Source organism: Lipophrys pholis (assembly GCF_963383615.2).
Source record: "Lipophrys pholis genome assembly, chromosome: 9".
NCBI classification, from domain to species: Eukaryota; Metazoa; Chordata; class Actinopteri; order Blenniiformes; family Blenniidae; genus Lipophrys; species Lipophrys pholis.
The window spans coordinates 14,265,779-14,326,726 of NC_137639.1; the positions used below are offsets into that span (position 1 = coordinate 14,265,779).

At 40.0% G+C, this 60,948-nt stretch overlaps 3 protein-coding genes across 4 annotated transcripts; 1 reads left to right on the forward strand and 2 right to left on the reverse strand.

The window, feature by feature from the left end:
- Positions 1-30,304: 30,304 nt before the first annotated feature.
- Positions 30,305-37,838, reverse strand: paqr7b (progestin and adipoQ receptor family member VII, b). Its single transcript, XM_080470678.1, has 2 exons — positions 37,708-37,838; positions 30,305-33,871 (listed from the first exon to the last, which is right to left on the reverse strand). The coding sequence occupies exon 2, from the start codon at positions 33,856-33,858 to the stop codon at positions 32,800-32,802; it is 1,059 nt and encodes a 352-aa protein (XP_080326804.1). The 5' UTR covers positions 33,859-33,871; positions 37,708-37,838; the 3' UTR covers positions 30,305-32,799.
- A 5,145-nt stretch (positions 37,839-42,983) lies between these two features.
- Positions 42,984-45,507, reverse strand: stmn1b (stathmin 1b). Of its 2 annotated transcripts, none has more exons than XM_080472316.1 (5): positions 45,393-45,507; positions 44,570-44,613; positions 43,663-43,835; positions 43,365-43,556; positions 42,984-43,279 (listed from the first exon to the last, which is right to left on the reverse strand). In XM_080472316.1, exons 2-5 carry the CDS (start codon positions 44,583-44,585, stop codon positions 43,220-43,222), a joined length of 441 nt encoding a protein of 146 aa, XP_080328442.1. In that variant the 5' UTR covers positions 44,586-44,613; positions 45,393-45,507; the 3' UTR covers positions 42,984-43,219. The 2 variants fall into 2 exon arrangements, with proteins under 2 accessions (XP_080328442.1, XP_080328443.1); XM_080472317.1 differs by having other exon boundaries at positions 45,265-45,468.
- Positions 45,508-50,315: 4,808 nt separating this feature from the next.
- Positions 50,316-57,868, forward strand: serinc2l (serine incorporator 2, like). The gene is made up of 10 exons (XM_080471648.1): positions 50,316-50,434; positions 51,145-51,306; positions 52,139-52,326; positions 52,411-52,490; positions 52,818-52,955; positions 53,751-53,920; positions 54,135-54,225; positions 55,268-55,418; positions 55,512-55,721; positions 56,284-57,868. Exons 1-10 carry the CDS (start codon positions 50,396-50,398, stop codon positions 56,420-56,422), a joined length of 1,368 nt encoding a protein of 455 aa, XP_080327774.1. The 5' UTR covers positions 50,316-50,395; the 3' UTR covers positions 56,423-57,868.
- The last annotated feature ends 3,080 nt before the right edge of the window (positions 57,869-60,948 follow it).

Consider the following 60,948-nt stretch of genomic DNA (forward strand, 5'->3'; position numbering starts at 1 on the left):
GAATTTAAATCGCAGTAAATTTTCTATGACCGTGCCGGTGAGTACAGTATAGAAATGCTTTGTTTTCCACCATTCGTGAACTTGAGGTACACATTAATGCAGCTGATGAGGCTGAAAATGTCAGAGGGACATCTGAAGGGTGACCCTGCAGTTAACGTTTTACTGGACAAAACTGTAAGAACTCCTACACAGAGAGACTCTCCCAACACGATGGATGACCTGTGATGACCTTGAAGAAAGAAGTAAATACCGGTTCAGCCAGCATGTCCAATAATGAGAAAACACTTTCACAATTACTCCACGGCTCTTGGTTTGCATTTTCCGTTTCCCCGGGACATATAGCTGAGCTGATGAAAGCATCAATATCAAGTAACACCTCCACAGAATGGCAGGGAGAAGATTGAACGAACATTAGTTCGGTTTTTGTCTGTCTTGCTCGTGGGGTTACTACATGGCAGTGACACAGCTCAGACACAGATTTGTGGTTATGCAAGCTTTCCTCACACTTCCACTTTAGTCACGCTGTCTTGGCAGCGAGCCCAGAAACGACAGTACATCTCCGTGTGGCTGACGGGAAGGTAACCATCACAAATACAGGCATTTTGTATGATGAACCGGACCATGCGATTTTGCAAAGCACAACGCACATGGAAGCTAAAGAACGGGATGTGAGCTGTGTGTATGAGATGCGAAAACACAAACAGACGTGCGTTTTAATAAATGTGGATGCGGGGAAAACAAGCAAATCCTCAGAGGTTTGACCTTTAATTTGTCCTGTTTGTCTGTGATCACAACAGGTTCACAAGTAGCTGTTAAAAACTGTAACTGCAGGAAGATACTAATTGCCCAACAGTGCCGATCCGCTGTGCAACGTTAATTCTGTCCTCCAATCCCTTGCCTCCCATACTTCCCGCCGCATGCTTCGTCGTATCCACCTGAGCCTCATTCATGAAAGGAAATCAAGTGTCATCATCCGCATCTCTGTTCCTCCGGGTTTTCCTCCGGCTGTCTGCGTCTTGTAGAGAAACGGCACAGATCAAATGCGCGCTACCTGTTTGGCTGGTGTTCTATTAGTCCATAGAGGACGAGATATCAGGATTGAGCCACATTTGCATTTTAATTTTATATTCCACACCAGAGCGTCCACATTTTTTAACTACTTTGTGCATGCTTAATGGCCCTTGGTGAAATGAATGTGCGAGTTTATAATAAACAAAGGATTTCATTATGCAAATACGGGCCCGAGTCAGACCCCGGACTTGTAAAAATATGTGAATAGATGTTTTCTGATATGTAGTCTGTCGAGTGGGTTTTCCACGTGAAACATGATTCCCTTTGAAAAAAATTTTTTAGAATATGTGGGGAAAGTATTATTGGATGGCAGAAACTCCACAGCTGGATGGGATAGAGCCGCTGTGTCACATGCAATTCCTTGAAATTGACATTTAGCTTTTAGGACATGCAAACTTCCAAGATTATGCAGCAGTTACATCTCCTGGTGTTATACACACTTTATCCTTTCAAGTAAAAAAAAATAAAAATAAAAAATAAATAAAAAAACTCAGCAATATGTTTAACCTAACACTTAAATTTGGTGCATGCAACTTGAAAGCTTATTGCTTGTTTATTTGTTGAGGAATCATTACCTTTCAAGTGAGAACGCGATAAGGCCGAAAGCAAGTCGAATTAGGAAACTGCTATTTGGTTGAAACCACATAAATTTGGAACCTGGATGGATCAAATGAGGACAGGGCAAACTGAAACCGATTTTTTTAAAAAGTGTATAATGAAAGATTTGTCTGATCACCAACCATCTGGAAGGTAAAATGATCCCTGTAATACCCGACATCTGTTGTCTGGTAAGAAATAACAATATAAACTGTGTTTTGCTTGGCATCGACTTCAATGAGATTCTATTGAAGTATGTGTCCTCAACAAAATCCTCACACAAAAACAATGCTCATTATACTTGGACCAATACATCAGCTTTATAACATTTTGTGATGTATCGCCTATTCCGAGCACACAATTCATTTTTAAAACGCCAAACAAAACATGCAATGGAGGATATCTTATTTTCTGTGGATTGCAGTGCACAGCCACTCTTTATTCCCAGCGCCCTGTGGAATGGGCGGCTATCTATCTGCAGGCAAACTTTTGAAGAGGAATGGGATCGCCAGCCTTTCATTTTGTATTTCTCGCCACTGTATCGCCTTCAAAGCGCCACCACGTCGAAGCTAAAGCTAACAAGATAAACATTTTACAAAGGCCTTAAGCTTTTAGCGGGTGACTGATGCAAGGAACTGCGCTGTGTGTTAATTTCAACTTGCTTTAGTGCAGTAAATTAGATTTTATTTTTTTTTTAAAACACACATAACATGCGCCTCTGCATTGCAGCCCAATCTGTTTGTCATAATGAGAGTCTTCTGAAGGGAACATGACTGAGAGCAGGGCTGGTTTCCTCTCTGGCTGAGCACAGGGAAAACAGTGGGATGCTTCTCTCCTTCAAACTCTCCTCTCTGCTTCAGCTGTCCAGTGTGTAGGGTTCAGATCCATGTCTGTGATCATCTGCATCAGATTGTCATTTTCATATCATAATAATAAAAGGGCTTTCATTTATAAAGTGTAATTTCACTGCATGGAGACTAAAAGAGTTGGTCGGTTGTCAATGGCGATGAAGTTGCCATGCAAAGTGCTTGTAAGTCTTCGGGGACCACTGAGGGGCTCAGCGTGATGCCAAAATCACTTCAGCACACGGAACAAGCAGTGATGGGTTTGGACCAGCCAACTTTTGGAGTGACCACCTGAGCCACAGCTGGCAGTCCTATATTTTCTATAGACAGAGGAAAGGGTCTCATGTTAGTTTTTCTATAATCAACCCAGACAAACTAAATGCAGAATCTGAAGAGGGGCTTCTGGTTTCATGGCCACTGTGGGATCTCTTACATGCTTAAGGAAGGAAGCCACTAAATGCTACACACTTACACATTATACACCTGAATAAACCACCGTAGAATTGATGTGACAGAGTTATTCGTACAAGCATTTTGGAGATGATCCTCATTGATTCAAGTGTTGCTCGCTCCAAACATAAATAAATAAGGATCTGCAGTAAACTGCTATAGTAATTTGGAATAAATCATCATTTGACCAGGCCCCCCCCCCAAAAAAAAGCCACACTGACACGCTGGTTACTGACACGTTCAGCGGTTATAATGACATGACACGCCATCACAGTTCTTGTGCTGGCTGAGCTGAAGCTCATTGAAGTTGATGTATTATTCATTTTTCATGGTTATTGGCCAGAAGGTGAAGTATCTCACACATTGACACTGTTGAACAGAGTGATCTGGCGAACTGGCAAAACTCACTGAAAAAAATGAAAATGCCAACCAAGTCGGGGCACTGTGAGAGACTGTAAGCATTTTGGTAAGTTCATGGCAACCAGACAAACATGGTGGACTGAACAAATGGCAGATAAGAGAAAGAGCTGTGAAAAAAGGAGACATGAGAGTGAGTGGGCAAACAACTGAGACTATTAAGCAAAGGAAATATTGTCCCATAGGAACCTAATAACCTAGCCTAGTGTGTTATCACATCCGGAAAAGACAATGACATAAAAACAATGACACAAGAAGGTTTTGTAAAGATCAACAAACAAACAGAGTCAACAGTGACAATATTACAACAACAAAAAAAACGTGAAGAAAGGTCTTAATGTATCTTCAACAATTTGCTGCTGAACTTAACAATATGCCCAAAGGTCATCTTTTATTTTTATTTTTTTTTTAATCTGTTAAATGTCACATACAAAGACATTTTAGCATTCATCCAACAGATGCGCAGCCATTACAGCTCAAAGAAAACTTAACTACCGGGGAGGGAAAGTCACACAATCTTATAAAAGTAAACAGTTGCTAATGAAAGACTATTTTTGCTCGATTGTGCTTTTATTGAGCCGCTACAGAGTGAGTTACTGCTGCTAGTTTGGCACAGATGTGAGGCACAGTACACTGTGCAAAGTCTTTTTGTAGCCTCTTTGATTCCTTTACCTTGAATATGGTCTCTGCACATTTATTGTAGTATCTGCCAGCTGGCTATACATCTGTGCGCTTCTTCCCAGGCAGGAAACTTTTAAAACATTGTGCGTACCTCAATTATTTTAAGTAAACATCCTGCCCCGTGGAATATCACTGAAAATTGGGAAAATAAGTTGTCACTTTGCGTGCGAGACTCTGGTGATCACTTGAAAAGAGAAAATCTTTATAGCTCTTTTCCTCCTTCGACAAAGACATCAGTAGAAAGAGAGAGAGGGAAAAAAAGGCAGCATCCCCGGAGCTGTGAGAGGTTTAGTGTTTCGGTCAGTGATGCTTCAGATAGATGGATACTTGCTGTCATCAACAGTTTGTGTCAAGCCCTCAGTCTCAAATTCACACTCCTCCAGTTAACAGATGAAGTCCCGCACCACTACAGCACTCCGCTTCCTTCTCTCGGGTTTCTGTCAGTGGAGCATATCAAACCATCTCTCAACGTTTCTTTTGAGTCTATCTCGCTGCTAACACCCCTTCATTTTCTTCCCAATTTTCTCAGCACATGACCTTCCTCCACTATCCCTCATCTCTTTTTAAGTCCCTCAATCCTCCTGTCCTCACCACCCAAGCTCAAATTGCTTTCCGCACTGCATGTAGTAATAAGTAGTGCTCCAATGATTTGTGTCTGACCCGCCACCTGACTCCACTCCTGGTTGATATTAAAATGAAACAAAACCTTTGCTGCTTGTATTTTCAAGCATTTGTCAACATTTAATAGCATTTTGAACTGACCCCGGCTGCCTTTTCAAGAATGAAGTCTGCAACTTGACTATACGTGATGAAGTTACAAAGAATTTGAAGAGATGTCAGTGCTTGTGAAATAGTCACATCAGTTCAAGGAATTGACATTCAAATTGAGCCATAAAAACGTTGAGAAATGACAGACAGAAAGTGGAGCAGCCTTGAGACTGGCCGTGTGGACAGAAGCAGCTTGATTCTCACAGCTCCTGCCAATCACATAGATGCTTTTATTACTTAGTTTGTTTGGGCTTCTTTCTCTCTCTCTCTCTCTCTTTCTCCCTTTTTTTTTTTTTTTTTTCTTTTTTCCTTTTGGCTAAAGACAGACTCTCTAAGTCGGTCACCATGTGTCCCATGTGCTTCTAAGCCAGTGAGTTTCCACTCTCCTCTCTCCACAAGTCATGAGGAGAGATTTACATATAATAGGCCACCCAATTCAAACCAGAACCGGATCATACTTTTTAAATATAATAACTGCATTAGTGGCTGCAAATCAGTGACAACATACAAGTGAAGTATACATACAGTATCTTTAAAGAGCCATGTTTAGCTCAGTGATAAATTATGGCAGCAACTATTGAATTTAAAAGACTAAGCCGTTTTTAGATATATAGATATATATATAGAGAGAGAGACCTGATCCCAGTGAACTTGCCAAAGGCATGGTATCTCTCTCACACACACACACACACACACACACACACACACACACACACACACACACACACACACACACACACACACACACACACACACACACACACACACACACACACACACACACACACACACACACACACACACACACACACACACACACACACACACACACACACACACACACACACACACACACACACACACACACACACACACACACACACACACACACACACACACACACACACACACACACACACACACACACACACACACACACACACACACACAAGGGAACTTGAGGCTTCAAACTCCACACACTACACCACCTTGCAGCCTTACATCTAAATATTGAAGGAATGGGTTCCAAAGAATTACTGTCACTTTCTTGAGTTATTCTATTGTGTGTGTGATACATTCTCTCGCTATGTGCCAGCTGGGTGGCCTTGGGCGCCGGGGAGAATGGGACGCATGTCTTGTTATGTAGTGAAAAGAGCACACTCCCCTTCTAAGAAGCGTGCGGCGTGTGTGTGACTGGACACGGCGTGCCCCGATGGTGGCCGAAGACCTGAGGACTGAGGAATCAGTGCCGATGGTGTGAGCATTCCCACACTGCACCCAGAGAGCCGATTGCTGAACTCTGTGCCACGAGACGGGTGGAGTCAACAAGGTGCAGAGTGGATAATAACTACTCCTATATAAATCGTCTTGAGTTACTTCCTGGGGTCAATCAGTTTCCCCAAGAGTAAAAAGGCTGTATTAAGCAGGCTGTACTTCTATACGATAATTAATAATTGATGGGTCTTTTCTTCATTGAATTCTTGACTAATATTTTGATCCTGCAGAGCCTTCCTTGCAAAAGCTAACAATACTTTGATCGCTATATTCCATTTGAACAGAAACAACATGGTGGCACAGCTGGTTGCTGCAGCCCCTGCAAGCCTGCCTGTATAAATTTACATTTGAGTCTACTGTGGAATCAGCCACATCCGTTTATTACCCTTGTTTGTTCCCCCTTATGTGGACAAACTGAGCTCTAATGTAAAGCAACATGACAAACAAATGACTCTGATAAAGTCAATGGTTGGAGTTAAATATGGTTAATTGAGTCCAGTGAACTCAACATGAGCTAATTTACATATTCTACATATATTTAGGAAAAAACTGACATATTTTATCGACATAAAGCCATTGTGGGGATGCAGCACAAGGAACATTGAAAGTGAAACAGAGGGACACAGATGTAAATTGAGGCATATTTTTCACTGAATCCTCAAAATATGCCACCAAATGCGGAGGTATGTCTTTTTAGCATTTTTGAATAAAACAATGAGACAGTTGTATTCAGGTTGGATATGATTATTCTTGATTCAGTATAATTGGGGGCTCTCTGCAGCCACTCGTGAGGAAACAATGACCTCAGCACTGTCATGACAGTGCAGCTAACACGAGGCATGAATGCTTAGCAAAGAAATACTATGCTAGCATATAAATGTAGGTTTATATCACCTTTACAAAAGAACAAAATAGGGCTTTTAAATTGTGAAGTATAAAAATCCAAGGCGATCAAAGTGAGTTTCAATGTAACATCGGGGGTAAATCTCCAGAGAAGAGAACCGAACCCCATGCTGCTGTGAGCAGACCAATCATACATGACTGGACTATAGATCACCACAGGGCAAATATCTGGGCAAAAAAATAAATAAAAAAATCAAGAGGCATATTTTGAGCTCTATGCAACACTTATTTCCAGTTACACAGTGTTTGTTGAAGAAAGTATGAACGTTTTTGACCCAAAAAATGTGAAATTTACGTTTAGAAGCTGATTATTAGCTTGTTGTGAAATACAACTGAGAGTAGTTTAATGAAAAAGGAATAGGAAAAGGGCAGCACAAAAACTTCCAGTTTAGCTTCATTTATTCAGAAAAATGTGCTTATTTAAGTTTATGTTATGAAGATCCTTTCTGATAAAAAAAAATATCAAAGTGTCATTAGTTCAATAAGCCAGGTCATATCTTTGGTATCAAGAGAAAATAAACATTAATTCACATTCTCATGCTGAAGTAGTACTGTCTTACTTACTTGATTGTACCAGATCGTGTCAGTTCAGTGGAAACTAACGAAGTCAAGCGGGAGATTAAAACTAAATCTCTGCCTACTATTTAAAAAAAATACGTTTGTGAAAGTTTTTTTCACTAATTCATCTCTAAATTTAATGTGTCAGACCCATTCACCCTATTTGATAGATAAATCTTTATTGTCGTTGTACAATCAAATGTCTGTCTGATAGCACAACAATATTCGCCTCTCATCCACAACGGGGCCGAAAATAAGGACATGCAATGATCAACATACCCAGTGTACCCAAAAGTAAACATTTGTACAATCATGAATATCATTTATAAGGAATAAGAACAAAGATTACATGCATCACATATAAATCTCGTATTTGCCCTTTTAGTTCATTAAGATAGTTGGATAACAATTGTGAATTCGCCCATAGTGCAGCGTCTGTAGATTTACATTGTTGGTGTGGCTAAAAGCCAAAACAAGTAGCACAGATTTGTTTTATGACAGCAAGATGAGAGGAAAATATCTCCTTTCACAACATTCTACAAAAAAAAAAATTAAAGAAGTACATCTGCCAAACCAAACAATTTGAAAGCATCTAAAGCCCAGTGTTGGTGAGGCTGCTTTGGCAACTGTTGTTTTGATCGTGAGGCAAAAATCCCAGTCGATCCCCATAAGCAGACCTGGACATCTTTCTGTCTGGATAACTGCTGAGAAAAAGTCCTCATACCAACAAGGAAGCGTTTGGTACGACTGATCTCTCTACAGACAGACGGGTCCATCTGTCAGGTCGCGTGATATAATTGCCATTGTTGAAAGAAACAATAACATATGCCCCCAAAGTTCCCTCCCATAGAAATGCAGAACAGTAACACAGTTCCATTCGAATCCACTCTGGCCTTGTTACTGAATTTCTCTCCAGCATTAATAATAGATTCAACTGTTCACTGTTGCTGTCTCGTCCCAGTACTCCAGGATATTGGTACTGCAACATGTTTACTTTTTGCTTTGAAACGATCCAGAAGTGACTGTAAAGTCTGAGCTTCTGCACTTTGTCTCATAATTTCATTTGGCCTCTGGTGATCGGATAACATATTCTTCCATTTTCCACATTACAAGCCTTTCTACACTAATGGCTTGCAGGAATTCCTGCCATTATTTTGCATGAAATAAGAATCTTATGTGACATCGTTAAGACCCTAATAATGGTGAACAATATTTATGGGAAGCCTCTTTTTCCTTATCTTTTAAAACCCTAAAAGTTGGTCTCCCCATCCATCAATCAGCTGCTGTACAGCTCACACCCTCCAGATCGCTCAGCATTCAGAGAAATTCCATATACTGTAGTTGATCAGAGAGGAGGACCATGCAGCGGAGCGAATGCTGTCACGCTGTATAACACATCGCCACGCATCACAACTAATCCACATACTCAGTTGCAAACCTCACGAATCCAGATGATTCTTGATATTCTTGGAGGATTTATTGGCAGCCAAAGGATGTTCCACGAATATCAGGAATGTCACGCCCATTTAAAAACTATATTCAGATGCATTACGTCACACAAAGAATGTCAGGAATGTGGCAGGAATGACGGGAAAATGATATTGGTAACTCATTGTGGTGATGTGTAAACCCACCTTAAAGTAAGTGCTCCTGTCGGATCATGCTAAGACAAGAAGAGTGGAGGTTTTAGCGGAGGAGTGTTCTTCTACTCTGATCACTGACTTAAAAAAAGCAGAATTCAGAAACAGACTTTCTCAGGCACGTCTTGGCCTCAGGATTGAGACGACAGGACACATCAGAGGAATCTCCTCATCCCATCGCTGTCACTTTTCTCACTGATTGGTTACTGAATTCATTCATATTTGTTGATTTGGCAATCTAACTGATGTATAACAAAAATGACAACAAAAGTACTAATAAGTTCATTTATATGGCAGTTTTTATACTTCAAATGCAACAGACCACAATTAAAAACAATAAATGGATGAAATGAGAAAACAGAAACAAATGCGGCACTGAAACAATTATGGAATTTAAAAAGTAACAAACCGTAAATTTCTCCCTGTATTTCTGTCTCTGACTCTTTCAGTATGGGTGGAATTAATTAGATAGCTGGCTTTACACTTACTTTTTTTCAAGAGCACTTTTTTGTGACCCTCAACACAAGCTTTGAAAATCCCAGGCTTAAATTATTACTACTACCACCTTGACTACTATTACTCATAATAATAATGATGAGAGCAACAATAAAAACAGTAATAATAGTAACATCAGCTAAAATATCTGTAATTAAAACAGCTTTTAATGACATAGTGCAAAAAGCCTGCGGCTGTTCCGGCCCTTGGTTTGGCATGCTGGTCATATTGTGGCCCTCGAGGGAAACTAATTGAGGACCCCTGTTATATACCCCCTCGTCCAGCTTTGGGTTTTGGGGAACTGAAACTGATCACAGCTGGATATGACAGTTGGCCAAAGGCGGGTACAGGTAGGACCTGTCACCAGTCCTTTTAAAGTACAAACGTAGAGTAAAAACTTCCCAAATTCAGACTTATGAACAATTTCTAATCAATAAAAATCTAACGGGCTTGAGCTGCATGTTGTCTGGAGTACTCTGAGAAAACACACACACACAGTGGAGACATGCACACTCTTCATGGATAGTCCCCAAACCAGGAATCAAACTGGGGATTTTCTCACTGTGAGGCAAGAGCGTTCAACCACTAGTAAGTAAGTCATGCTGCATTGGGGTGAAAATAAGCATCACTAAACCCAAACTAACATATTTGGACATACGAACTATTTCAAAATTTGGTATTTTGTGTCTGCTCTGTTAAACAGTCATAAAATCATAGCATTCTACTCATCTTTGACACAATAACCTTTTTTTTTTCTCTCAAACTGGGCCTGTACACCAAAGACTTAAAGTTACTCTACCAGAAAAAATCTTTAAAATATATTTCACATAAACTGTATCACTTCTGCACAGAGAATATGTAAAACGTACATCGATCCAATTTTCCTTTTACACAAACGCGCCATTCGAGTCATCAATGGAAGTGGATACAGGGCCCTTACAAATCCAATTTTTATACAACTGGAAACATTAAAATGTAATGAACTGGTAGAATATAACCTCCTCAAAACTATGTACAAAGCTCACCAAAAAAAATATATATATTACCAGACAACTTGCAAAATAGATTCAAAAGGAGAGAAAGTAGATATGAATTATGAGGAATTGAAATGTTTTCAAAATCAAAGTTTAGAACTAAAACAAAGGAAAGATACATCTCAATCCAAGGAGTCAGTCTATGGAACGATCTTGATTATCAAATTAAAACTACTAATTCGATTTATATTTTTAAGAAAAGTCTAAAAGCGTTATTGCTGGAAAGATACGACAATGCAGTTTACTGTGGAAATTTGTTTTAAATGTCTGTTAAACAGCTGGGTTTAACTTTACTACTTGACTACAACTGTCAATGATTTTGTGTTGACATTATAAGTTTTTACTTCTTTCTGCCACCCTTTCATTCAAATTATTTGTTTGAAATGTATATATTTTGCTTTTTTTTTTTTTTTAATGAATGAAATAAACAATAAAATGAAAAAATGAAAATGAGAATAAACCAATAGTCATCACACTGTGTTTTGGCTTTGCTAACCAACGTCATCTTTGGAAACCTGCCACATTTTCTGGGTTTCTGGGATATCAAAGATTTGTCACGGCAGATGAGGCGAAAATATCAGCATTTGAACAATTCAGTCCAGGACAAAGCCAGACTTTCTCAAAGAAAGACAATTCTAGCCACGAGAATAGTCTTAAATGTTGTGAAACTGATCATTAAGAGTTTTTCGGGATCTTCTTTTAGGAATCTTCGGGAGTTTTCGCGTTGCTATGATGTCATCGTCGGGTATCTTTCCAGAAATATAAATGCTGGAAATACGTGTTTGAGTGAGTAATGACGAATTTCCTTCAGAAAGGTATTGACAATGTATTAGAGATGTAGATTAACAACTGGCTCCTACATTTTTTATTTTTCCCGTGTGGATTCTGGTAGAGTAACTTTATAGACTCTGCTGGACTACTTGAATTTCATTTCAAACTGTAGTCTTGGACCTGGTGTGGACTCTGTATGCAGCTCTGCCTGGCTGAGAGGTCGCAGCAAACTCTTTTCTAGGCTATGAAACGCCTCCATGCAGGCACCTTAATTTTTTCAATTTACTTTCATTAAGTCATCTTAGGTAATTGCTGGGAAACAGTTAGCATATCCTATAAATTGCTCAGTGGTGTACAAGCTATTTGTGATGGTTTGATTCGTCGAGCTTAGCACCCTATCTTATAGCCCACTTTCACACTTGTATTGCCAAGTCTATACTGACACGTAAAGACACTGGCTTGCTTATACTGAAAATGTACTTTTAAACTTAGCACAGCACCACAACGATAGTCTTACTTAATGTACACATTTTAAACATGCCTGCCTGTCTTGAAACAAGAATAGCAGTTTATATTTCAGCAAGGAGAAGACGCATTTATTTTGCTGCCCCACCCTCCTCTCCTTGTTAGTTTCTCCTTTGATTCACTTCAGAGATACTAAAAATCAGGGAAGCATCACTCACTAAATCATACTGATGGCTTACAACAAGTCAGCAGAGGTGTGGAAAAAACAATTTACAGAGGGAGGAAGATGATGCAGATAGTTGCTCCTCTCTCAAAGATAAAGCTTGGGGAGGCAGCCGAGATCATCAGCAGGAGAGAGTGAAGACAAGATTGAATACCCGGCACACCAGAAAGATTGGACACTTTCTTTCCACCGACCTAAAGTCTGGAAACACAGACTCCCTTGGGAGGAGCGAGAGGACGATAAGGGGACGGCGGATCAGAGAAACCCGGGGATGAGACATGGTGTTGTACTAAAGCAGAATAGCTGCTGTTAAGTGGTGAATGTTGAAAAACAGATGAACCGGTAAACTCATTAAGCCTGGCTCCTGGGTCAAGAGCGGCGTGCCAAGAAAAGGAGCGAACGATGCCCTAGACCGAGTCATCTCTGGTGGGGGAGGTGGTTTTAAACCAGTGTGTGGTGCTGTTACACTGGTACGACATGTTTGTAACTTAGCAATCAACAAAGTTTCCCAACAACATTCAGTCATTGAAAAATTTTCACCATCATCCAATCAGTCTGAGCATCATTATTCTCACCTCCATTCACTCTATTTATATTTCCACTCAGACCTGAATATTCAGTATTTAATGCAAGCCACGACTTGCAAGAGGCTCTCAGCAGCTCCTTTGTTCTTCCAGTTTTCCCTTTGCAATGCCATTTACAAACCAGAAAGCAATGCAAGCATGATCAGGGTTAATTAAGGCAGCAATCTGCATCACATCGCCACATCTCTGCATGACATTTGCAACCTGCAACAGCCTGTAAGCCTGATCAGCTCTGTTCCGAGCACAACAAATTTTTAATTGCATGCAAATAAGATTGACCCGGGTTCAAGATGAGAATCAACAGATTCCTCTCCTCGCGAGGCTGAAACTGAAGCACAACAATGCAGTTCACTGGGAAGCTCTTAATGACAGGCCTCATGTCTGTGGGAAACCCACCGAAGCCATGAGACAGACTCCTTATATGTCAGGTCACTCCGCATTGTCATTAAAGGTATGTGATTCATTCCTGGAGTCAATCCTGCTATCCCTCGTTTTGTCACTCATTTTTCATCCAAAGTTCCAAAAACTCTCTTCCACCAATCCTTCAATCCTGAGTCAGGTCTGATCAGCTGCTCCCGTCTATTCCCTTACCTCCCTCAGCCATCTGTCACAGTGGGGTCCTCACTGCCAAGCGTCTCCTTTGAAAGCATTATGAAGCTCACACTGTCTCACACTCAACATTTTCCTGCTTAAACCAACTATTTTTCAGTCGGTTCCAACACATTTGTGGATTCCCGACAATAAAGCAGCCACACTCGTTTTCAGTCTTACTAACATGGAGTGAAATTGACAGTTTTTATTACAGTTTTATCAAAAGATACTTTCATTGCGTGCGCAGTACTTTATGAATCCGTTTTTGTTCATGTAGAAAATACAAAAAAGAGAAAGACAAACCACCGGCTGAGAGTGTCCCAGGTTACAAAATGATGTGCTCTTGTGATTACGTGAAAATCATCTTAGTGACAGTAACGCAACACATTCTATTTGAGAAATCAATGTCAAACGCGGGCCGTGTTGAGTTATGTTGTTACATAAATGGATGGCTAAACCTTCACGTAAGCTGGTACAACAACTGACCTTCACCTTTTATCACAAAACTCTGGCCAGAGTTCATGGAGAGGACAGAAAGGACATGTACAAGCAGGCTGCAGCAGTGGAGGGTCGATATATGGACAATTTGATGAGCAAGAAACTGCAGGGAGGCTGTGCTGTGTTGTTACCAAGAGTTCTGTGTGGTGGTCTTTGTACTGACTTCCAGCAGCTTTATCGGCCTACACTTTTATAAGAAAGCATAAAAGAAACGGGTCCAAAGGGTATAGATCACCAGTGTGACTTTAGCTGCAGTTTCAATCTAATTCAGTTCCTTTCATATCAATACAAATACTGTAAACTGAATGAAGATATAGAGTCTGACTAATCGCTCTAGTCACACTGATGATTCTTTGATTTGACTGAGTACTTCTTTAAAATGTATTTAAATAATTTGCATGCATTCATATCTGCCCTGCCAGCAGTTGGCAGTGTGAGATCTAGTACGCTGCCTGACTGTGGACTCCTACTTTCGACTCTGCAGGACAATATTGTTTCTCCTACGGCAGTCTCCCATCAAGTATTCTGTATATTTATGATCGAGAGTGTATTGGTGATCGTTTCCCATTATAAAGTCATGTCATACATTTAAAGCCTCAATCAGAGGCAGTTTGATGTTTCTATTTGAGCTTCTCAATAACAAATAAGTGCTCAGAAGGACAAGCGTTCCTTTTTGTTTTTGTGTTATTCATTAGCAGTCTACATACGGATGCCAGTTGCAGTAACTTTATGTGCAACGTGAGGTATCATGTCATCATTGTGCGACGCTAAAAATGCCAGTGTGGCTCTGTGAATGTACATGAATGTTTCCTTGGACATAGAGAAAGAGTTTATTGTCTGAAGGAAAAAGTGATGCCACCCACTGTGCACAATTTATAACGTGAGTAACGATAAGGAAGTAAAAAGAAAGGGAAGATGTAAACATTTAAAGAAAAAGGTTTGCCAAGAAGCCAACGTGTTAAGATTGGAACAGATTTGTTTACTGTGTGAAATGTGAAAATCGTTTCTTGCTTGGAGAAGAAAATGATGAGCAGAGTGGTTGATGTTGAGTTGTGGATAAAGTTCCATTGAAGAGGAGCTGAACTGCCTTTGATCGGGTGTCTATCAGGAGTTCTCCATGCTGATGCTGTTACAAGTAGAAGAATGGAAGCGGTTTCACTACTGGGCTGAATTCAATTTTTCATTATTTTTAATTGGGTCTTTGTTGGAACTTCTGAGTACTAATAAAATGCTGCCCGATAAATCAACATTGCGATGTGTACACGAACAATAGCTACATCATAAAAAAGCAAGCGAGGCAACTCGAGTCCAACATAATGAAATACTCTTTTTTTTTTTTTTTTTTTTTTTGTTCCTTGATTCAAAAGAAACCATTTTCTGTGTGCAAGTCAAAATGAATGTCTGCCCAACAGAATTTACTTTGATTTAACAGTTCATAAATACACAGTTTGCTGCTGTTATTTAACATGAATTCTCTATCTATTGAAGAATGTCATCTTTACGTAATTAGAGCAATTAAGTCATCGGTTTTGTTTGCTTTTTCAATAAACCTCGAGATAACTAATCTGGCAGGGATTTTTAGAAAAATCAATCCAAGCAAGTACTAAAAGTCTCTCGGTTACACATTCTGCCAAAAAGTGTTTTAAATAAAAGGTTCCTGCATTTTCATGGAGCACAATACAGTCCACTTTTGTTTCTTCAAAATGCATTCCACTGCATCCAAACACTTTATGCAAACAAATAAACATGTTTTTTTTTTTAGGTTATTTACAAAAGTCAACACCACAATTCAAGCTTTGGAAACCATGTCATTTTACATGCTGAGACAATAATTTGTGACCGGCTGAAGTGCACTTCACATTCACACACACCAGGATTCCAATTTAGCTCTCAGCCATTATGCTCAAAGTGAAACTATTAACTGAGGCCCTGTTCAGCTGTGAATAGGAGCGCCTGGGGGTTTGTTATCTGAATTATGTATTGATTCTTGTTGCACCCTCACACCTCGGCTCTGAACTTACATTGTAAAGGCTCCAAAGTGATTATTGCATGTGAAATGGAAACGGTACTGACGTGGCAGTGACCGGCGGTCTTTACGTTAAGCACTGGATGGAAGATGGGAGTCATAATGTAATTTCTTTTTTTCTAATTACCAGTTTTCACCATGATGGTTTGTAATCACTGTCTTGCACACAGCGGCTGAGGGTTGGAACTAAACATGGGGAAATAGTTGTTTCGGGGTAGTGGAGAAGCAGAGCAAGACATAATACAGCCATGACTGTGATACGTTCTATCAGAATAAAGCAGCTGCAAGTTCAGTGTTGGTTTTGCATGTCGTGTGCATTCAGAAAGCTTTTCATGTTCAGCTGGCAGCCCACAGTGCTCTGTATTCTGGGACACATACACCATGTTTTTGTCTGAGATTATTACAACCCTGTGCAAAGAGCCACTGAGCAGACCTCTGCTCCGGGCTGAATGAAAAGTTTGTCGAAATCCTCCTTGACCTTTGCCAAATCCTTTAAGGTAGGCCTTTAAATGCTTGGAAATGGTATTGTCCCAGACATACAAACCGGTGCTTGATTAAATATTCAGTCTGAATCCCCCTGTGTTATCATGAATGAGCCCCCTTCTCCTTATCACCTCATGCCAGTCCCCTCCATAAATATTTACCCCAGAAAGTTGCACCTTCGGAGGAATACCAATGCCTATGTCAGCAGACCTTCACGCTGAGGGGAAAGTGTGGCATGCCGCTGAGTATTGGATTAACAGCAAGTAAATTAATACAGCATCTGTTCTTCCTCTCATTCGCTTGTTTTAATATGTTTATATTCACTCTGTCTGTGTGTTCCAACTGCATTACCATCTGTGCTCACATATACTGTCTTTTCAGCTCTTGGGAAGTGGCCATCGGTGTGATGGACACAGTCTGAACGGCAACACAATCACGATCATTTTACAGCATCCACATTTAGGTGGTAAAGATATTATGGACGGAGTCTGTTGTTTTAACAGTTGTAGGCTCATGAGATTTTTTCTTCTTTTTTTTTTTTTTTAAATAAAAGAAAGAGCCAAAACGCCAGACTGTGAGACACTGACTCTGATTATGTCTGAATCTGCGACTTTATTTCCTTTTAGCTGGATGTCAAAACATTAAAGACATATTCCAGCAAATTGCTTTTCAATAAGGTTGTGAGCATTGCATACAAAGTGCTGATATTTAAAGTCAAAACAGCAGATGCCGAGAAAGGCGCAGGTTTAGTTAGCAGTCAAAGCATGGCTCAGCTCATACCGAATGGCTGATAATGCCAAGCTATAGTTATTTTCAGCTCAGGAAATAGTTATTGGAATATTGAAGAATGTGATTGGACTTTACAAAACAATTACTTTTCCTCCAGTTTTTGTTTTTTTTCCCATGTCATGACTGTGCAGGTGCTTTGGTTGTAAGCCAGTGTTGTGCATCCTTTTGTATTAAAATATGGTGAACTTTTATTCCATCCAATCTTTCACCCTGCACTCATATTTGACTCTTCTGTAAAACACCTGCCTGCTTCTATAGTTCTTCATATTCCTGCAAAATCCGATGGTTGCGATAGACAGCAAAGTAAAAATTTATTCTAAGTTTCAAAAAGTGGTGATTGAAAGAAATACAATATTTCCACGAACTATTAAGGTAGCATTGAATGATCCTGCAGTGTGAAGTTACATCTCTGTGCAGAGACGTTATCAATATGATATGGTCTATCATTTGCTGATTCTCAGCCGTTATCCAGTCATGTTGGAAACTGCTCAAAGGGGCTTCGTCACATAGTGGTGCAGGGACACAATGAATATAAGCACAGTACTTCAGATTTCAGTACAGTTCTTACAGCACAGCAGCTTTAAAATGAAATATCTTGTTTTGGTGGAGGGGAAGACTCAGTTTATTTTACAGTAAATGCAAGCAATCTGAATATAATTTCACTGAAGACATCAGTCGCACCATCTATCTATTCACAAGGCTGCACAGAGCTGGGGCCTATTCCACTATAAAGAGTTTATCCCAGAAGCAGCACAAAGACAAACGCACAGCCCCCCTCCTCTACACAATCTACATGCCTCCCCTCAGTGAAATCCCCACCACTCATTTATAAAAAACTAGAATGCATCCAGAACTCTGCTGCCTGCCTCCTCACTCACACTCGGTACAAAGAACACATCACCCCCATCCTCCAACAGCTCCACTGGCTCCCTGTGCAATATCGCATCCAATAGAAGCGCCTCCTCGTCACCTACAAGCCCCTCCCTACCTCACCGACCTCCTGCAACAACACCGTCCCGCCTGCCATCTCCGCTCTGCCTCACACCCATCGCCCGCACCGAGCACCGGACCTTGGGGGACCGAGCCTTCGCTGTCGCCGCCCCCACCCTCTGGAACTCACACCCACAACCCATCAGGGACACGGACTTATTGCTGAACTTTCAATTACTCCTAAAAACTCACCAGCTCAAACTTGCCTTTCCCTGAACTCTTGTTTTATTTTCATTGCCATTTTTAATTTTCGCTATGTAAGCCGTCTTTGACTGCATAAAAAAAGTGTAAAAGTTTGATGTGTTATTACTATTAATCATTATTATTATTATTATTTTGGTCAGTAGGATTATGGGGAAAAAATGCAAACATCATATAGAAAGGTCCTCTGTCCTATAAATGAATCAGATGCAATGGACCATAAACACATCATTTAGCAACATCAGGTTTATTGTGCATCTGTAAAGCTTTTAATATTTATTTATAATGAGAGAGCTGAACATGTGATGATGGATGGATGGATGGATGGATGGATGGATGGATGGATGGATGACCCATATACAGTAACTCACCATGCCAGCCGTCAACAGAAGCAAAGGCAAGTGATTCACAGGTGTATGTGGGTGTGCGTCTCATTACACCACAAAGAGCTCCTACGTGCCTCCAAATATATTGTGGCCTCATTGAAAAGCATATTCCTGTGAAAGACTTGAGGTTTTTTTTTGCAAATTGCAACCACAGCTATCTTCAAAGCTCCGATGAATTACAAGTGAACCATCCACCTTTCACAATTTACAGCTGACTGACTGACTTTTAAGTGCTCATAAATTGAACACAGCAGCATCACTACTCTTAAAACGACTGCAAATCCATTTATTATGTACATGATTCAGCAATTTCATGCCATTTAGAGTTTTTTTCCTGTCCTGGAAGATATACACATATATTCTGGTATATGTTGCTCGTCATTTAATATTTGAGACATTATGTACCCAAGGCTTTAAAAGAAAATTGGAAAAATGAGAATAAAGTTTTGTTTTGGTTTTATTTAATAAAGAGGGCAAAACAGAAATAAAATCAAAGTTTTCACAGAATATTTGTTGCCAGCTGTGCTGTGGGTGACTGGAATGAGAAAGAGGAGCGCTCCCGCTTCTCCACATCTCTCTGAGGCTCTCTTAAAGCAAGTGTAAGACCACTGCTCTCCGAAAATGGAAAGCTTGAAAAGAACCTTAATCAGAAACTGTGTGACAGCCCCCGAGTTTTTATCAGCCCTGTCCCTTCTCTCTGTGATTTAGTTACTGTGCCAGGGCTGTCAGGCTGAGCGCCATCTATCAGTCCATGTCGATTCACAGAGCTTGGAGCGCCAAACCACAGCGATTGCTTCTGACCGTCCCTTGTTTTCCCTCAGACACTTCTATTTAGATTTTGTCAAGATACACTCATCACACCATAAGTATTGTTTTCAGACTGGACTGATGTCTGTTATGATTTCTCTCACACACTCACACCAGCGTCGATACCACTTACAACATATCAGTCAAACAATGGTATGTCACTGAGTAATAGGCAGAATGTGATCAAATCATTTTTGGAAAGGTATCCAGAAATTTATCGGAACTAAGCAGCTAGCCACAGCATTATCACACTTGTAATTCCACATCATGCCACAACATGAGTGAGACACGCTACTTCTTTTTCTGCATAGTTCAAGAAGCATCATATTGTGACACAAGAACAGTAAATTAAACAAACACTGAACCTTTTGGCAACAAGTCACATCAAACTGCTGAAACTGGCTCACTACTGCCGCCTAGTGAATGAAATTGGAATAGTGGGTCTATAAGCGACAGGTACACACTGTGGTTTCCAAGATATGGTTTAAAACAACAACAATAACAACAGAACTATAGAAAGAAGAGGACCTCTTTGACAATGGTTAAAAAAAAATGGCTGTGCATTACTGGTTGAGAGCTTTTGCAATGCAGCTGGTTTAGTGGAGTGTTTCTGGCCTGCAGTGCTCAACTCCTACAAAGAACGTCCCAATAAGAAAAAATGGATCAACCAGTGGTATTGTCGTGAGTGGCTATGACTCATTGATCTCTGAGGTGAAAAGGTTTGATGGTGATAGATAGAAAAATGTCAGAACACAGGATCATACTCATGAGATCACAGTGCACCATGTATCTAGAAAACCATCCGAGGACTCAAGCTGACCTCGGATGTGAGCAATGAAAGCGGCTTCGGCTCACAATTAAGCAGAATGGCAGGACGTCCATCACTCACCTGAAGAATAGACCGCAGCAGGAGGCACGATGGGCCAGGACACTCTGCCAGGAAACCTCGGGTCAGGTCATTCACGTGGATCCTACTTTGAAACGTTTTCTGTGCTTCAACTGTTTAACAGAAACAAGAAAGCCTTGACGTAAGATCCAAACTGCCCTGACTGGGCATTGACAGGATATTTTATACAATAATCCATACAAGTTTGATATAGAAACTTAAGCGACCTAAAGAATCACCTTTAAATATCTTTATGATGCACAGAATGCAATTTACTGGTCTGTACCAACCTCAGCCCAATAATTTCTATGAGACAGCAACATCTTCCCTTCCCTCTTACGATGCTGAATGGCAATTCACACTGCAGATTTTTTGTTGAAACAATGAAAATACAAAATGGATATAGATTCTTTATGATGGAGGTCATGTACCTACAGAGATGAGGTCTTGACGACGTGGTGTAGTCACAAATACTCTATTTCAGCGTATATTGTAGTATATATAGCACAGTAATGCAACCAGATCAGATATAACCACAATAAATGGCAGCAGTTTATCGTCTTATAATATAATGTAATTTGAGCCATTTTACATTCAGATGTTTTCCTTGAAGACTTGAAAGGTGCTCTGTAGTGAGTACTAACTCACAGACTGAGGTAAGGTAATTAACAAAGTGACCTACAACCAAAGCTGGCATGCTTTTGGAGACTGCACTGAGCTTAAGACAAATTCAAATTAAAAAAGGAGGATGGGTGAGTGGGTGTTTTTTTTTTGTCATCACAGACGACTAAATGTATCATACTCAAGTAACTGATCCTATTTTCAATGATAAAATGGGATATTAAGAATTATAATTAAAAAGTACAAAGTACAAAAAGGTTTCATTACATATGTTCCTAATCATTATAAACTTTGGTGAAAGCAGAAAAAAAAGCTGGTCTTGTTGACGAAAAAATTATTTCTATAGCGTACATATTGACATATTGACTTCCTCGTTGGTTTCTTTATTTTCACAAAAAAATTTAATTTCATAGATTATGTCCGTGAAGCCAAAGATAACTTGTTAAGGCTTTCTGCATCAGTCCTGAACAACCACAAGGACACTATCTAGGCACCTGACAATGCAGCACGATAACAGTTTACTCGCTGGAAAATTTTTGTAAACCCACATAACATCCTTAAAAATATGATCACCATGCTCAGAAAAAAAACATAACAGCTACTCGATTATCCAGAGCACTGGAAATAGAATTGTTATTCTCATTGAATACTGATGGAGAAGAGTTTATTTTGTAGTGATAAAGTTTTTTAAAACACATCACAGTTTTCACTTGAGTATGTGTTTGTTTTGAAAATGGAACTTGAATTAAATGGGATAAGAGGTTCGCCTGAGACCAGCTGGGACCCTTTAATGGCAGAGGAGGAGGAAAACCACATCCAAAAACACAAACATTTCATTCTCTAAAAAGGACTTTTGACCATTTTATTTCATCTCTGCCGCTCTGAATAACATGGGGGAGTCTGAGTGTTGATGTCGGATGTCTTTCATCAGGAAGAAAAGAAACTGTTCAATATTTGCCGTCATCATAACTGTAACAGGGCCTGATGAGGCATTAATAATTTCTCTCTCCTGTCCACTCAGGTCTCGAAGCAGAAGCAGTTGGACATCAACTTAGAGTTCAGGTTTTTCTCATATTAGTTTGATTATCACTGGACAAATTAGCAAAACATCAAAGAAGACTTGTCTCATACCTTCATTCTCCTCAACCATTCTTAGAATAACAATGCCATTTTTGTCACACAATTTTATCATTTCTATATTTCACCCCCTGGAACAAGGTTGAGCAACTTTAACAAAGTGAAATGGAGTTTTAGAAAATAAAATTCAATGTTATTTGCAAAAGCTTTTAAGAAAAGTCTATGGATTTATTCGGTTATTGTTGGATAATTGCATTACAGGAATTCACCATACGGAATAGTGGATATTTTGATGAAACGGCATGAAAACCTAAACAAGCAGAAGCTTGGGCAACATTATTAAAACATGTTTAAAAGTGATGATGTTTATGGACATTGCGTCAAAATAGTTCATTAAATATTTTAAAACCGTACGTGTCTTATTGACTGTAGATTTTCTATAAACCCTTGTAATTCTTACTTTGCAGCTCTTCAGAACCATGACAGGCCTTCTGACTTCAGCCATCCATCCAGTGTTCGTACTGCTTCCTCCACTTAGCGTCACTCGCTGCTGGAGCTGATCCCAGCTTCCTGGGCGAGGCAGGTTATTACAGCAGGGGTCTCCCACCCTGGTCCGACAGGCCGTGTGTCCTGCATCCGTCAGGTCGGTTCCTGCTGCAACACACCTGGTTTTTAATGAGTGGAGCCACTTATTGAGCTTTGGATCTTGATGACACAGTCATTAGATTCAGGTGTGCTGAGGAAGGGAGACGTCTCAAACATGCAGGGCCTTCACAACCTGGGTGAGGATAGCATCCATCCATCCACCCAACAAAATCCATATACGTAGGTGATTCTGCTGTGTTGAGAGGTTATGTTAGGTTGGGGCTGTGAGTAATGACGATTTGAACTGTGATAAATTGTAGATGAACTTTGGCATTTTCCCAAAAATAGAGACTCACAGTGCACACATCACCTTGTGATGGACATTGATTTTTGGCCTCCAGAAGTTTGAATGGTAAATCTGCGGTTATTGTAATACTGTGTTTGTCAGCATGGGTATACACCGGCTTAATCAGTAACTTAATACTCTAGCATTGAGTGAGAAACTAAAATATGTCTTTAAAAAAGTCAGTTTAAAAGTTGTGGGCAGTAAAACATTCAGATATACATATATATTAAAACAATGTTTTGATCTATTCAAACATCTAATATTCATGCTTTTGTTTTTTGATGAGATGATGCTGTGTATTTTAGTTTCCTGCTTTTTTTTCTCTGATATCGACTCTTTTTGCTGTGAGAGCTGTTTTTGTCCAATATCATTCTGAAGAGATTTGCTTTTGCGTGGAACATATCAGGTTTCACTAACTGGTGGCTGTACAGAATGAAGTTTGTAAAAAAGTGCATTTCAGCATTTACATGCATTTTCATGTCATCTCTTTTCTGGTCTGTCCCACCACAGATCAAACTTCAGATTTAAAATGACTTTGACCAACTGGCTTCAAGCATTTTCATAGTTTTGCGGTTATGTGACTTATTGTCATCTCACTTTACTGCTGCAAACCTATCATTACTCTTTAATCATTGTGCTGTGGTAGACTCTGTCCTACAGCTTTGGCCAGAAATGTACCTTCCCTGGTGAAGCTTAATTGCTGCTGAATAAGTCAGTTTAGACTGCAAAAAGGTCAGGCGCAAAGGGCTGCCCGATTCAAGCATCTCTTTGTTTAGACTAAATTTATTTAGCAGCACTGAAGTAGCACACCATATATCGTCATTTCTCTTAATCATGTGTGAACTCTAAAATTCAGTTTAACAACATCTGGGCTCATCCTCGGAGACTGAGCACATCCACTTGCATAATCCCAGAATTACATTCGATTATGAGTGAAAACATCTTGTGTGTGTGAGCATTGTTGTGCCTTGCTGAAGCCTGCCATCATTCACTGAGAGGAAGAAAAGGGAATTCACTTTAACAAGATCACTTCTTTCCAACAAAGAATAAATATAAAGATTTTACACACTGCTGAACATCTGTTTTCTTTTCTTTTTTAAAAGAAGGTGTTTTTGCTTTCTATAGGCACAGACATGACAAGCTTGTTCAAGTGCTTCCGTTTGAAAATTGAAACCAGTCCTGCAGGTGCAGTGGTAATTGAATAGTGTGTATCAAGGCACAGAGATCAACGGAGGAGGCATTCAGGCAGACCTCAGTAAAAGGATCTGGAGCCATCTGGAGTCTTTTGAGAAACTCCTACTGCGGCAGAGGAGGAGGTGGAGTAGGAGGGATCATTTCACCAGGTGAAGGATTTTCAGAGCGGGAACATATAGACTCTGTAGTGACAAGACGGAAAAAGACAAGCCGTGCCAAGCTTGACATTTGGTTAAGCACACCACCAACAATGCCATATTTTCTCCAACATTTAAATAAGCTACAGAGATTATGTAAACCCTGTGTCTGTGTCCCATTTCCATATGAATAAACAGCCCGTTCGCCGAGCACAAACACTATAAATAGCCTAGCAAATTAAGTGACTGTTAGTTGAGGAATAAGATGCTGACACAGAAAGGTTTGGGGTTGAAAGAAAACGCACTGGCTGTCGTGGCACAACTGAACTCTGAGCAAAGGGTTATTCAAACAATAACACCCACAAAACAAGTCGATAACCCCCTAAGATGCTGTGGTACGAGACCAGTGTGAGGAAAACAGTGTCTGGGCTTCTTAAAGTTTCCCACTTTATGGTTATCTGGGTAAATTGTACAGAGAGTCTCTAACCCTGCTGTATACAGGGAGGTTAAGGGGCAGTTGGAGGGGAATTCATTATCCTTGAGCAACTGTGGGCTTCAGAGAGAGAGAGAGAGAGAGAGAGAGAGAGAGAGAGAGAGAGAGAGAGAGAGAGAGAGAGAGAGAGAGAGAGAGAGAGAGAGAGAGAGAGAGAGAGAGAGAGAGAGAGAGAGAGAAGCTCTCTCTTCACGATGCCAGCCTCCACTATCTCCTCAACCAGCTCATGATGAATAGTCCCGATCAGTGGGCGAGCTGATTGGTGAGGCAAATAACATCAAAGCAACTCCAGAGATAGAGAGGAGGTAAGAAGTGTCTCTTCCAGAACAGACTAAATGTATTAACTCAGTATATATTCTGACATTGTTGTAGAACAAGTGCCACAGTATGCACACTATATCCGTGCAAGGACAATTCAGTTTTAGAGATTACAAAAACAGAGGCTTTTTATGCACAACGCCACATTATCAGCCAGTGCCTGGCTTATAAGCTTTGCTCGTTATGATAATGCTTCTTTACCCATATTTACAAGCAGGCCTGACAATGGTATTAATCTCAGCTCAAGCTCAGAAAGAGGAAAAGAAGACACACAAATCCTGCAACCTATTAATTTACACCCATCGGCCATTACATAAGGACCACTCACCCCAGCTTCACTGTTGCTGCCATAACAGTGCAGGCAAATCAGGGAATAGACTTCTGAACATGAGCTGTGGTATCTGATGTATGAACATGTAAGCGACAGACCCTCTACGTCCTGGGATGTAGAAGGTGGGTCCGCCAATGTGAGTCTTGACCACCAATGACCGGGTCACATGTTCAACACTTTAATTTCCTCATGCTTGTTCAATTCTTGGGAAAACTGAACAAAATCCACTAACAGGTATCACAAAAAGGAGATACACGAAGTTACTCAGTTTACCTTTCAGTGGTCATAATGTTATGGCTGGTCTGTGTCGAGCCTTCAAAGACCTCTTCATGTTTCCGTGTGATTTTTGGGTGGATTTAATTGTTTTGATTGATCAACATTAAATGTTATCTGGTTTTGACATTATTGACACTTTAGAGCTCATGAATACCTTTTTCATTATTGTTCTTAAACGAGTCAGACAATTATTGAAGCTGTCATGACAACTGACTTATAAATAAGGTTTTAGTGGAGCTCTATGTGACAGTCCAGATCGCCATGAGTACATTAGAGAGACTGAAGAACAGGTGTCATATTCTACATTTTGGCTCTTTTCCAATTCACAGTCTAAAACTATATTGTTCTTTTCTTCATATGATTACATCCTTCATAAAAGTAATTTTCCAAAAGGGTTTTCACTGTGCAATCACAAAAGCAGGTGGGGAAAAAAAAGCATATGAAAATGCCACAATAACAAAGGATATGGGAACAAAATACCTGGCAGCACAGAAGAGGTTCATCAAAAAAGAGAGAGAGAGAGAGAGAGATGCAAAAAGAAGTTGGCTGTCTGTCACCTGGCAAAAAGGGAAGGCGATTTAATAACTCTGAACAAAGCCGGTCCCTCTAGCAAGTCAAACCTTTAATTACAAAACACGATACGAGACCAAGGCCACCCAATATTACCTTGGTAACCTTGATACAAATCATACAAAGCAAATGAAGCGTTTATAAAGGAACGGAGAGGAGCAATAGCTTTGCAGCGCATCTCACAGACAGTGGAAGAAGGAGAGGAGGAGGAGGAGGAGGAGGAGGAAGAGGAGGAGGAGAGGGATGGTGAGCTGCTCCAGAGGCAGGCGTATGAAAATTGATGGAGTCTGGGGAAGCAATTGATAGTTAGAGGACAGGAAGCAGGCTGTAAGGCAATTATCACTATCTCTTCCATTTGATTTAGGACCGTATGAGTGCGTAATACTGTGGATTAATCACATTCAAGGTAGACGTATCAAGGGTCCATTTCTGCCTTTAAATTTCAATGATTCCTTTCCATCAGAAGAAAATGTGCTTTAAAAATGTTCCAATTAACAGTGAATATCATTTTCTACTTACTATAAATGTTAAGTGTGTCCATGTAGGCAAGAGACAGGAAGCTTGAAGAAAAATACACCTCGTTTAGATACACAGTAAAAAGAAATAAAGAATAAAAATAGAGCTTAATCAACATAAGAAAAAGCTTCTGACAAATATCAACAAAGGGTACAAAGCTAAACCCACACATACAATGTCTACAATGAAGGAACAACATAAAATACAGGCATATGCAGAAAAAATTTACCCCAGAGCCACCCAATCCATGCATACAGAACACGCATGCATATGCATATATATGAAACCATATGTGCTACCCACAGAACAGCAGTGTGAGCAAGAAGCCGGTCCAGGTATTGTTCCCAGATGAGTATTCACGTTGGATAAATTACATTTGATCGTGTGTTATCTTTGAGGCTATTAAGAAAATGTTTGCAGCTATCATTAAGTGTTGTTCATTTTCGCTCCAGGTTTAATTTAACTACAGAAAAATAAACATATATCTTATGATTTAGGGATTCAGGCTGCAGATGGTGAGAAATGAAAATTGTGATTTTATTACCACAGCAGGGTGGTGTTTTCGATAAAGGGAAATAAAAGCTACTTTTGATTGACCTGCAAGTTTACTTTGAAATGCTGTTTTATGGTGTTATTTGTGATGTTAGACATATCATTTGTGGGCCTAATAGAAAGATGATTTCTTGTAAACGTCCATTTTCAGAGAGAGTAAATCTTTTAGGGCTTATTGAATTATTCTCAGAGGTATTGCAGGTAATGGCATTCTTCTTTACCTTGTTACCATTTACCCCTCAAGGGAAATAAATATACTCCTCATATCTACTCATGTATGCATCCTTCACGTCTGGTAAACAGTGTTTGATGTTTTAGTTATTTGTAACTAAGCTGGATCAGCAATGCTATTCAACAAATGATATAGAATAATCTCTGAATAATCCATGATTGAACTGATTTTTATTTTTTAATATCAGTATCAGCAGCCTTTAAACACTGGTACTTTTCTTTTCCACCGTTAATGTTTCTGTGATAAACCTTGTTCCTGTGGTAACAAAGCCACTCAGAGAATACATCTACAACTTCTGCTTTCTCAGAATATATCCTTTTACCTCACAATACCCCAGAGAGACACTTTTACCTCCCATGACAATCCTCTGAGTTGCTGGAATTTACCTCTGCTGTCATTCTCTTACCAAACACCAAGGCTGCCCTCTGGTGGTCGTATACCCACAGTTATTTATATAACAGACAAACGACAACAATTCAGAGCTCAGGTTTCTCCACTGCCCATTATTTACATTTGCCACCTCATAAACTGCACTGCGGGTCCATTACTTTATCAGTACTGGGCTCTGATAATAAAGTTCAATGACCGTTTAACATCACTGGGAGCTAATGGTTTAAGAAACAACAGCGAGTCAGAGTGTAGCGTCCAGTTCAACAGAAACCTGCCGACTACTTCTGTGTGTCAGGAAATAAAAGAAAGGCTTCATAAGTGAGAGAAAATCACATTTTTTATTTAATTGAGTAAATCAGAATAACATGAAAATGCGGTTTGTGATCCAGTACAAGATAGACAAACACTCATATTGTGACGTGTGGAACTTCAGAGAAACCTTGATAGTTCCAGTGTTCCTCTGAACTGCAAAACTAATGTTGAATCTTACCTGTCAAATTACATGTTTAACTAAATCCAGACAACTCCTGAATGACTGAGCATGAAATGTTTCGCTTTCACACCTGTTCATCGGAAATCATTTGGTTTAAATTTCTGTTTCTGAAGTTAAGTTAACATTTTTATAGTCATAGAATGTGTGTTATAATTCATCCATATGAAGCCACAGTCATTCCTGAGATTATATTCCTTTTATCATATAAAAATTTGATTAGATGGGTGTGGGAGGAGGGGGGGGGGGGCAGCAGACTGGGTGATTATTTCAGCAGTTCGAGCCCATGTTTGTGCACTTGGATTCATCTTGCTGTGCAGACGTCCATCTTCTTTATTGAGTCTGGATCCGATTCCAGCTGATTACGAGCAAAAGCCTGTTGCACCCTGGGAGAGATCATCACTTCATCACAGAGACCAACTCATTCACACCTACAGCAGCTTGGAGATTTCCACTGCACGCTTTTGGAAGAAATTCACATAATCATGGAGAACATGCAAACTCCTCAAAGACTCGGCTTGGCCTGATGTCATGACCCCAAGACCTTTATTTCTTTCTCATGTCTTGTGATATAAATCATATTTCAAATGGTGTAAGAATATTTGTAAATAATTTAATAGTAGAGCTTCCTGTGTATAAATCGTTGCTCTGTAAGAAACTTGCAGTGGACTTGAGGCCTGTCCTGCACGCAGTCACCTTTTGCCCATTTGAAGTATATCCCAGCGTGTCGGCGAAAGACAATGGCAGTACAGGGAGGAAATGCAGGAACAGGAAGGACAGAGTGGATTTGTCTATAGTTAGCTAAACACAGTCTGTGGTCAGAGGCTCATAATTAAATCATCTGCAGGGAAATGTGATGCACAATTCAGTTGAAGCAGTACTGCAGCATTCATTTTAAAGTGTCTGAGAGTTCTTTTGCAATATTTTCTGTGGTCCAACTAATCAATAATCAAAATAAAAAGAATTGTTCATCGTTGCCACTCAAGTAATTTTGTGAAAGCTGCAGAGCCATGTGAAATAAACCGACAGCTCCTCCAAAGGAACAACACTTAAGTATGCTCATATATGGATGGCTTATCTATTATTTACAAACAAAATCAGTTCACTTAGCCAAAGTAATAATATTAAGAGAAATATTATTGTGCTTTGTATGATGACGCTTTTGACCTTGATATTTCTAAGATGGCTCGTAATCTAGAAATCGTATAAAAACTTAAATGGCAAACTGGTGCGGTCCTACCAGATTAATTACACAGTGAAGAATTCGGTGAGGTATTCATTTGATAATCATTACAATAATATTAATTAATTTAATTGTAGTAGCTTGTCCACATGTTCATTTGAAAGAGTGAATACTAAAGTCCCCTTTCGCCAAATTTAGTTCAAACAATGCAAATATTTTAGATTTATCACACAAAAGCAAAGGTATTTCAAGCTTTTTCATTTTATTCTGTGTAGTTCCACTTAAATGAATCAAAAACAAATTACTTAAAATATTAAATTACTCAAAATATAAAATTACATAAGATCAGATGTTTTCATTTTTTTTTTAAATCAAGAGGCCAAAATCATCATGATCAAAAGGATTAAAATGCTTGGAACCTTTTAGTTTACATGTTGAGTGTACAGTAGAAATCACTGCCAAAACAATCATTTTTCAATGACATTTTAGTATGTTCGGATGTACCGTACCTGTATATCCTCAAACAAACACACAAAGAAAATGGAGAACTTCAGAATTTACTGTAACAGTTTATTTTCTTAAATACCACAGAATATTAGTACAGTCAGTTACACATATTTTTAGAGGCAGAGGATGTTCTGGTCCCTCTCACCCTGCTTCAAAGAGATAAAAGGAAACCTTGGGTGGTGTCAGAGGCTACGGTTACACACACACACACACACACACACACACACACACACACACACACACACACACACACACACACACACACACACACACACACACACACACACACACACACACTCACATGAAGTGCTGGCCATATTCCAGTTGCAATCTTAAAACACATTTAAATTGGCATGCAACTTAGATAATCTGTGACAGACGATCCATTTTGCCGAAAACAAAATGATGATAAATAAAATCTACTCAGCCAGAAATACTTTGAAACTTTCTCGCTGCCAACTTTCATCCCAACATTGTTCGTTGTTTAACACAGCGTCTGGGGTGATTTGGTCCCTTGGATGGTCCGGACCGTGAGCTTATGTTGCAGGTGGGGCTGGTGAGAGGTTTGCAGACATCATTTACCAATTGGAAATCAGTAGCCTGTTAAAAAGGATACAAGTGCAAATTTTGTCTTATGCATGAGAGCGTCAGTCTCCTCACCCAGAAATCCATACCCGCACAATATGAGAGGTTTATTCCAGAGGTTTCTCCAAATTGGAGTGTTGTTGTTTTTTGTTTTTTTTCCTTCTCTTTTTACCCAGGTTATTCCGATTTATCACATTTCGAAGGAATAACACGAAACCAGAACAATCACATTACAGCCTCCATGCATGTAAACATAGCCAGTGTGGTCAGCTACAGTATATACAGTGTTGATCCAGGCAGTGCATGATGAGACCAGGTCAGAAATGCCGGAGTCAACAGTCAGTAAGGTTCATATTTCTGGGGGATAAATCTCAGTAGTAACATGTTTGCAGTCAGGCCACGACAAAAAATGTAAATGAACTAGTCCCGACATTCTGCCTCTAAATTCTTCCTTCAGTAGTACCATCACTGATGCAACAACAGATTCATTGGCACATGAGACACCATCGTGAGCAGAGAGTTATTAATGTGGATCATTCTCAGTGAAGATTATCAAAAAAAATTTTAAAAAAAGTAAGCAACATTTACAGTTAAATCAAGTCTGTGATCGGTTTATAGGAAAAGCCTTCAAAGAAAAACAAAACAAAAGGATCTCTTTAAAGAAACAATACAGCAGTTTGAAATGATGGACTCATACCCATTAATAGTCTGCCTGGGAAGAAGACACTGATAAAACACGGTGAGAGGATGCAGCAACACAGGAATGTGCTGTATTCTGCCAGAGAACAAAAAAATCTGCATTCGCTTCTGAACGCCGTATATGTGACAAGAAAATTGGATACAAACAACTTTCTAGAGAAATACAGCTTATTTACAGGGTAAGAAACGAGTGCAAGGCGAAGCTCTCCAAGACATTCACACACTTAATATCCATAGTATATACCAAAAGACATGCGTAGAGGCACATACATATTCATCATACAAAAACAAAACGTACTAAAAGCAGAAAACCAGTTTGACGAGGCGTCTGCGACTCCAATCTGATCAACCAACAACGAAAACAATGAACACGAAGCATTGACATCATGGGATATGAAAAGGCAAAAGCTGAAGTTCCAGCCCTTTGAATTAAAAAAGATTAACATTGTCGCAAACAACAAAGAGACATCACTAATCTTCCATCCATCTCTTAAACCAATACAGAGTGCCAGCCTCGTTTCAAACTGAATGTTTTCCCTTCCTTTCATAAAGGAGATAAAATATTTGGTTTTCAAATTGGGCTCTCATATTTCCTTGAGTGTTTTCAAATATTACTGCGACACCGTGTTAAGTGTCATGAGGATTTTCGAAAAAAAATAAATAAATCTCCTCTTTGATTTCTGAAAGTCAGGGTCGAAATTTTAAAGGAAAAGGAAAGTCAGAGAGGTTAATTAAAGAAACACCGATTCAAAACCGAACAATTATCATCAAACCCCAAAAAGCAAACAGCCTCCTCGGACTGCAAGTTTAAAAAATAAACGGTTTGATTTAAAAATGCTACAATTTGATTAAGAGAGTAACGATACTGCTGATACCATAGCTTGAGGAACGCGGCCTCTCGACTTATCTGCACACCTGAATAAGAGCCCGTTAAAGATTCCCGGAGACCCTCAGACCATAAAAACCAGAGGAGCAAAGATGCAAGGACTAGTTCCAGTGTTTGAGTACTTGCCTTCATCTCTACAAACAAATATGAGATTCCCTTTTTGTCAGCGTAAATCACAAAAAAAAAAAAAAACAAACACCCTCAGTCACGTTTTTTTAGTTCACTGTAGTTTGGCAGATCACATCAAGAAGAAAGAATCATAAGTCACTGTCACAAACTCATAACTTTCATTGACGACAAACAGTTGAATTATCTTAAAATGGTAACTACTCTCAAATAAATGACCTTTTTGTTTTTGCCCGAATATATCTTGATTCTTATTCCTCTTTCTCGTGGAGGGAGGCGCGTACGCGCTGGCGCACGTAGAAAGCAGTGAGCGCGCTGCAGCAGGCGGTGAAGATGAAGAGTGCAACGGCGTCGTGTGCCAGATCCCCGTGGAGGCGCTCGTAGAAGGGACGGCGCTCCATGAAGTCTGTTCGCAGCGCTTCGATCTGCATGAGGGTGCACACCACCACAAACACGTGGAAGATCTGGTGGCCCTGCCCGATGAAGTCACACTTCCCGGGGAACCAGCTCTCCGGGTGGGGGCAGCAGAAGAAGTAGGCGCTGATTAGGAAAAAGAGCACGTGGTAGAAATGGTACGAAACGATTGGGTCGGAGCAGCCCTCCTGGTAGCAGCTGTAAATGCGATGGACCACGGGGCTTATGTCTAGACAGTAAGCCAAGGCCGAGGGCACCACCTGGAAAAGCTTGAGCACGACCTTGGGCAGCTCCGGACTGGCGTATTTGCCGTAGCAGCACCCGAAGCAAGTGAGCCAGGCCAAGAACGCGGCGGCGGGTAAGAAAAACCCTTGCACTTTAGTGTGCAGCTCTTTCTCTATGGCGTAGTAGTAATGCGCCAGGGCACTCCCGTACTGGTAGACCGCCACCCCGACGTAATCGAGGAAGTAGAAGCTGTAGTAGGAGAGCTCCGACTTGGCGGAGAGGAGATGGGCGAGGGCGCTGAAGGAGAGGTAGGTGAAAGCTGCCAGGAGCACGATGAAGAGCGGCTGAGCGTGCGGGTCTCGCAAGAAGTCCACCGTCTCCGAGATCTCCTGCCACTTCACCAGGATGATGAGCGCGGCCAGCAGGTGGGTCCACACGTTGAGGGTCTCGTTGTGCCTTTGGAAGAGGGTGAGGAAGTAGTAGCGCCAGCTTTGGTCCACCTGTCTGTAGCCGGTGTGGATGTGGCGCTCGCGGAACACCCAGGGAACGTCGGACAGCTTCACAGTGCACGGCAGCGTCGGGAAGGCCGACTCCAGCAGCTGAGGGATCTGTCGCAGCTGCTGCGCATTGATAAACAGGCGGCCGATCTGCTCCATCACCACCGTTGCCATGGCAAACCGGAGACTACAGAGGAGGATGGAGATGGAGAAAATGACCAAACAGTCGATTAGTCAATACCTCGCCTGGCTCGGAGCCACATTTGTGTCAGCATGCATGTATGACAGCCTTTATGGACTGCACAGTTAGTGGTTCTATTGCAGCGCAAAGAAAAGACTTTCCAGGTCAACAATGGGGAAAATAAATATTCTCCGGTTACAGGATTATGAATTGATTTTTTTTTTTTTGTATGGTTTGTTGAGAGAAATGAGTGAATACAGTGTCGCTTTGGGAAGTGAGAACGTGACAACCATCATTATTTCCGCATCTTACAAAATAAAATACGGTCTAAAGATTGACTGATCGTAAAAGATTTTTTGTTATAACACAAACATCACCTTAAAATACAAACAAGTCACTGACTGGATGATTGATGACTTGCCTCTATGAGGTTTATTTTGTTTGATCGCAGCTGTTTATTGTGGCTGGGACTCAAGTTGAGGAGAGTGCGGTTAACGGCCACCGAGAAAATAAAATATTAACCCACAGACCGGCGCCATAAAAGAGACACTCGCACTGAACTGCGAGAGGGAAACCTCTCTATATAAATTCATACGCTCGATTTAAGTTTCATTATCGCAAAAATATAGACGAGATTATCTTTTACCGTTTCCATCTGAGGCCAGTTTTAGAAAGTCAAGTTTTTTTTTGCCTTTTTTTAAACGTAATTATATGCTGTGTTGAAATTGATGCTTCGACTGGAGCTGTAATTCTGCCTCTTTGCTGCCGCAGCTGTTATTTATCCTGGAAATGTGCTGACCGTAAGTGACGGTTAAATGCAGGTGACCGTTTTATTTATTACTCTAGTAGCAGTGTTAAATCAGTGTCAGAGCTCCATCGGTGACGGCTTTAATATAGTCATCACACAGACACTTAACTCCTCAACAACAAACTGAGTTTTAAGCCCCGTGATCAGAGGACGTCCTGTGAACTTTTCCATATTTGACTGTCAACTTTAAAACGGTCAGGGACACACGTCGGTAAATGCTCTATGTAACAGGCTGTAAAAGTAGTGAGAGATTCAGATGCTGGTTTGGCTGTCCATCTGAAACGTGTGTCTGTGCTCGGACTTTTTAGTTTCTCTACAATAATTATCATCTGGAAGATAGTTACTGAACAGAGAATGACGCGACAATGAAGGCCTGAGCTTAAGCTGTATTCATTGTGATAGAGGGAGGCCTTCTCGGTAGTAGTAACTTCCTCCTTCTGATAACTGTATCAGAAGAAGGAAGTTACTTCCTGTATGTGTCCATGAAGACTCTAATTTATCGACATGACGGTATCTTCAATTGTCTTAAGCGGCAGCTGGGCGGGCTTGAGGTTTTAAAAAGCTCTCACCTTTCACCCAAAAGACTCAGAGCTGAGAGATGAAATGACTTCAAAACCTCAAGCGAGCACTGTTGCCTTCTAAGATCTCTCACGTTCCTTGCTCGTCCAGACATTTGCACAGAATTCTAATGTCTTTCGTGTCTGAACCGATGACACACAAACATGATTTTATAATGTTTTTAATAACAAAGACTCGCCAGTTCACAAAAGGTGAAGCTGGAAAAATAAGAAAGAAATAGGTGGTGAACCTATCCAGCAACAACTGACAATACCAAAGATGTTTCAGGACCTCCAATGACAAAGATGAGGGCTTCACTTATGTTTCAGGCATAAATTAAGTTTTGACCTTATTAAAATGCTAAGAAATACACAATACTCCATTAAACAAGTTAAATTAGACCTGTGTAGGTTTGTGGAGCGACAAACTAATGGTGGTTAAAACACCACAAATTCAGTCTGTCGTTGAAAACATTTTGAGAAAATGGCACATCTATAAAATAAATAGTCAAACTCTTAAAGAATTGAAACTGCGGCATTTCGTGGGCTGGTTCACTGCTGGGTGCTGAATTGTAAACCAAGTCATTTTAGTTGCAACCGAATTTTGTTTTGGAGCAGCGATCTCACTTCAATCAACAAACAGAGAAGTTGTGAAGTTATTTGTTTTGTTCATAATAGTTTGTACGTATTGAAATCTGAGAAGTATCACCTGAAAGATCTGACTTAAACTAACAGTCTTGATAACGTCTGTCCACCAGGATGTTATTGCTGTCTTTAACCATTAGTGGAAAAGAAGTTGTCTCTGATGTAATTACGACCCTGTCGCAAATGAAAATGTGATTTTAATTTCTGATAAGATCTAGAAGACATGTTGAGGATCACATTGGAGGCAAATGGGTGAGAGACTTAAAACAAGCTGCTCCTGGTAGATCTCCAGAAAGGAGCTTAAAGTTACAGCATGCGAGGCTGAAGTCATTCATTTTTGTGGGTTTGGTGGTAAGTCACTGAATTTTCCTTCAATCTGACTCTCAGAGGTTTGGCACCTTGCTGTTATTTGTTGAACGTTTCGACCATCTCCATGACATTTGGTAAAAAAAGGGGGGGTATTGCTGGAAAAATGAAATTGGGGTTTAGCTTGTTTGCCTTCTAACTTCAGTGGATCTCTGTGCACAGTTGATCACAGCGATCTTCAGAAACAACATTGACACAGTTGTACCATCACAACTATAGCATACGTTACCGATATGGAGCTTTTTGAAATAGATCAAAAGTCTTTTGTTTCTTTCCTTTGTGTCCGGCACAATCAAACATATTCCGTCATTCAGTTCAGAATGATTTTGCATAAAGATAAAATCAATAACAGACAGTCTATTGTAATTTCTCTATTACACCATGTTTGTTCAAGGAGGGACAGGAAGGAGCCAAAAGGTTAATCCTATCACACAACATTTACATTTCACTGGAAAGAAAAGGTCAGAAATAGGTGAGTTTAACTTCACAAGGTATCACTATACAGTTCCTTTGGTAAATAATATTCTAACGCCTGATAAAACTCTAAGGAAGATATTTGCATATTTACCTGCAGGGTAACATGGTGATCAGTTTGCTTTAAATTGTTTTAGAATGTATTAAAACAAATGCAAACCATTCTTTTAAAAAAAGATGAATCGGTTTCTGTGCGTGGGGACACTAACATCTCCATATGATCAAATAAAATAGAAGCCATGCAGCCCACCATGCTGATGTGGCCTGGGCAGGATGAACGCCCTCTGCATGGGAAGCTGCATGTTCACATCATATTCTGAGACCAGATCTGTTCGCGGCAGGTCTTTTCTGGTAACTTCGCTTCGTTGGACGTGTTTTTCTGTCATTTTGGCCGAGGTGTGAAGACGACACGGCCGAGGCTGCAGCCCGGGAGAGGGGCAGGTTGTGTGGGATGAACACGGGCCGGGGATCAGGAGGAAAGGCGTGGAGTGATGAATGGGAGATTACGTAACATAACCCCATCCGCCGTCCACACCCTCGGCTTTCAACAGGGGTTGCAATCCGTTAAAATATTAATGGGGGAGAAAAAAATTCTCGACGATAAGCCGAGAAGCCTGCGTGTGAATTATGGATCTTTAACTACGGGCCTATAACGGGCCTGTTGCAGCGAATTCCCACGAGCGGCTCTGCACCTGATCGGCGTGTCCGTGTGAATTTGACGTCCAGTGACCAACCTAGATTTGCATTCAGCCTTTCACCGAGCTGCAGACGGCTCCGATCGTCCGTGACCGTCACATCCCTCGGCTGTGTGCCGTTCGTGATGAACATTGTGAAGAAATGCCGCTACACGACGATAAGAATGACTCGGTTACGCGCTCAGGGCGCATCTCACGGTATGCCGCTTCAAACGTGCTCGTGACAAAATGCCACATACAAAAAAATTAAATAAAAAAAAAATGATGCAGAAAATGAATCAAGAAAAAGAAACATACGTGTCGACGATTAGAATCAATCCAGAGTCTTGAGTGTGGCGGGAGATGGATGGATTTGCGCCGCGCAGAGCGTGGAGAACATTGTTTGAAGAGGTGGGAGAGGATGACTGAGTCGCGAGCAGCGCCTGGCGGCTCTCACGGCGCAACCGCCGGTAGCGAGCGGAGCGGTGTGACGGGCGGGGGTCTCGACCAATCAGAGAGCACGCCGCTACCGCTTCCGTGGTCGCGTGCACTGGTTTAACCAATAAGAGCTGCCAACTGGGCCAGTCGACCCGCCCACATTCACCAAGCTTAATTCTTCCAGTTTTATGAGCTCGGTCCACCGTCGTTGACCTCATATTTACCGAAACTAAACTGTTTCTTATGTCTTCCTTGAGTAAACACCAGCTTCAACCGTCGATATCCCAATAATCCTCAATAAATCCCTCATTCTGGTTCATTCCTTGAGTCAGCTCCACGATGTAGAGATTGGCTTTTAATTAATAAATGGTATACACATTTTTTTAATCTCTAAATTCTTAGTATGAGTAATTTTATGACACGTTTCGCTTTACAACTCAATTATTTCATGTTATAACTTTTTTTTGAATAAGTTTGACTGGTACTTTCAAGTTTTTACTCCAGTGTTATTTGACTTGAAGACCTGCATTTTGAACTCACTCTGAATTGCCTGACTTCCAAATCCTTCATTCAAGTAAAACATTTTAGTGATAATTCTCACGTCATGTATTACTGGTTAGGTAGCCTTTTTATATTTATCATCCTGTCACTTTGGCTGTGCACACATGTCAGTGTCACATCTTTAACCATGAAGGATTTAGTTTCTCCTGAATATTGGGAATCAAACACGTCTTCACCATGTGGAAAGTTAATTGGACAATGAACTCACCATTTGGAATTTCAGACTGTACTCAGCACTGTGATCAAGCAAGACTATGGAGTGTGACATCTGCATTGTTAACATGAACAATATTCCTATATGACTGTTTTGGCCTACGTTCCATTTTATAGCGATAATTCCAATGGAAATTCTTATCAGAACAGGCCCTTTTCCAGCACAGTTAGTGTGGCCACATCGGTTTTGTGGCCTGCGTCTCTTCCCAGTCTAGCGTTCAGTTACAATAATCTCTTTGTTTGTCTCAGTGTTTCTGAGAGATCTGCATTGTTTCTCGATTCACACCAGCCCTCTCAATGTATGTCCCTCACAGTGATGAATTCAGGGCATGCCTACGACAACAATGGATATGTGTTTGTCTTCTGGATGTTTATCCACTCCGGAGAGATTTGTGACTTAACCTGAACAATGTCAGATTTGGGGAAAGTGAGCTGAAAATTCAGGCGGCATTAATCTCTGATAGCAGAAAAAGAGTTTGTTTCAAAACTCTGAACGATGGTGGGAAAATATCCTTCAAGTTGAACCATGTACCTTTTGTGCCTCTTGTGAGGTCAGACAGCCAAGGACCACGGTGGGCACAATGTGTTCATGTGTTGGCTTTTCTTCTGTGCACATGACAAAGAGGTATTGTGCAGCAGTATTATGCATGTGTGTGTGTGTTTAGCAGTACTGACTCCCAGTTTGGAACACACACGATTCTAGTGTAAGCATACACCCATCTTCTACACTGTACACAGGAACATGCAGTCTCCACAAAGAAAAAATACCCAAGCCTCAAAAGGCCTGAAAAAGTTGAAAACAGCCTAAACAGGTGTGAAATGTATAGCCACACGTATGTTTATGTCGCATGAATCTGTTTCAGATCACATTTCTCAGGAAGAGTACGATTTCTACCGTCGTTTGTTGGATTTTAAGATTGTATCTGTGTGGATTATTTATGTAGAACGAGGAAAAAGGTCAAACTGTGAATGAGACATGTGGTGTTATATGTTGGTTTGTGAGTTTTAAGTAGCCTATTTTAGATCTGTGCAGTATGAAACTGTTATTATCTAAAGTGAGTGTGCAGTAAAATGTGGTCTACTCTTCCAACACAAAAAGAGACAATGTCTCTTTGCACCTAATTGACAGCAGAAGTAAAAACTGCAACCTACAATTCATGAAGTGTAGTAAACGATACCATAATAAACCAAAAAGGAAAACTCTGAAAGGTGAAGAAGAGATCTGTTCACCCGTGACTGAAAGAAAAAGAAAATCATCAAACTGATCACAACTTTTCTCTCATCTCAATCTAAATAAATTCCACTGAGCACATTTCCAGTTTGTATCCTGGGATCCAGACTGACCAAGCTTGTGCGAGGTGCCAGCAGGTGTAAACAAACAAATAAATGCTGACATGAAATCCCACTACTTACCCAAAACAAATGATCGGGTAGTATGCAGGTACCTCCTCATGTCTGTCTGACTCCGCTCATCAGTGACAATGAGCTGTATTCTTTCAAACTACACCGGACAGAATTACATCAGCTATAAACACCAAAATCCTTTGTTTAATTTTGTTATTTGTCACATTCAAAAGGTTTGTTGGTTATGTCTCCTGAATCGTATGTCCAAAATTAAACAGCTGAACTTTTGAAAGAAAAGTAACACAGGCATTATTTATTCATTATGATATGTTCATGTTGGCTGGAGTAGATCTGATGTAATCCAAACAAAGAAAGCATATCCTCTAATGATAACATCTACTGGTGTTTGAATCCTGGTTGCAGCAAGAAGGACATAAAAATGAACAAGGTCTCTGGTACAAGTTGCAATGGCTTGCATTGGTGACCCTGTAAATGACGGTTTGACAAAGACAAGGAGGCTGCATGTTTCATTCAAAACTTGTACGTGCAAAAGAAATCTTCAACAAGTGTGAGTGATCAGTGTTAATTAGTGTGAATAAATGTAAGGGGTTGTGTCCGCCAGCCTTTAACTTCAATCATCAGGTGAACATTAGGGATCTGAATGAATGTCTACAGTCTTTCTTAGAGACAAGGCCATGTTTTTAACCGTAGCTTCAAAACTCACCTCTTCAGTCTAGATTTCATGTTGGGTATCGTAACCAATAACATTACCATTATGAATTAACGCACATCGGCCTCAGCCCATTTTAATCCCAATTTTAATGCTTTTAGTCAAACAAATGCACTCTCTCACTGATGTATATAAAACACACACGCGGATGAGCAGTTTTTGATCACCTCTTCACTTAAAAACATGTGTTGAACTGTGTGAGGAACTCAGACTATCCAGAAAAGAGCCCCTGCATGTATAGAAAGAACATCCAGACTCAGCAGACAAACCCTCATGCTCATGTTCTTGCTATGGAAAGTGCAAACAAATACGTGTGCATGTATTATAGACACATTATTACTGTTTTTGATTTAGCTTTATAATAGTCATACTAGTTTACCATTTTATTTGGTTTGTTATTCAACAACTTACAGTGTGCATTGGGTTTTACAATTTATTCTATTGGTGTGTGTGTGTGTGTGTGTGTGTGTGTGTGTGTGTGTGTGTGTGTGTGTGTGTGTGTGTGTGTGTGTGTGTGTGTGTGTGTGTGTAACAAAATACTAACACAGAATTCTGAACAAATTTAACGCCCAATAAAAACAAATAATCGATTTTTCAACTATCATTTATCGGTACCGTAACTTGAGCAGGTTTTTTCAGGGTTTCCCACAGGAGTTGAATTTCAACATTTCCAAACATCATATTACACACCTTTACACTCTTAAAAATGATTTGGTAACGAGTTCATTGGCAGATGTTCATGTTTCCCTTACTACAATGTGAAGTTGAATCTTAAAGACGTGAAGGCGTAATACAGACACAATATAGGTAAACAAAGAATAATTATTGTTAGTGGAATGGTCCTAGAGTCAAGACAAGGTATTTAAGGTCAATTCAAGCACAATTCATCTAAAACTCAGCAGTGAGGCTGCAGTTATGTGAAAAGTGAGATCATACTTCTTATTCAAATCTTTCCTTGGCCATTAAGTTGAACTGTTACTAAACAATAACTTGTTGAAATTCTAATTGTTGTAGGACCAGTTGAGAGTTACTGAGTGAAAACTGTCTCTATCAGTGAAATCTAAGCAAAAGTGTGCAAGTCACACAAAGAATGCACAAGAATCCAGACATTATTGCAGGTAATATACACGCACGCCTCACCTTAAAACTCAAGCTCCAGTCTTCAACAAAAAGACAACAGCGTAGCAACTCAAACTGAAAGATTTCTGCAGGATGACGAGTCAACTGCGTGATGAAGAAGACACTGCGCAGGTTGGACGAGGATGAAGTTTCTTTGGAGGATGGTCATGAATCTGAGCCAACTTCAACACATTCGACAAGGACTCACAAACCCAGATGTGTCCTTACATATGATGAACTGGCAAAACCCTAATGCCGCATTATTTCAGGAAACAGAGATTTTGAAAAAAAGTTGTAGTTCAAATTTCCACAACACTACAGTCAAATTGAGAAGTCACATTTGTAGTTCACTTTGAGAAATCATTTGTTGAGACAAAAGAGAAACTCTCCATAAGATCAGCAAGTCTATTTGCAGAGGTAACTGTGTTATAGTGTAACTGAGTGGCACCGAAAGCTGCTGTAAGTAGAAGGACCATATGATAAAGCCTGTGTAATATCAAATGTACATTAAGTAGGTTGGAATGGTAGACGATGCCAAACGTGACTTCATGGACTTTGAAGGCCTCCCAATGTTCCAGTAGATTAAAACAATATAAACAGAGAGGAAAAAGAAACAGTGATTCATCAGTGTTGAGGACCTGTAACTGTTCAAACAGGGGTCGTCTACAGAGGTTGGAAATGTTTTGTTCACGTTAACTCAGGTCAACACTTGTACGCCTGGTCAACATCCTGAATTAATACATAATTTGATTAAATCATTCCCTATTGATTCATATTCATGTAATTCTATTTGTTAGAAACAGAAGTTGCTGTAGTTCTTTCGCTTGAAGAGGAACTCAGGGAAAAACTGATGTTGAAAAAACCCAAAATATGCACTTGTATTGAATTTGGGATGTTTTTTTTTTTTATTAATAGTTGATAAAGAGTGCACCAAACAGAAATGCCAGACTAAATCTAACAACCTTTTAACAGTGTAATATGAACTATATGGAATTATATTTGTGTCAATCCTGAGCGAGCAGTTCTCTTGTGGTGTTCTCGTGTCGACAGGTTTTTAATCGAAGCAAAACCTGCAGGACAGCTGAGATCTGCCAGAGTAAATACACAAAACCAAATGAAAAACACTGATACTGTGCATGGATGTCAGGGTTTTAAAACTGACCGTGGCATGGCTCACTGCCTAAATCCATGGTGTATGTAGATAGGTTTCTTTTTTTTTTTTTGAAGAATAGAATAGATTTTTGTTTGGGGAGATTAAGCTTTTCTTTGCATAACTTCCCCCCCACTGTGCTCAAAATTGTACAGTGCGGTCAGGATTGTGGCACAAATACGATTCCATGGAACTAACAATACAAACGAACGGTTATAAAAATAATATAGCTTATCTTTGGAAATGTAAAGATTGTTTACAACAGCAAGAACCAATTAAACGCCCTGTTCTGTCATCGAGTCCCTGTTCTTCTTCACTTCTTCAAGCTTCTTGTCCTGTGAATGTTTCAGAAAAGAAGAATTAGAACACCGCTTACATTGTTTTCTAAATTCAATATTAAACTTGACATTAGAGTTTCACCTTCTCCTTGAACTTTTCAGAGAGCGCCGCCATCCGGGCACTGCGGTTCTCCTTGTTGGCCTCCATCTTCTGAGCGAGTTTCTCTTGAGTCAACTTGCTGAAGTTGTTGTTTTCCTCCACGGCCTTCTGGATAACTTCCTTCTTGTACTCTCGTTTCTCAGCCAGTTGCTTCAGGAATTCGGACTGCTGGCTCTGACAGAGACAAATTGAACTTTAGCTTCAAGTTTACAGAAGACACTGAATCAATATAGGATTGTTTGCGCACATCCCTCAGCATCGCGTCGCTTTGTCTACATACCTTGCGCCGCTCTTCTGCAGCTTCTAGTTTACATTTGATCTCGTCCAGCGACATTTCCTTCTTCCTGATTGGGGAGAATGGATGCTCTACCTTAGCATCTGGTGTTGGAGGGCTTAGGATCACCTCAAACGCTTGACCTGATGCTCGCTTATTCAGCACCTTCACTTCCATATCTGCAAAAGATAATATCAGTTAATGGTAATTCACATGTTTGCAACTTGTGGTAAACCCCTGGAGCTTTATTTTTAATTTAATTAACCCGTAGGAAAGGTTCTTAATCGGTGCAATGTGATCTGGGTGACAGTGCTCAGACTGTCACCCCCGCAACCCGGAAACGGATAAGCGGGAGAAAATGGATGGATGGATGGATGTGTTAGATCATAATTCAATATGTTTTCATTGCCACAATGCTGGTTTAGCCGTACGTTAATATCGAGAAAAACTACAGACCAAGAAGTGTTGAAACAGCTAAACCATTATAAACTGTACAAAGATACCAGTGGTTTTTATATTAAAGTTATTACATTTTAAAATTTGACATAAAATGTAACTTCAGTATTCATCCATTTTCTATAACGCTTAATCCTGTGGGGGGGGGGGGGGGGGTCAAGCTAGAGCCAATCCTAGCTGAATATATATTACTTTACTGCTTCCAGTACGATTCATTGTCTACCGGGGATAAAGAAGGTTAAGCCTGCCAGCGTTTCAGGGGTCACTGCCTTGTCAAAAAGGTCAGATGAGAACAATAATCAGTGCTGAGTGAAGAACCAGAAAACAAGATGTGGCAAAGACATAATTAGCTTACGTGCAACCGTTGATCCATCAACTTTACTGGACGAAATGATATCAAACTCTGGCTTAATGACACATTTGGGTCTGGTTTCAGAGATGTAAAAGCTACACCTACCCATCAGATTGTCCATATCAGCAGAGATCTTGCTTTGGATGTGACTGCGAGGACAAAAGGGGAAAAGAAAATCAATATTGAAATATTCTTGTTTTATTTTTACACACTTTTGAGCACGTTTTAGAAACAACTGCTGCCATGCTTTCCCCAGATCTTTCAATAAAAACAACAATGTTTTCTAACAAACTCCTCATGTTGATTACTTGAAGGCTTGGTCACACATGTAGATGCAATGCTTGTTTAAATCAGAAATACCCCGTGGCCCTGTGCAGTGACAGTTGAAGTTATATAATCTGGTAAACTAGTCAGACGTGCTGCTGACACCTGGAAACTGCACATTTCTGCTCCACACGGCCATGCAGGAGGATGGGGGAGGGGAACAATAAAAACTCACAAACACCAAACTGAGGTACAAAACTTATTATACATAGAAGCAATCAAATCCTACACAGGTTCAAGAAGAAGGAAAAAACAAGGAGCTGACAAAATAACCGAAGTTAGTTAGTTAAACCTAATAAATAGCATGGATTTATTTATCTAATTAAAAATAATAAAATATTATTTGACAGATGCTGAAAGAAAAGCATATTAGCAGAAGTTTGGAAACTATTTTCATAACTTTTGAGTTCATTTTCATGCACAGAAACGTGTTTGTTGAACCGCAGCCACGACAATGAACTCCATTAATTACTGACTGGAAGTGACTCCGGAGATGGAGGAGTCCACTCGAGAAGCGGCCCCGGCCGCCTTGAACCCACTCAGAAGGCCGTCTGCAAGCTCTGAAAGCCGGGTTTGAACATGAGCATGAGGCCTTTGTTCTCACCGTCAAGTGCTTCAGCTCGGGGTGCGCACCACAGGTCGGCCACCTTCTTCTTCCTCTCCTCCGTTCTCTAACCGCCAACAGCATCTGCACCTCGCGCAAAAAGCCTCCAAACCCCGCGCGTCACGGAAGAGCGGCACCCCGATTGGTCCAACCCCACCAATCGGAGCCGCGGAAACACTGAGCGCGCGCCAGGAAGACAAGGCCAGGCATGTGGGCATATACAGTGTGTTGTGAATACAGTCAGTGCTTTGCAATACCAAGGAGTAATGGTGTGGAACATTAAACAGAGAGTAGCACTGAAAAGAAAGTAGCATTGACGATTGGATGTTGAATACACTGAATAGAGCTATGCAGTTTACAGACTGGAGCTTGTTTTTGAGATCTGTAAGACTCAATACTGTAATACTGAATAGCAGCACTGAGAGATGAATGTGAACTAATGCAAAATGGCCATGTTTTGACAGCTTAGTGCAGTCCATTATTGCCTGTTATTTGAGGGGTTTGTTTTGCACTTTTTTCAGATTAATGTTTACAAATTTGCAACATACTGCTTATTACAGTTCTTCTGTGGTATTTCTCTTGCAGTTTACCTGAACAAACTTTACATGCAGTTTTTTTAGCACTATACTTGCAAATGAATGTTGGAGTTATGTGCTTTTGCCAAAAAATTAAGATGTAAATGAAAAAAAATCTATTTTCAATGAAGCTTTATTTGATGAAATACCTTTATTTTGTTATGTCACGTCTCCTTAGTCAGAGCCACTGAAGTTTGACTGATATCATCTGTAGTAATTAATAATAAAATAAAATGTATTTGAAAATTTATAAAAATGGAATTGTCTGTTTTTGCAAATGAACTATTCATATATAAACTACTGCATTTTTGATGGCCTAAATGTGCGCAAACCTTTGTGAAACTGTGCAACTCCATCAGAAATGGTGAACCATTTTAAATATTATGGTCATTGCGCAAGTGGCAAAATGGCTCCATAGCCCCTGCTATATTGTCTTCACATTCCTAACATTTGCTACACACAACAAAGCAAGTGGTCATGCTCGAGCTTACAGTGCCCTGGGAGGAGAGGATCGAAAAGGCGCATGAGAGAAAAGTACTAAGTACACCAAGCTGGTGGAGGAGTGCCGCAGGCGGGGGTGGCGTGCCATGTATTTGCCGATCAAAGGGGTAAGTTCTAGAGGCCTGAAATCTGGCTTTACTGATGAAAAAGTATCAAAATCTAACTATAATCTAAGTACGTGGCCAGGGCACTCAATGTCTGATGGTTTACCATGTAACAGGAGGTGATGTATAACTCTGCTCTACATGCTGAGATCTGCCTGGTACGAAGAAGTTCAAGGAATTATATTCTGGCATACCATGGCCCCACACTTTGTGATATCATCCTGGAGAATGGTGGCGATAAGAAGCACGTCAGGACATACAGAAATGTCTCAGAATACCAGAAGATTTAATCTGGACAATGATGAACCATCCGAGGTAGAGGTGATTCAGTCAGACATATTACAAAAGAATGGGGAAATTCCTCTTTAAAACATTCCCCAATTTACACAATTCAACTTTTAAAACACTCCACTTTTTAAACTTTTTTTTAAAACTTCTGTAAGTTTCTTCATATCTTTTAAACTTTTTAAAATACTTTTTAAAATAATAAGTTATTTTTAACATTGAAGTGAATGGGAAGACGCTTCAACTTCCCTTTAAACTCTTTCAACTTTGAACCACTACAGGTTCCATACTTTCAGCTTGAGAAACTTTCAGCTTAACTTTTAAAACGTTGCCACATCTGTGCACTATTCAGGTGACATTCCTAGAAGGAGTCCCACAAGTAGCAAGGATCCGTTCAACACAGCTTGCAGCTTTAATTTTATCTTGTAGGTTAACGCTGATGCTTCTTTTACTGTCTCTCTGAACAGTTTCTGCAAATGACAGCTAAAATAAACAAGGAATTCATTCATATCCCAAATGAATATTTAACGTTAAAGGTTATTAAACTACCAATGGATATATTTATGAATTTCCTCGAATCATTTCCATTTCCTAAAATCATTTGAGTCTGAAAACAAACTTCTCTCTCCCTTTGTTATTGTATTGGTTCTAAATGGATGGCAAACATTTGTAAGTACATTAATCATGATATTCAGATCTGCGAGAGTAAAACAGTGTTGCAGAGGATGCTTGGGTTTACGTTTCAACAGCAAAGTGTTTGAACATGGTTTTTCCTGTCCTTTCCCCACCTTTGTTTCTTTTGTGTGGTCTTTGTTGAAGCTCTTGCTTAAGGGAGAAACACGACAGTCCTTGGAGTGAGTGATGAAGTTGTGGTGATGGATGAGAGCAAACCTGGGGAGCCCTGGCAGTTGCATCCTCCGAACAATAAAACCGAGGGGCAGACATCAGCCGCCAACTGCTGCCAGCTCAGTGAGCCAGCCAGCGCCAGAACAAAGGAGTGATTATGGGAGACTTACAGAGGTGAGTGCTGCTGACAGAGAGACTCTTAAAAACACCTGATCACCCACACTTCTTCAAAACCAAAAAGATGTAAGTCCCAGTGTGAAACAAATTTAGGAGCAGCCAGACTTATACGAAAAGGGGGAATACATTTCTATTTCTACAAGTGTTTAATCCTCATTGCCAAAGGCTGGAATAATGTGGAAAATACAGAAATAGAATGATGTTATTCACAATTCACAACAATGTATACCTTATTTTACAAGTGACCTTTTATACTACACTATGGCACTATGTACCATCATGTGGCCAGAGCCTCAAGGTAGCTAGAGCCTCAGTGAGTCTTTGTTTTGGAGTCCCCAGGGTACTCAGGTATGGACATGTTGTACTTCTCAGGCTTCTCAGAGAGGTGTGCTTTCCCATCATCAGCCCTTCAGGGATGCCCTGAAGTTGGCTTCCAGGTTTCCATTTAAAGTTTTGCTCCTCCTTTCATTCTATTGCTAAAGAGCTTAAGGATGGCTGTTACTTCTATCACAGTGATGGCTGAAGTACATATCGTCTAAAGAGCTGCATTCATGTCTTAGCTATACAGTATATCATCACTGACCCCCTCTTCCTGGCAGAGCTGCGGGTTTAAGGTTACAAGCACTATTAATAACACAATGAAATAGCTTAATCACCATTGTGCCACACTGTGAGGCTGAACCACAAACAGCAGGGACTTTGAAGAGACTTCTGTCACCACCTGACTGGCTCTCCTGCTTTTCATGTAGTTTTAAACAACAGACACTCGGCTCATGGGATGCTGAGAAAGAGGACAGATGGTAAGTGTCTAAGTCCTTCCCTTCACTGGCTTGTTTGCCACTCTGGTGTGCAAACTATTTGGGATTTGTGGAATAATAAACAGCCATAAAACAACTTCTGAACTATATGCACAATAGTTTTTCAAGATGCTTCAAATGATTATATGCTGAGATTGTAAGAATTTAAATGTTGTTTTTTTTGCCCCCAAGTTTCAAGTTTTCAATTTGAAATCTTAAAAGCAAGATTATTTAGGTACATATTTATTTTTTATATTTATTAGTATATATTTATTCATATAATGTAACAGTGTGATGTATCAAAACTACAAGTAAGCCTGCTACAAGTACTAGTGTCATTTGCTACATATGAAATGAAATATTTCAAGCACTTTTGTTTTATTCTAAACGATGATGAAGATCAAAAATACAGTATCTTTTTTAAATAATCAATATTTCATAAGATTATATGTTTTCAATTGTTTTAAACAAGGTTAACAGATATAAGAATTAATTTTTGGCAAGTTAATAAAGCATTCTTATGTTGTGAGCGTTTGAATAACTGGCATAACAGGCTTATTGTGATGAATTTGATTATAGATGTAGTGATTATGCTTCAATTTGTGCATGTCTTTATTTAATTTTGCTGGAATGTTTGTTTTTTGGTAAAAATGTACACATTGGTTGTTCAAACTAGATGTTCAGTCTTGTAAGGCGTTTCATAGTGGAATAATGGTTCATGGTGGAGTAGTGGTTAGGGAAAAATGTATGGGGTTTGAATCTGAGCCGGTCTTTTTGTGTGGACAGTGCACACACTTCAAAAACATGTATGTGAGGTTGATAAATAAAGAAGCCTTTATTTTCATTCCACAATGTATAATTGAATTGGAGAGCTTCTCCTCCCACAGTTTAAATAAACAAAATGTAACAAATGGAAATAATCCAATATGAAAAAATAGTGGGAGATCATAAAGAATAGTGCAATAGGTTCACATATGTTTAACAGTAGATTTTTGGGGGTGGGGGGCAAGTGTGTGTGCACGTGTGTTATGTGCAGAATGTGTGTAAGTCAATGGATATGTGAATTTAGTTGTGCTTATGGCTCTGGCAAAGAAACTGTTTCTGAGTCTGTCTTTATTGGGTCAAACAGGTTGTAACCAGGGTGTGAGCTGTCCTTGATAACGTTGTATGCTCTACTGAGACATTGGGAGGTGTAAATGTCCATCAGGGAGGGGAAGAGGGCAGCCAGCAATCTGTGCTGCTGTGATTGCCCTATGTAGCCTCCTCCTATCTGCCTCAGTGCAGAAAATACAGACGTTTTCTTCACACATATTCTGTGCTACAACAAAGAAAAACTTCAAAATGTAAATTTAAAGTTTAATATAGCACTATTTTAAACGCCCAAAATGAAATTGGGCTGTATGTGGCCCCTGAACTGGTGTACAGGATGGAAATATAAAATGGCATCAATATATCAAATTGTGTGAGCATGGTGAAGGAAGCGATCTGCAGCTGTTTGAGGTCATTTCCAGACTGTGTTCAGCGAATTCATAGACAGGAAGTGATGCAGGCTGCAGATTTGAACCTCACTGTCAATAAAAGGTTCATATCCGGTTTGCAGGAAAAACAGCGCTTTTATTTTGAAAACCAGCCAAACGTCTTCCCGTTTTGTGCGTGTTTTTGACAGCAGTGCGAAGGCGTTGTAACAGAGTCCTACATTTCATCTTGTTTCTCTCACGATGGGTGCCTGCCTGGCCTTGTGCTCCTTAGCCAGCTGTGTAAGTATATCACAACGTCTGCAGTATCTTCTTAGATGTCAGCGAAAGCTTTTTATTCACTCTTCATGATCCGTTTGGTGAAAGTGAAGCTCGTGATGCTAAGGGCGCTAACGCTAAAGTATCAACAGCTTGTAATGGCGAGACCTTTCAACTCTTTTGTGGTGGATTTAGCGCCTCATTCCAATTGTACTTGATACACATAATATTATAAAAACGTATTTAAGAAAGTTAACTTGGTAAGTTAGTCGGTCCGGTTGTGTAAGCGTGACTGTCTCAGATTAGACCATTATCCTAGTTTAGCTCCGTTAAATGTGCAAAGTCATGAAGTTATTGGCAGCTTGTATGATTTCATCTCTTGAGGACATCAGATCCTGAAAAGATCAAGAATAAAGAAGACATTATTAGCTTGAACTGGGTGGTAACAGTCTTTTTCTGTGTTGACTAATTACGGCGATCACGAATACCAGAAGGCATTTGGCCAAGCCTGTGTTATCTGATTATATTTAGGTCACGTATTTGGATGGTATTATAAAATGAATCTGTGACAGGAAATCCACTATCATGTTTAATAATTTACCAGCCCTATATTTCCAGTGAAGTAGGCCTGAACAGTTTGCGTCATCTATTTACATTTTGCCCTTCACTCTTTCTCTTTGCGGTTTTTTTTTTTTGGCCTCCTCATCCATGTCCCCCCTGTCCATCTCTCACAGGCCTCCTGTCTCTGTGGCTCAGCACCATGTCTTCTGTGTGGCTGCTGTCCCTCCTCCAACAACTCCACCATCACTCGATTGGTCTTCTCCTTCTTTTTGCTGCTGGGGACTTTTGTGTCTGTCATCATGATCCTTCCTGGAATGGAAACTGAGCTTCGCAAGGTGAGACCGCTGTGCTTAGTGCAAAACAATTATAAAATTCAGTGAGCTCAATGGCCTGGTTAAGATTGCATAAGTGAAGCTTGAGGTGTATCATATGATTCGTCTTCTTTAATGATTATTTTTCTTTGTAGAACTATAGCTATTCCATGTGGGTTAAAGTGTATTTACTATATTACCGAGTAGATAACATTGGTATGACAGTGTGACAGACAGAGACACAAAACCACACATCACAACCACTCTGTGGCCAAAAGACCAAAACCGAACATAGAATATAGAGTGAGATGACTAGTGATGATAGTGCTGTGAGGTCACTGTTCAGTATAGACAGTTTCATTGATGACAATAACAGTTCAAGTCAAGGTAAGGAGACAAAAGCTACTGAAACACAGTGACTGTTGACGATGATCTAATGAATTATTCCAGTAAGGTGATCTTATGAACACAAACATCTTGTTTGCAGGCTGGTTTCGTAACATGAGGAAGTTGTAGATAGAGTTGAACAGAGTGCTTAATATGGTAGTGTTACATAACAGACTCAGGATATTGTTATGAGGAGGAGAAATAAAGTTGTACATGTAAAAAAAAAAAGATGGTTAATGATTGTCTTTTTGTGCATAAGGATGTCTTTAAGTGCATCATACACTGCACAATGAGAAGTTGTCAACAGGCAAATCTTTAACTGTTATAAAAAGTGTCAAGTGGGTAAATAATTGATGCATTATGATAGACAACATCACAACTACCTTGACATTTAAACATTCTAAGTCAAGTATTTTTGATATTCAGGCTGATCCCAGGTTATTTATTGTGTCTTTCTTCTATTTCATAGATCCCAGGATTTTGCCAGGGAGGAAGTTCTATACCTGGAATTGAAAACCATGTTAACTGCGACGTCATTGTGGGCTACAAGTCTGTGTACCGAATGTGTTTTGCAATGACGTGCTTCTTCTTTTTGTTCTTCGCCATCATGATCGGCGTCCGCAGCAGCAAAGACCCGCGTGCGGCTTTTCAGAATGGGTAAGAACCTTTATGGGAGCTTATAGTACAGTATAGTGTCGGCGTGGAAACTCATGAAGCCTTTCTGAATGTTTATTATTCCAGGTTCTGGTTCTTCAAATTTCTGATCCTGGTCGGAATTACAGTGGGAGCTTTTTTCATTCCTGATGGAACATTTCACACTGGTATTAAGAACTCTTTCACATTACTCAAGCACAGAAATATATTGCATCTTTTTCTTGAAGAAGTAAACGCTACATATGTATGTTTCTTCACATTATTATATTAGGCTACAATTAATTTATTGATGAATTCAGTGAAGTAAAAGGGACATTTAAGGGGACTGTCCAGTAGCATTAGTTGGTCACTTGGCCCCTTGATGCTTAACTATATCAATAAATAAGGTTATTATTAACAGTTTAGGCACATTAAAGATGTGACCTGTTTGTATTTGTTCTTGTCCAGTGGTTTTGGGAAAACCTCACGCCTTCTGTCTCTTTTGTCGTTCACAGTGTGGTTTTACTTTGGCGTGGTGGGATCCTTCATTTTCATCCTAATCCAGCTTATTCTCCTCATTGATTTTGCCCATTCCTGGAACAAGATTTGGGTGGAAAATGCTGAAAATTCAGACAACAAGTGTTGGTATGCAGGTACAACAACCTCTTGAAATTTTTCTTTTCTTTTAAAAGGGCATATTTGATCCGATTAACAAACACAAAATTAAAATAGCCGAGCAACGTCTCAGCAACTAAAACTTTGTAACCTTTACCTGAAGATGTTATGTCACTTTGCAGTGGAAGACTGCTGCAGACTTCATTGTACTGGAGGTACTGGCAGGACCAAGAGCAAATGTGTGAACAAGACTTGTACTTGTGGGAAAACACAGTATAAGTCAAATACATAGATGTTTGATATTTGAATTAAACAGTCAGGACAGGTGACATTGCAGGATATATTCAAGAAAAACGTTCAAAGTCACGCTTATAAAATGTACAATAAAGGCAGTTAGATTAGTGATAACTATCCGTCATGTTTTGGAAATCCTAGTTAGGTGATTGTGCTTTTCTTAAAGTTTCTTTGTGAATCAGGGAAGTCGTTTCTTGAGCGGTTTGAGGATTTTTGCAGCTGTATTGTTCTGTTTATTTCATTTATTGTAAAAGAAAAAAGAAATACAACAACACACAAGTCAATGCAACACAGAACACATTTTCTTTGTTGCTTCTTTCTTTAAGATCACAGAAAACAATATTTTCTTTGGCTATTTGGAATTTTAACTTTGGAGTGAACTTCATCGATTTGATTGATTTTTTTTCTATTTAATTTCTTTATTTGAAATTACATCTGCTTCAGAGAACCAATTTATCTGCTGTTGACATCCAACTGAATCCTTGATATGTGATATTATTGTGCTGTTTGATACTAATATGTATCCATGTTCTTTCCAGGGCTGCTGTCCTTCACGGTCCTCCTCTTTTCACTGACCATCATGGCTGTGGTGCTTTTCTACGTTTACTACACGCAGCCTGACGACTGCACGGAGCACAAAGTCTTTATCAGCATCAACCTGATCTTCTGCGTCATTATCTCTGTCGTATCAATTTTGCCAAAGATTCAGGTGAGATGTTTAAATGGGCCCCAGATATTTTCAGGGTCCCGTTTTTTATATATATATATATATATATATATATATATATATATATGTAGAAGATAGACGCAGTATTGTTTTGTGATCGCCTGGTGTCAAATTTATTCTTCAATTTATATATATTTTTTCCTATTTCGCTGTGATATTAAAAGTATAGTTACTCACGTATGTCATATTTTCACAGGACGCTCAGCCCCACTCTGGCCTGCTCCAGGCTTCACTCATCTCCCTTTACACCATGTATGTCACATGGTCTGCGATGACGAACAATCCCAGTGAGTGGAATTCTCCCATCCTCTTTAGCTTTCAGTTACATGCTCATGTGCAATGAGACTCATCGTTTACTTTTAATATATACTTGTTTGCCTGCTTCATCCTTTTGATCATAGTGGTAAGTTGTTAAGGTTGTTTTTTTTTTCTACTTCCTGGCATGTGAAAGGAGCAAATAGCTGCTTTTCGCTTTACTCTTTCCTTGACTCGCCATGTTGTGAACTGCCATTCCCAAGTGAAACACAAGGCTGGAATATCTTGTGTTGTCTGCAGTGTTAGTTTTAGTCGTAGTAGATATCGTGTGGATACATCGTCACACAACAGTGAAAAGGCATCCTGACTACCAACTTGGACTTTTCCTTGAAAGCATGCCAATTCTGCTCTTCAATCCAGAGAATCAAGTTTCACTGTAATTGAAACTCCGCACTCACCTGATATCATAGACAATAGATGCTTTTTTAATAATGCAAAGCACACCAATAGACAACATTAGATAGTAGACATTAGGAAGACTTTCCCGATTCAGTGTTTTCTGTGATGGTGTGAGAACACCGCTATGGATCAAACCCTGAAAAGGGAAAACACATTTTTGTATTTATCTCCTTATCAGTTAATTTTTCATAAGTCCCAATGCATTGTGTGAACTTTCAAGATGTTTGTTCGATCTTTGATGTCCTAATTTATAGAAGAATAAAACCTTGTTCTCTGCTTGAGTCACATTAAGACACACTTTGTTTTACGATTCTTTTCTATCTCTGTCGGACTTTTGGCAGTTTGTCCTTTTAGTTACTTATTACCGGCTATGTTTTGTGTACTATTCATTTAGTCAGTTTCCTGATCAGACTGAGAAATAAATTAGATCCTCAATACCAGACAAGCTGGATTACTTTCGACTGTTTAGGACATTGCATACAATACTTTTAATTGCTATTTCAGTTGAAAAAGAATAAGAATGAGGCTCATTAAGACTCGGAACAAGCTCACCATAAAATATTTATCTTTATATTCTAACATTTAGCAATGGTCTGTGTCTGCTCTTTGTCCCAGATCGTAGTTGTAACCCAAGCCTGTTGAGCTTAGTGTCAAACATCTCCGCCATGGAAACATCTGGCGACAGCAGCTCAGCTCCTGTGCAGTGGTGGGACGCTCAGGGCATTGTCGGCTTGGTCATCTTCCTCTTCTGTACTCTCTATGCCAGGTATGGGTCGACATAGCGAAGCCATGAAAACCTTCTGCTCTCCCTCTTTGACTGGTTGAACTTGACTCGTTGACGCCCTCTGTCTTTTTGCAGTATCCGCTCATCCAGTAACACCCAGGTGAACAAGCTGATGCAGACAGAGGAAGGCACCGGATCCGGCGGAGAGGGCGTGGTGGGAGAGGACGGCATTCGCAGGGCTGTCGACAATGAAGAGGACGGTGTCACTTACAACTATTCCTTTTTCCACTTCCACCTTTGCTTGGCCTCCCTGTACATCATGATGACTCTCACCAACTGGTACCAGTAAGTGTTGATGTCTCGCAGGGTGCAGATGTTGTGGATAGTCTTGTGGGAGAATAGTGATGAGTGGAGTAGTTGACCCCTCGCACATTATTGAAGCACAGCAAGGCAGAAGTCAAATGGGACTCTTCATCCATTCACCCATCTTCTATACTGCTTTATGCAGCGTTGCAGGAGGCTGGAGCTGATTCCAGACTACAATGGACAAAAGCAGGTCACATGCTGGACAAGCCGCCGTCACAGGGCAAATATAGAGAGACAGACGATCACAAACACTCCTATTCGCCACATCAACACAAACGTATGACGTCCCAAAATCAGCCACGATATTTTGATAAAGACATGTTAAAATGTCTATTTGGTGTGTAAGGCTCACAAGTTTTCGTCACTTTACTGAAGTGTTGCAAGTCTCTGGTACAGCCACCAGATGGCGCTCAACTTCACTTTAAAGTTCTTCTGTTTTTCTTGTTTTACATTTGCCTCCAAAATCCTCTCGCCTCAAGTGTTCCTAATATGAAATGTAGCTGAGTTTCACTGAATTGCACTTTTTTGTGTCGCCCTCCAGACCGGACACCACCAGCCAGGCCATGCAGAGCAGCATGCCGGCTGTGTGGGTGAAGATGAGCTCCAGCTGGCTGGGCCTTGGGCTCTACCTCTGGACCCTCGTCGCCCCGCTCCTCTTCCCTGACCGGGAATTCAGCTGAGCGAACCACAACTCCTGATTGTTATTTGATTGTTTTCTTCTTTACCACAAAGGATTATGAAGGGTTTTGTGATGAAAATGTTTTCTTTTGGTTTCTGCGTCGGTTGCTGATGTTTGTTTTGTTTTACTCGGCACATGAAGTGTAATAGGCATCACAGTTTTGAATCTTTTTATTCTATTGGGCTGGTTTATGATGATTGTGCCATAAGAAGCTGTTTTCATTTCCAATAACTCACAATTCATAAGACATTTCTCGCTATCTGTGGTGTGAATGTATGATATTATATATCCTCGTGCTGATTTTCAGATTCCGGACGATCACTAAGACTCCAACAACGCACTCTGTTAATACCTCAGAAGATCCACTTACAGATTCATTTTTAAAGATCTGGCAGATCTGAAGTGGCTCGGTCTGGAAAACCCCTGATTGGCTGCACTCCCTCACTGCTGGGGGGGGCTGCGAAGGGAGCCCTCCTTGGGAGCCCCAGTCTGAGCTGAATGTGACAGTGAGATAAGACTAATAAGGCACGCCCTACAGATCAGAGCAGGGTTTCCCCTGTTGCTGCCAGCCTCCATGTAGAACCACGTCATTGCACCTTGAGCCGGAGAACTTCAATAATAGGTCTAATCTCCGCTCTTCCTCCTGTACGCCAAGCGAAAGTAATTTATCTCCGGTGCTAAGCTTTTCGAGGTCTGGCTGTGTTTGGACTGCTACGAGCAACAGTCTTTACCTGGATCACAGTCTGGTTGCAACAGGGAGACGTTTATCGATCCGCTGCAGTGGGCGTCATGCAGTGATGTGGTTCAACAAGGGAAATCTTAAACTCCACACTACCTGTAATTGTACAAGCACCTTCATTTCAAGGAGGCTGTATAATCTGTTATTGTGATGCTAACTTTAAAGGGATTTTTAAATGTAAGAAAAAAATAAAAACCTGACTCATTTCAGAAACAATATATTGCTGGTAATGACGTCCAGTGTGATTTAGTGGTTGTAATGGTGGTACAGTAATTATGCATTAAATTGTAGTTACCTCAGTATCAGTATGACTGTTAAGGGTTTGAAAGAGATCTGTATGTTGGTTGAAAAAAAAAAGTACAATCCTGAGTATGCTGTTCTGTTTCATTATGTTTGTTTTGAAGTTTCATTCTGCACATGAAGGTGTTGTGATGAATTGAAAGGCTTTTTGTCCCCCCAGCCAATGATCGCATATTTAATTCCATTATGGAAAAGAAATGCACTGAATTGTCAGTGTTAGATAATGACATCATATTTCACAAGACAATGAAGTGCCTTTTTGTAGTCCCACGTTTCAATCAAAGTCTAACACTGATATTGTGATGAATCCCACATTGCGTGCAATGAGGCGCTGGTACGTAACATTAACTAATATTGTAATTAATGTATATACTATGTTTTTAATAAAAAGTGAAACTTGGAACTTTCTCTGGTTTGACAGTCTCATTAGTCGCTTGCGGGTGATGATAATGAACTTTATCTTGAAGAGTTACGAGCTGTTTTACAGAAATAGATTTGAAAAGATAAATATATACAGAAGTGTATATATTTGAATAAAGTCAAAATAAAGAAGACCGCAAACTACCCATAATATATACCTACTTTATCAAACTAAATGTCTGGCGGTGCTGCAACTGTAATCCTCGCTGAATGTAAGTGAATGGCAAGACGCAGCCTGGACTGGTCACCAGTCCATCACGTGGCAAACACCCAGACACTGAGCCACCAGTCTGATCTCCTCAGGAACATTGGACCAAAGGGTTGGAGCATGAACAGAAAAGGCCCAGTTACCTTTAGATGTTGCTGAGTGGAGCTTTGGTGGAGGACCTGAGCTCACAACAGAGCAACTGTGATGGTGCAAATCCAGGAAGGGATTTAAAAGTTCTCAGTAATGACAATAAAAATCAATCCTGATATTTGATAGGTGCTTATTGTTTAGTCCAATAAGTCTGGCAGCTGCTTGTTCACTCTGTAATTTGTGATTAATTAAAATGTATTCATATATAAAAAGGGTTATAATAATGAAGACCGTACGGAAGCAAGAATATTAATGATAATACATTTCATTTATCAGCACCTTCCAGGATGCCTAAGGTCACTGTACACTGAACATGTAAAAACAAGTGCAAAGTATAATATTAGTAATAGGAAACATTCAAGCATTTCAACATTGTTGAACATGAGTATGAAGAGAAGCAAACATATACTGGGATACACGACAACGGATAAGGCAATGAATATATCTGGATGTTGAATGCACATAACATCCTTATCTCCCATGGTTCACCTGGGTAGTAGTGGTGTGATAGCACATGTTTTCTTTTCTGCACGCATCACTTTATAGATTTAAGTCATGAGGCCCCAGAGTTGGGACTTGAGGAGGCTCCTCACAGACGCTTCCCAGCATGTTCTGTACTCAGGGTGAAGCATCATGACAAGATAAGGCTCAAAAACAAGAAAACCATGACAGGGAAATATGTGACTGGGACATGCATCAGATAAGATGACTTACTTGACCTTCTGTTTATTGTGTGATCATGAGGCAGCTCAACTGAAAGTATCAACAAGAGTTAATCTGACCTCTCCTCTATGACACAGCCATGTGTACCAGTGCTCATGGCCTCTGCTGTACCCCCCCCCACCACCCCCCACCCCCCCATTACTTGGCTGGTGACAAGTTGATTTTGGCTGCAATGGTCAAACTGGGCAGTGTGGAAATGTTCAGGACACACTCACTCCTGTTGACTTCCACTTTTCCACAACACTCAGACAGCCGATTCATCACAGCTCTGAGTTGACAGACTGTCACACAGTTTAGTTATGAGATGGAAATAGCACTTAATTTCAATTAGGGAGGAGACATAGCTTATGAAACACGTTTACAGGACAAAAGAAATATTCAAAACAGTAACTGTGTGTACTGATTTTTTAACTAAATGAAGATTTATGAACTCAATATATGAAAGGTTGGGTTTAGTAGCACGCAACCAACGTGAGCTAAGAACAAAAGCATCATATTTTGATTATCTGTGGTTCTTCCTGTTGGTATACTGTTATTAGACCCTACTTGTTAATTAGTAATTTAACCAATTACTAAATTAATTTCTTTCTCAGATTTTTGCAGAAGTAGGAGCTTAAAACACCATGCTTTATTTATTTATAGTAAGCAGAATTCATATATGTCCTTTATGAAACTGAAACACTGCACAGTGTGAGTGTTTCGATTTCATTATTCTAATTTTGATTCACTAACACACTGTAAAAGACGTCTCAGATTATCTGGACAGGTTTATGTATCGTAGGACAGTCGTACTCAATATGAACAATCTTTATCGGGGGACCAAAGTCCATTTAGAGATTTGCCTTTAGTAGAAATTCAGGAGTTTTGGTCAGATTTATGAAATGTCGCAACAGTTTTGACTGAATAATTGACAGGTAATGGCGCATCTTCATACTGACTTTGAAGTTTTGAAGTATAGACATATTCTTCTACACCTCAGGGTTTAAGATTTAGACAAATTCCATTGTGTACTCTTTAAAAGTTATTGTTTGCACAGTGTATATCCAAGTTCTTGTGTAGCACCATCTCGCCTTGCCTTTTGGCTGTTAACAGCAGTGCTGTATTTTGACACCAGACTTTTCATTTTCATTTTCAACATTTTCATGCAATCAATATTGATAAAAAAAAAAAAAAATGTAGAAACAGTTTTAATGAGCCCACTTCTGATCTAAAACATGTGTGGTCCCTCTTCTATTAGACGGATGTGAGGCCCTTCCTACAAATCTCCAATGATTGGATCTTGTTTACACTCCAAAAGCTGTTTGGTAAACTCTCTCGACGTACCTTCCTATTTCTTCATTTCTCGTTCAGTGACTCATGCATTTACTGTAAAAACTAGCAGACTCGGTTTCCTGGGACAGAAGAACTCTTCCTCCATAAGTCCCATATGAAAATTAGCAGCCTCTGAACACTGCCAAACATCTGAGAGCAAATTAGCCAGGTGTCATAAATTACACTTTCATTTCCCCATGTTATCAGCAGGTGTACAAACCTGAACCCGGGTTTTCTCTGAGGATCAATTTAAGACACTCTTCATCTTTGGTCATTGGCTCGAGTGCCATAAATCCCACCTTCATTTCCTCTGTTATCATCCGACGCAATTTGTCGCTGTAATAAGAGAGCAGGGGCTGTAATGTGCTGATTATGAAGCACTTAGTGCAGCTCTGCAGCCATGCTTGGTTAGGTTTCCTGGGATTTTTAATTGCAGATTCACTAAGACAATGGTTATCACTCACAGTGTTAGCCTTGATCTTAATCTCCACTTGCCTTTTCTTGAAAATGTCAGTGTTCAGCTCACCGATGGCCATCTTTGTAATACACAAGTGTATGCTGCAATTCATTTATATAACAACACTGTAATTTGGAGTCGTTTTGATTTCGGCTCAAATGTGCTTAAAATGATGATCAACCCATCATTAACTTTGGAATCAGTAATTTATTTTATTTC

Excerpts from the sequence above, each read along its gene's own strand:
- paqr7b (XM_080470678.1), bottom strand. The coding sequence starts at position 33,858 with ATGGCAACGGTGGTGATGGAGCAGATCGGCCGCCTGTTTATCAATGCG.
- stmn1b (XM_080472316.1), bottom strand. Across the intron at positions 43,557-43,662 it reads CTGCAGAAGAGCGGCGCAAG|AGCCAGCAGTCCGAATTCCT; the intron begins GTATGTAGACAA and ends TGTCTCTGTCAG. Across the intron at positions 43,280-43,364 it reads CTGAAAAGTTCAAGGAGAAG|GACAAGAAGCTTGAAGAAGT; the intron begins GTGAAACTCTAA and ends AAACATTCACAG.
- serinc2l (XM_080471648.1), top strand. The coding sequence starts at position 50,396 with ATGGGTGCCTGCCTGGCCTTGTGCTCCTTAGCCAGCTGT. Across the intron at positions 51,307-52,138 it reads TGGAAACTGAGCTTCGCAAG|ATCCCAGGATTTTGCCAGGG; the intron begins GTGAGACCGCTG and ends TCTATTTCATAG. Across the intron at positions 53,921-54,134 it reads CAATTTTGCCAAAGATTCAG|GACGCTCAGCCCCACTCTGG; the intron begins GTGAGATGTTTA and ends ATATTTTCACAG.